This window comes from Furipterus horrens, unplaced genomic scaffold (genome assembly GCF_987537825.1).
Source record: "Furipterus horrens unplaced genomic scaffold, mFurHor1.1.pri manual_scaffold_3, whole genome shotgun sequence".
NCBI classification, from domain to species: Eukaryota; Metazoa; Chordata; class Mammalia; order Chiroptera; family Furipteridae; genus Furipterus; species Furipterus horrens.
The window spans coordinates 13,534,138-13,604,538 of NW_028327173.1; the positions used below are offsets into that span (position 1 = coordinate 13,534,138).

At 52.2% G+C, this 70,401-nt stretch overlaps 1 protein-coding gene across 1 annotated transcript; it reads right to left on the minus strand.

Moving 5' to 3' along the window:
- Positions 1–553: 553 nt before the first annotated feature.
- On the minus strand, positions 554–27,187 carry WNT4 (Wnt family member 4). The gene is made up of 5 exons (XM_090268747.1): positions 26,898–27,187; positions 12,884–13,119; positions 4,503–4,634; positions 4,274–4,416; positions 554–3,552 (listed from the first exon to the last, which is right to left on the minus strand). Exons 1-5 carry the CDS (start codon positions 26,972–26,974, stop codon positions 3,085–3,087), a joined length of 1,056 nt encoding a protein of 351 aa, XP_090124873.1. The 5' UTR covers positions 26,975–27,187; the 3' UTR covers positions 554–3,084.
- Positions 27,188–70,401: the final 43,214 nt, after the last annotated feature.

The window sequence follows — 70,401 nt, forward strand, 5'->3', positions numbered from 1 at the left end:
AGACAGGCCATGATGTGGTGAGGGTGAGGACTTCACTAGAGTGAGGTTCCTCAGAAGCCACCGTGGGGCTCCCCATCAGCTGTGACTTGAGTTATATGGTATTTTTCGATCCAGACACCTCATTTTGACTTGGCTCCAATCCTGGAGTTTACTTCCAGCCAGGGCTTTGAATACCTGTGTCCTTGAGAGGAGCTAAGTTCTATTTCATTTGCCCCCTATCTCCTCAAGTGGCACTCACTTCACCATACCCTTCTTTCATTGTGTTGGTTTTTCCTCTCCACATCAACACTCAAGAAGGCGTTCTGAGGCCTTGGCTGAGGCCAAGGTTCAAATAGCTGATCACAGCTCAGTGAAATGCAGATAATGGTCCCTGTGTGTTAAAAGGGAGTTCCAGACAGCGTACCAGTGGGTCCTTCACTCATGGCCATCAACCAGTTACACGGAAAGGGGGCAAACATGGTGCCCATATCTAGAGATTGCTGCTTTTTTCATGTCCTCTCCCAAGTCTGTCTTATCCTTCTTCTACAAAAAAGTCACTGCCACAATTGCAAGATAAAGAAATAATCATTTTATCGTGCATCAGACTATTTCATGGGGATGTCACAATGGCAAGGAGCCTAGTATAAAAATGGGAGGTTGGGAAGGGGCAGCAGCATCCAGAACTGGGGCTTATCCAGCCCAAGGCCTCGGAGGACATCACCTTTGCCTGTGGCAAGATTAGTGGAGAAGGTTTCGAGCAAGACTTGGACCCTCTGGCCAGCTTGCAGAGTGGGTGGGCTGTGTCTGGCCTGTGCTAGTTCTTCTATTTGGGACAGTTGGGAGGAGGCGTGTCCAAGGAAGCCCCCTTTTCCTGTGGCTGTGGATCCCTTTGGCCTTTGGGGTGCTGCTGGTGGTGGTGGTAGGGCTGGGCAGAGGTTCCTAGAATCTAGTCTGTTTCACAGAGGTTATACCCTTCAGAACCTCAGGAGGAACAGCTTTGAGGAGCCCCCTGGCAGGTGGAAAGGCCAAGCCTGTGAATGGGCATAGACCCTCTCACTCTTTCCTGGAGGCGGTGCCCATCATACCAGCATTCATCCTGGACCCACTGTTCCCCTGGCTGTAGGGCTAGGACTTGGGGATGGGGGAGAGTGGCTCAGCCCTATCTCTGGAGGGGAGGGGTTCCCACTGCTTCCTTTATCTGGGTCTGGCCTGTGCCAGTGAGGGATAGTATTTTCCCTGGCGCTGAGCAGACAGCTGAACAGAGCCCGCCAGAGGAGCAGTGAGCCCAGCTGGGCAGCTGTGGAGACACTGGTCGGCTCAGCTTTCATCCACATCAGAGCTTGCCTGCCCCGAGATTATCCCCACATTCGAATGTGGCTCCAGCATCTCACTTGGTTTTGGCCTTGGATGAACATTGAGCAGGGAGCCTGGCTGGAGGCCAGGAGTGTTGGCCTCCTCGTGAGGGAGCCAACAGCAGGAGGCACAAACCACAAGGCCTAGAGAGCTCCTACAGGCTAGTCGTGTTCTGAATCTGGGACTTAGAATTCAGATGTTGAGCCCTGGAGGCAACAGCTTGGGGTCTGAGGACTTCCAATGGAGTTCCCAGAGCTCAAGACCTCAAACCAAGAGTCTAGAGCCCCAACGTGAGGGAAGCCTGAAGCCTGGGCTGGCAGTCAGTTTCTCTGGTGGTTGGAAGCCCACCCTGGCAGCAGTTGGGTTGGCCCAGGTCTTGCTGTGTGCTTGTCTTGCTCACAGAAGTTTGAACTGGACTCTTGATGGTTTGGCTGGTGTGCAGGGCCAGGCCTTGGCGGCTAGGGCTGTCTCTGGGAGACTCTTCAGTACCCAAGGTACCCAGGGACAGGGATGCCTTCCAGCCATCCACCTTGTCCATCAGAGCCTACAGTGCCCTCAGGAGCCATGTGGGCTCTAGCTCGGCCTGTGGTCTGTGCCTCCATCTGCCTTGCGATTCCTCTCCTCCAGCCAGAGCCCCCTCCCCAAGTCTCAGACCCAAGAACTGCAGTTTCTGGGCCTTTGGGTATAAGAGCTCAGGAGGAACCTTGGATGCAAAGCCCTTGTGTCTCTGCCTCTGCATCTTGCTTGCTCTGGGACCCGGCTGGGCATTGCCGTCCCTGCTGTAAAATAGGCATAAGCATCCCTGTCTTCTCCATCATCCAGTGAAATGGCCCAGTACGGGGCCTAGAGCATAGTATTTGCTCAGTAAATTTGATTTGCGTGAAATAATGGTTGTGAGAGGGTTTTCTTCCATGACCCTTTCTTCTCTGTGTGTGTGAGCATTTCCATTCTTAGCTTCATGGAGGAGCAGCACTGTGAGGAGGAGACTCACACAGGGGCGTCACCGCAAAGACCCCGTTGGGATCTCTGATCCAGGATGGCACCCTGTATTCCTGCCTGGGAGGGACCAGGGAGTGGCGGGTTTCCCTCTCTGAGGGGGAGGCCGGGCAGGCTAGGCTCCAGGGTGGGACTGCATTGTTCTCTTGCCCTCATCTCACCTGTTCTTCCTGCCTGGAAGGTCCCACAGAGACCGAACCTCCAGCTGTTCGTGGAGGGCTGAAATTAACCCTTTCTCTTGACCTGGTATCTGCCCATTCCCTTTCCAGGGTGCTTGAGAATTCAAGGCCACCAGGCTGAAGCTGCCAAGGGTCCGTGTGTATGTGTGGGGGTGCAACTTCTAGCAAAATGGCACCGGTTACCCCCTGCCATAGGGCCACCTCTTTCCCTAGATGGCAGGGTCAGCAGGCATGTGTGGCTGTTAACACTCCTGTTACCCACCTTAAGTCTGCAAGTAGAAAAACGGATACAGATAACAACTGAGTGGTCAGCAGCAGCCACATGTGGACAGCTGGAAGCATGAGCAAGGTCCCTTTGGTCAGTGGCAGCCGCAAAGACCCAGGCTTCAGGGAGACCCCAGTTGGTGCCCTTGGGGTCTCCTGCCTGGTTTCAGTAATAAATAACATGAGGACCCAAAAACCAAACCAAAACAAAAAAATATAACCAGTATCTTTTGGGGTATGCGGTGGGGGACTGTTTAAATAACCGGCCTTCCCCGGGCCACTGGGTGGTTGCTGGGCGTGGGCCGGGCGGCAGTCACCGGCACGTGTGCAGCTCCACCAGCCGCTGGCACTGTCGGCACTTGACGAAGCAGCACCAGTGGAACTTGCAGCTGCAGCGCTCGGCCAGCTCCACCTGTGCTGTGTGGAAGCCGCGGCCGCAGCACAGCAGCTCACAGCCGTCAATGGCCTTGGACGTCTTGTTGCACGTGCGGCCCCTCGTGCCCAGCACGCCGCTGCGCATGTCCTGCTCACAGAAGTCCGGGCTGGGCTCCAAGTACACCAGGTCCTCATCTGTGTGCGGCTTGAACTGCGCGTTGCGCGGCACCAGCGCCCTGGAGGAGCCCACGCGGCGTGGCTCCACCTCGGTGGCGCCATCGAACTTCTCCTTCAGCGCGTGGCCCACCTGGCGGAAGGGTGGCACGGCTCGCCAGCACGTCTTTACTTCGCAGGAGCCTGACACCCCGTGGCACTTGCACTCCACCCGCATGTGTGTCAGGATGGCCTGCAGGGGACCGGGAGGGGGGAGAGGCATCAGGAGATGTGTCAGGGGAGGCTGGGAGAGGCTGCTGGGGGCAGACAGCGGGGCTGTGGCTGTGGGGGCCCTGCTGCAGAACTGTAGAAAGATGTCCTGTCGCGCTTCCTCTGTATTAAGTACGCGCTGTGTGCAGTGCTGGGCTGGTAAGTTGTGCTGGGGACATGCTCCCCCTGGCCCTGCCCCTGGGGCACTAGCAGTTAATGGGGCAGAGACATTTTAAAGGGCATTGTCATGAAACAGCGAGTGACAAGTGACACGGGGAAGAACATGGCTGTGCCGAATCTGCACAGGAAGCTTGACCAGTAGGTATTGAGAAGGCAGGTGGTATCAGACTTAAGCCCACGATCTTTGCTGTGACACAGGATTCAAGTCCTAACTGTGCTACCTGTGAGGGGGTGTGAGAGACAAAGGGATGGAGACACACACCTATGTACATAAACACGCATGGGCAGGGTGTGTTCAGGAGCATGTGTCATGCAGGGCACCACTCACAGTTCTGTGACCCCTGCACCCCCGTCTATTCTCCACCCTGCCGCCCTGTACCCCACTGGCCGACAAGAGGTGCCTGGTGCTGGTGAGAACCTGAACAATTGTTTTCTGAAGGGCATGTGGGTTGGAGTGTTTCAGGGACCTTGCCGAGCCCGCCTCTGCCCCAGTGATGATGGTGGCAGAAGAAATGACATACTACCTTCCTGCCAGCCTCGTTGTTGTGGAGGTTCATGAGGGCCCGGCTGGACGAGGCACCTTTGCTTCGCTCCCGCACGTCCACGAATGACTGGGAGAAGGCCACACCGTAGGCAATGTTGTCTGAGCATCCTGACCACTGGAAGCCTGGGGTGCAGTGGGCAGAAAGGGCCATGGGTGAGGGACGGCCAGGCCCCTACCCTCCCACTCGCCTCCCTGCGTCCTGCACTTACCCTGGGGGCTGACCCCGTGCACTGTCCGGTCACAGCCGCACTTTTCCAGCTCCCCACTGCTGCACGCCCGTGTCACCGCAAAGGCCACACCTGCTGAAGAGATGGCGTACACGAAGGCCGCCTCCCGAGTCCCTGTGGGAGGTAGAGGGAGGGCAGGGCTGGGTCCCAGAGCTCCTCCCGCACCCTCCTTTTCAGAGGTGAGGGATATATGGGACTTGAACCGCTGCGGCCCAGAGATTTGCAGGCAGGCTGACGCCCATGGGCCAGGAGTGACACTGTGCTGTCGATCGTCTGCACCACACGCTCACTATGTGCCAGGTCCCGTGAGGCCAGTACTATCATCATCCCCATTTTACAGAGATGAGTCCACTTGTGCCTGGGCATACGGTACGTGGTGAGCAGACAGTCCAGCTTCATTGCTCTTAGCTCTGTGGGCTTGCTGTTCTCACAGTCCTCTCCAGAAGGCTAGTGACGTTCGTTTGAGAGAGAGAAGACAGGCTCAGAGGTGATTGGACGGGAACAAGACAAGAGCTGTGAAGTAGCGGCTGGACTGCTGTCCCAGGTCTGGCTTCCTCTAAAACCCGTGTTCTTTTTGTGCCTTTTTCCCAGCACCCCCCCCCCCCCCCCGGGCTCTGAGGGGTCCCCCCCACCTTAGGGTCCTGCCCCAGCCTTCCTGCTCACGCTGAGCTCATTCCTGATATCATTTTCCTTCCTCATCTCTTTAGGAGTAAATTGTAATCACAATGGCCCCTACTGTTTACCTGACCTCTGCCGATGAGGGCATGCCCTCTACCACAGGGAGTTTTATCTGTTCCCATTTTACGGGAGGCACCGTGCAGGTTTGGGGAGGGGGAGTGACAGAACCAGGACTCAGACACAAGTCTGTCCGCCTCTGTGCCTGCTCTTTCCCTTCCAGCCATGACTTTTCAGTGGTTCTATTTTGGTGCCTGCCCTCGCCCCCTGCCTGAATGGGTGTTTTTATCCTCCTAGGAACGGTGCCTCAGGGGTGTAGCTACTGTGGAACCTCTTTCTGGGGGTGTGGGTGGTGGGCAGGAGTGTGTGTGTGTGTGTGTGTGTGTGTGCAGTGGAAGTGTGCGTGTGTGCGTGGCTGGCTGGGAGTGTGACCAGACAGGCCCTGCTCCTCTCCTGGGCCCTGTGAGGGCCTCTGTGTGCCCGTGACTGTCCTTCTGTCTCTTGCTGGAGTGTCCGTGTCCGCAGGAGTGGAGGGGGCAGGTTTTGGCCCCGTGGTTGGCAATTACCTCTGCGACACCCAGGGCTGTGCTCCCGGCTGCCCTGGGGAGCAGTCGCCGTGGTCAGGCAGAAACAATCACCTCCTCTGTGCCCGTGTCTGTGGACAGGCAGCAGAAAAAGCTGAGCTGGGGTGGGGGCAGCTCAGGCCCTGATGGCTCAGGATGCCCTGTTCTTGGTTCGGCCCTTGAACTGGGGATAGTGCCCACTGCCCACTGCCCACCCCCTGCCCTGGCCTGGCCATTTTGGGCTGGCATCAGGAGCCTTGGCTGGGGCCACGGGGGCCTTGACAGCCTGAGATGGAATCCTCTCCAAGTTAATCGAGGTTAATAGCAGGATCATGTTGGTTGGTTTTGTGCTGCGGCCGCCCAAGGAGAGACGACTTTAGTTTCTGGTATTTCTGGTATTTCCAGGCCTGAACCAGCACAATTCTGTGCCCCAAAGACCAAGGGGGAAGGGAAAGCCAGAGATAGGGCCATGGGCCCCAGATCTCGGTCTGGTATGGTCCTTTCTTCTTTGCTTCTCTGGGCTGTCAGGCAGCCCTGGGCCACCCCAAGCTCTGGCCTCACCTCCTTCCTTGAGTGCTTGACCCTGGAGTGCAGGGCGCCCTGTGAGGTTGCCCAGGGAGACTTCTGCCTCATTCCCCAGACCAATACCCTGTGTCAGGACTCCGGTCCCCTGCCCTGGCCTTGGGAAGGGCAGTATGGTTTTCTCAGCTTGGGAGTGGGCCCGAAGGAAGACATTCTGGAAGGAAGATAACAAAAGGAGCTAAAGCTTGTAGAGAGTACTTACTCTGGGCTGGGCCACTAAGCACTTTACATAATTTACGTACACTTTACAATAATCCTACGAAGTTGAGACTTTTAACCCTCATTTTACAGATGAGGAAACTGAGGCACTGAGTGGTGAAGCAACTTGTCCAATAAAACCCAGCTGGGAAGTGATGAAACTGAAATTTGAACTTAGGCATCCTGGCTCCAGAGCTTCTAACCTTGACATTATCCTGCCCCATGGCCGGAGCCCCCAGGAATATACACGCAGCCACTCTCTTCCCATCGCCCATGTGTGAAGCAAAGAACTTCCTTAGGTCTACCCTGAATCTCACATGCTGTAGGACAAGCCCAGTTACTTCTATTGGTTCTTTACTGGGGGATGGTGAGCAGTGGGCCTCTGTGCTCAGCACAGTAGGCCCCAGAAGGCCTGGAGAATGTGGCTAAGCCACCGTGCCCCTAAATCCAATGGCAGTGGCTCCTCTAGCTTTTTCTAACTGGCCCTGGATCCCAGCCCTTTGACTCGAGTGCTGCGGCCCTCCCTGGCTCCTCCCTTCTGCCAGGGTGCCCAGGCTGGGGCCTTGCTCACTAGGGCACTGGGCACCTGGCTGACCGAGACTGCTGGGAGAAAAAGATTGTGGTGTGCCTGCTAGTGTAGCAGAAGGGAGTTCCCAGCCACGTGGTTGATAACTGCTCCCTGGTCAGGGGCTTGCCTGTTCCAGCTGCAGCAGAAAGACAGTCCTGCTTTGTCCTTCTGGGACAGCAGAGCTGGGACTCTTGAAGGTGCCAGCGGCCACCCTGCAACCCCTGCCTTCTCCATAGAGCCATCTGCCCATCCCACACTCAACTCCTTCCTGCTTTTTTCTCTTTCTCAGGGCACCTCCTTTGCCAGTTCCGCTGGTCTAAATCCTGTATGTCCTCTGGGTCCTGTCTCAGGGCCACCTTGCTAATGTGCTAAGGTTGCCTGGGGCTGGAAATTCAGCGTTGTCCTATGGCTCCAGCAATAGCTTCTCTTTTGGAGAGTGCTGGGGCCTTTGCACATGCTGTCCAAGGCTCACAACAACCTTAGCAACCAGTTCTCTCCAGCTCTGCTCTATGGAGGAGAAAGTGAGGCTCAGTGGCTTGTCTGGGGTCCCTCAGCCAGTCCGCGGCCAAGAGGGAATTGGAACAATTCTGAGCACATCACATGCAACGTCTCTCCCAGATGTTAGAAGGAAATACATTCTAGCTGGAGGGAGTGTTTGGATAGAACCAGATGGGGCTGAGTGGACTGGAGAGGAAGCCATGGGGACCTGGCCGGGGTCCTGGTGGAAGTGCCATCCTCAGCATAACTCATGTGTTTCCAAAGCAGATTCAGTGGTAGACCCTGGGGAGGCGGGCAGGATGGGCATGGGTCTTTGAGGAAGACATTATTCCCCATTCTATCCCCAACTTGCCTATCTAGTTTCTTATCTGCAAAAACTCACGTTTTCTTGAAACCACCTCCAGGAAACCTCTTTGGGTTTAAGAGATGATGTAGACAGGGCAAAGGGGAAAGGCTTTGGAGTTGGACAAAGCTGTACTAAGACTACTCCTCTCTGAGCCTCATTTTCCCAATTCCAACATGGGGAAAGCCCCGCTGTCCGTCAGGCGAGACCCTCGCACTACATCCATGCTTCCCTCCCACCATCACGTGTTTGCTCTCGCTGGCCTGCCTGGCCCTCGCAATAAGAATCAGGTTGCAGGCTGTAAGTATCTTGCGTGTTTGGCCTCTGCAGCCAGACTAGAAGCTCCTGGGGCCAGGCTGTCCCTTGTACTTCTTCTCTAGCCCTCCAGCATCCTGTGAGGCACAGAGTGGGCCCCTCACAGCTGCTTAGAGACATGGGGTTGGGAAAGAGCAGGGATGCTTGCCAGGCAGGCCTGAGATGGAGTCCTGGCGCTGCCACTTCCAGATGTGTGATTTCAGTTTTCTTATCCATAGAGTGGGGTTAATAATTCTGCTGACCTCATCAGGTGGCTCTGGAAATCTAATGAGGTCAAGTAAAGAACATGCTTAGTCTAGTCTCTGGCACATAGTAGGCACTCAAGACACAATAGCTATTGTGAGACTTACTGTTGGGCGATTAATACCACTATTCATTTGCTAATCAAGATCGACGGGGCATGTACACTCTGAAGGCCAGTCAGTTGACCATGTCTTTGCCATCGGGCTACACGCTTCCTTAGGGCAGAGACTCGTGTTTCTACCTGACCAAAGGTTTACTGATCAGCCGCTGTGAGTTAGGCCCTATGCTATGCACTGGGGGCACTGAGGTGAATTTGTCCTCAAGAACTCTCAGGGGAAAAATGTCTCTGGGGGACCCCACCCCCCGCTCTGCCTGTTAAATGACCTGATGGCACCAAAAGGCTGAACTGAGAGGCCACCCAGAAGGAATGCATGTTCTCACCCTCATTAGGTCTAACGTGATGCCAATATTGTTGTGGACAAAGCTGAGAACACAGGTTATAGTGAGTGACCACCCAGGACTGAAGAGCATTTACTTCTCAAATCCAGTCTGATGTTACAGTTAGTAAGGTGTCCTCAGTGCTTTTAGACATGTGGTGGTGCAGAGATAGTCCTGGTTTTGAATCTCCTTTTTGCTATGGCCAGTGCCCCACATCCCCTCTCAGACAAGGCAGCCAGAACCTGAAGGGACCTCAGGACTCACTGGGACCTCTTTCTTAGGACAGGAACTTGATCAAGGTCACAGAGTGAGAGACAGAGGCCGGGGGAGGCCCTGTGGTGTCTGCAGGTGGAAGCAGGAGAAGAGGAGTCTGCACGGCCTTTCCCGGGTCTCCCGTCCTGCTCACGGCAACCTCTAACCTTGGCCAGACTCTGTGGCCTCTCCCTCCCATCCTCAAACCCTTTCCATTCATTCAACAAATACCTGAGATGCGCAGGTGCTGCTCTAGGCACTGAGATGAAGCAGTGACTGAATTGCAGAGGTCATCCCACATCTGGCCCTTAACGCCTGCTCAGCCAAGAACTTTCACCTACTGGCCCCCATGTCCGGCTTCCCCAGACGCCAGTTTTACCAGGTTTCTGGTAGATTTTCAGCCTCGAGCACATGTTGTCCTCACCAGGAACCATTATCTCACTGTCCGTCTTGCCTTGGTAGGACAGAAGCAGGGTGGTGGCCTCTGCTGTGTGGGGGTGGGGGGAGTGCTGAGTTGGGGGATGGGAGGCCTCAGGCAGTAAGAAGTGAGGGGACAGGGAGGTGTCTCTGTGGGAGCCACTTAGCCCGGCAGAGGCATCACCTCTCTGAATCCTGACGGGCATCCCAGGATTGTCTCCATTGTGTGGGGAGCAGGATGGTGAGGCTAGGGAATGGAAGGACCTTACTAGAGATGTCACAGCCAAGAGCTGGCAGGTCTGGAGCCTGGGTGTGTTACCACCCTCTGCTGGCTGAGCCCCTTTCTCAGAGGTGAAACAGGAACAATACTGCACCCTTGGAGAGTCAGGACAGCACACAGGAGCCCCTCAGTGAAAGGGGGTTCCTGGCTCTGGGGGCGCTCTGTTAGCTTTGGCCTTTTCAGTGTCTGAGGTCATGACCCCAGCCAGGCAGCTCATGAATGGGGTACTGGCCAACCCCCCAGTTCCCAGAGCCGGGGACTGTGAGGGAGGCCTGCCCAGACCGACTGCTGCCAAAAACGACAGCAGCTGGTGATGAGGGATGGCTCCTCTTGGGTCAGGGTCTACACTAAGTGCTGCCACACACTACGTCACTGAGCCTTTGTGACCACCCCATGAGGTAAGTGCACCTGCCGGTCTCACTGACAAATGAAGATGCCGGGGCTCGGAGGAGTGGAGTCGCCACGCAGGGTCACGCTTGCCACATGCTCCCTCCAGCTGCCTCATCAACCCCTGCACCTTCTAAGAGTAGCACTTTGGCCTCAGGATGGACAAGTCCCTTTTCCTCTTGTTCAGTGGAGACAGATGAAGACTTTTCCAAGAGGAATTTTACTCAGGAAGAAAAGGAAAGAATACAAAAGGGAGGAGACGGATGGAGGGGAAGACCGTTTCAAACATAACTGCCTGGTGTGGTGGGCCTGGAGGCAGGGCACCTTGACTCAGCTCTGAGGGGACTGGGCATCTGACCAAGTCCCTCCAAATGTAATCCGGAGCAGGTTCCAGCCTAGCCCGGTAGGATTCTCAGTGTCTTCCCAAACCTGCTCAGGCAGGGCTGGGCCCCCTCCTTGGCTCCTTTCGCAAGCACAGGCGAGGAACGGGGTCCCTCACTGGCTTCAGGCCAGCACTGACCCATGCCTGCCTTTCTTTGCCCCTCTCTCCTTGCCCTGACTTGCTTCCTGTAGTCGTAAGACATCCATAGTCTGTCTCCTGCATGCCAGGCCCTGCCAGGTGCTGGGAAGCAGGTAAACGAGACGTCCCCCTTGCCTTGGAACAGCCTGGGTTTAGGGGTGGGGGAGGCAGGCATCCCAGTTCACTCTAAAAGGTGTAACAAAAGCCGTGTGAACATGCGTGGTTTAGAAAAAAGTGTGCGTGTATGCTTTGAGAGAGAGAAAAATTAATAGGACAGATGGGTTAAAATGGGAACACTTGGTGAATCTAGGTAAATACTATATATGGCATTCCTTGTATTATTTTGGCGGCTCTTCTGTAAATTTGAAATTATTTCAAAATAAAAAATTATAAAAACAAACAAACAAAACCCTGGCATGAACAAAGAGCATCAGAGCCCAGAGGGAAAAAGCAACCACCTGCTTGTGGGAGCTGGGAAGACTGGGGGAGGGACCTGCAGAGTTGGCAGAGAAAGCGGGTTGGGTGTTTAGGGCAGAGGACACAGCACGTGCAAAGACTGGGGTGTGAAGGGGCACATGAAACCTGCTGATCTACCTACTAGCCCGCCCCAAACACCAAACACCTACTGTGTGAGAGGAGCTTCTCATGCTCAGAGTCTGTTATTTGGACCTAATATCTGCGCTTCATCAAACAGGCAGCCCGGGCCCTCGGCAGGGGCACCATCGTCCTGGGAAATCCTCTGCCACCACACCGCTCACTGGGTCTCAGCGCCTTCTCTGGAGCAAGAGTGCTCAGTAATGCCAAGCACGATCGTGCCTTTTTGGCTTCTGCCAGCTCCCAGGAGAATGGCTTCCAAATTTCTATCACAGTTGGTTTCCAACAACATCCAAATGGTTTGCCACAAGCCCAGCAGCCCTAGCTGCCCAGGACCACAGGTGCCAAGACAAAGGTTGGCCCAGGCAACGCCTTCCTGCTGCCTGAGCAAGTCACAGGGCTCCATCAACTGTCCGTGGTGGCTCGGGAGTGTCAGTTACATGCTCAGAAAGTAGGAAAAGAGGCAGTTGGTTTAGAGCACTTCCTCGAGTGCAGAGGCTTGACCCTGTGACCTCCCAAGGAGCCTTCCAGTGAGTTGCATGGAACATTTCTCTATGCCCTGGCCCACCTTCCTTGGGCTTAATGCCTTCTCATATTTCTGGTCTCAGCTGAGGGCTTACCTTCTTCAGAATGCTTGCCATGAGCCCCAGTCTTGGCCAGAGGAGGGCCACCCCTGTGCTCCCAAGACTCCTGTGTCCCCTCCACCACAGTGCTTTCTCATCATGGGTAAGAGCAACACACTGTAGCTGGAGTGCCTGGGCTCCAGTCCTGGCTCTGCCACTTTCCAGTTCTGTGACCCTGGGCAAGTTACGTAACCCTCTCTCTGCGTGCCTCAGTTTCTTCTTTTGTAACAAAGGGCCAGGTGAGTTAACACTTTGAGCAGTGTCTGGTCCCTAGTTAGCGCTTCTGGTGTACAACCCTCTACCCATGCTAAGCTGCGGTTGTTGAGTGCTGCTTGCCCCTGGGTGTTGGGGCTGGATGTGGGGAGGATCCCAATATGGGTCATCACAGGTACAGATGGGTGAGAATGGGCTCACAGATGAGAGGCTGAGGGCTGAGGTAAAACAGCACGGGGCTGGGGGGTCTGGAGCCCAGATCTGAATTCTGATGCTGCTCTTCACCCTCCGAGGACCCCCTTCCTGTCTGAGCCTCGATTTCTTCCTTTGTGACACTGGGTGGTAGCGCCAGGACTGAAGACACCGCACACTGTGGAGTGCTGCCCAGCGCAGAGACAGCGGCCTTCTCTGATGGCTCTCCCACCCGAGCTCCTGCCCACCACGATCATGCCCCTCTCAGGCGCCTCCACCCACACTCCATGACTTCGCTGGAACAGGGTGCTGTTTTTGCTTGATAAGTGACTGGCTAGTCTGGCCACTAACGAGTGTAGCATTCCCCACCCACGGAAATGCAGTCTCTTCTGGGGTTCCCGGGCAGAGGTTGCACGCCCGGCACTGCTGGCTCCCCAGCGCCCTCGCAAGCCCCTCCCTCACCTTGCGTCACCACCTTGCCGAAGACAGGCAGGGAATCGAGTGTGGAGCAGTTCCAGCGCCGGTTCCGGAACTGGTACTGGCACTCCTCGATGGCGAGCTGGGCGCCCCGACGCACGGAGTCCATCACCTCCAGGTTGCGCTTGCACATCTGCACCTGCCTCTGGATCAGGCCCTTGAGCTTCTCGCATGTCTCCTCCTCCGAGATGCTCCCCACTGAGGACAGCTTGGCCAGGTACCTGGGGAGAGGAGGGGGGGATGGAATGCAATGCAGAGTCCCTCCCCTCCTCTGTCCCCTCCCAGGATGAGGCCGTGCCCAGCAGGGCTGTGGGAAACAACTTGTCCCAGCATGGGCCCTGGCTGTCAGCTTGTCTGGATCCAGTGACAGGCCCTCTTGCCCTGGAGCAGGGAAGTGCTGTCTTTCACGAGAAGGCCGTGTCTCAAGTTGGCCAAACCAGGCAGAGCCCCCGTAGGTTCCTCCCTGCCCTGGGTGACCACTGCACCAGCGTCTGGGCCCTGATGTTATCCCAGCCCCTGGGCTCCTACGCCTTCCTGTTGAGGTGCCTTCTAGCTGAGAGTCACTGTCTGCTCTGGTGTCTCTCTTCCCTGCCCTCAGTGACAGCCCACCTTCTGGCTGCAAAGCCAAGATCCTCACTGCCAGCCACAACCCAGGGCCATCAGAAGACCAGCATCAGAGCTGCAGCACTTGGAGGTGGGACAAGGAGGGCAGTGGAGGGCTGGGGGACGGGGAATGGTCAGCACACAGGTGGCAGGCAAGGGAGTCTTCAAAAACCAAGTATGCCATGATCTCTCCTCAGCCCCTTGGGTTTTTACAGCCTGAAGAGGGGGCGACAATGCTGGCTCCACCCCATAGAGTCATGGTGAGGATCACAATCTAGGTGAGATCATTTATGTCAAGAAGCTCTGGGATCAGGCACATGTGGGGTGAAGAGGATTTAATACGTCCATTTCAGTGGAGAGCACTACTATTCAGTGAACACCTACTATGTGCTGTGCATGGTGACAGGCACTCCATCCTGGGGCATCCTTACCCCAAACCTATGAGGTGATAATTATTATTCTCATTGTATGGATTCCAGAATGAAGGCTAAGCAGATGATGTGCCCAAGGTGACAGAGATAGCAAATGCCAGAGCCAAGTCTCAAACTCCTTCAAACCCCAAGGGCCTTCCTCTTGCCTGTCCTCCTCCACAGTGAGCTGAGGGGCCCAAGAAGGCTCTGCTTCATATAATGACAGACCCTTGTGATCTGGGCCAGGAGGCAAGGAGGCAAGACACAAAAATGCTCACTAGGATGGGGAAAGGGCCTGTGAGGAAGAAGTGATCCCTCTCTCAAGGTGTGCATTAACTGAGCACCTACTAAGTGCCAGGTATGTTTCAGAGAGGTAAAGTAACTGGCTCTCAGTCACCTGGTTTGTAAGGGTGGACATGGATTGGATCCCCATGGCTTGTGATGTAACTATTGCCCCCTCAGCCTATCGTCCCCCACCCCCAGGGTCCCCAGCACATAGTAGGTGCACAAGTGGAAGCCTAATAATGGTGGGAGGAGAGCTGGTGGTGACTCTAGAAGGCAAAAGGGATCTTGTATGTGAAAGATGGTCCGATGTGAGTCTGAGGCAATGGGGCAGGACTGATGAATGAATGGTGATCAAATAAAAAAGTATACAGAAAACAATTAAAATATGGGAAGTTTTTATGATGATGATAATAAAAATAGTGAACTTTTATGGAACTTAGGGGGCGAAGTACTTTACTTACATTATTGCATTTAGCTTCTCAGAAATATAGTGAACTCTCATTTTATAGAGGAGGAAACTGAGGCACAGTCAGGTTAAGCAATTTGCCTTGTGTGCAAAATCACACTGATAGTAAGAAGTGGAGCCAGGACTCGAACCTGGGTTTGCCTGACTTCAAAGCTGTTGTTCTTTTATGTGGCTCAGTGACTAGAATTGACAACAGTAGGCAGAAACTGCTGGGAGCTGGGCTTCTTCAACTTAAGGATGACAGCCAAGGTGCCGTTGGTAGCGCGCCTGCTGTCACGGAGCTCTCCCTCCCTAGAGGTGTGCAAGCAGCAGTTGGATTCTATTTGCCAGGCCTGTGGGGTGGACCAGAGTGATGGTTCTCAAACCTGGCTGTGCATCGAAACATAGTGGGTTTGTTGAAAGCACAGGTGCCTGGGTCCCACTCCAGGTGGGCGGCTGGGCTTTTAACACATCCCCAGGAGCAGCTGTGAAGCCAGGCTGACACTGGCTTGGAGAGTCCTTTAGGGGAAGCTCTTGGGTAACTACTGGGGGGTGTTTCCTTCTAAGCCTGAGGGAGATCTGATTCTGGGACCCATGTTCCTTCTCACTGCAATGTCAGCCCCCTGGCTGTGCGGCCCGTGTGAGCCTGGCTTTCTTTATCTAGAAGCGGGGAGATAATGGTTCCTGTCCCAGAGGGCTGCTGTGAGAAATTAATGTGATTTAATGTGGCGGCTGCATCTGGCTCTGAGCTGGGCACATTGTGGGTGCACTGTGGCTGTGAGGATCTCTCCCTCCCCTGGCAGCGTGGGCAAGTGAGAGGTGGGTGGTCTCGGGCTGAGGCGATTCGACCTGTCTTCTCTTGCCGTCCTGGGGCCTCCCTGTCTCTACCAGGTCCTGCCTAGCAGATGCAGAGACATAGTGTCCTGACAGAAGCCTGAGCCTCTCAGAGGGACACAGGGCAGGAAGGTGGCTGAGGGGCAGAGAGAGGGTGCATCTTCAAGGCAAGGAGGACACTTGGCTCCTCAGTGCTGCTTGGGTGCTCCCTAGCCTCTGCCGGAGGGAAGGGGTCCCCTATAGAATGGGTCCCCCTGGCGCTCCTGGCCTGCAGGGGGCGCCAAGAGCCCAGCTACTGGCTGCGGGCCAGGTCCATGTTTGGGAGGCCAGTGGTGAGGGGGCAGGAAGTTGGGCCTCAAGTGGGATCCTTTCCTGCTCAGACGCAGGGTTGGCCTCTTGGAGAAGGGTGGGGGCACCTATGTCCTCTGTGACATGGGGCACAGAGTTGGCCTGTCCCATCCCAACCTATGCTCCCTCTGCATCTAGCCCAGGGGCCAAGCTGGACTGTGCTGGGTCCTGGCTTTCAGAGAAGGGAGGGGTTCAGGGACATGGGGTTCTATGGGCAGGGGGAACAGGTAAGGGAGGCCTGGCTGGGCCACCAACCCACTGTGTGACCTTGGGCAAGTCCCTGTCCCTCTCAGAGCCTGTCTCCTCATGGGTACAACAAACCAGTGGGTCCATGTGGCCATTCCCAATGTCAGAGTGGGCAGCCTGGCTTCTACATCCTGGAATGGGGGTTCCCAGCCTAAAGGCCTCCTGGACCCATGCCAGGCTGATAGATGGAGCTCCTGCCATTGAACAAGGAATAAGATGGACCGGAGGGGCCTCCTACCCTTTCTCCCTGAGGCTCAGAGCTCAACGAGGGGGAGATGGGCTGAAATAATAGTAGTAGGGATTTAGGGGTGAACTGCTGGGCTGCCATGGCTGTGAGTCACTGGGACAGCTTCCAGGAAGAAGCTGAGAAACCTCTTCCGCTGAGGAGCATCCCTGGCCCCATGGCTGGCACCAATGCCCACCACCCCCAACCCCTACCTTTATCTGGCCCAGCAGCTGTCCCCTTCCATGCCACAGAAGGCACGGCCCCACCCCCACCCCGGTTCTCCCAGAGCCCACGGTCTTGCCTGGGAAGGGCTGGGTGCCAGAGATGGAAATGGAACTGGAAATAAGGTGGAGAGAGTGAGGACCCTGGGTGTCACAGGCTAGCCCCTGCATTGCTTGCTTGTCTGCTGTCCTTAGGGTGTCTGGCTCATTTTACAGATGAGCAAACTGAGGCCTGAGAAGTAGGGTTACTCGCCCAAAGTCACCCAGCTAGTGAGTGGCAAAGCTTGGAATGCAAATCCAGCTCTGACTGGGGACTCTCTTTCCCCTGTACCCTGCTTGTGGATCTGTACCATGGTGTCATGTCTGCCTGGGATCTCCTCAGTGCCTAGGACAGGGTGCAGTACATAGAAAGTGTTTAATAAAAACTTCCAGTGTGAACAGAGGGCTCTGTCCTGACTAGGTTCCCTTGCTCACCTCCTAGCAGAGTACTCAGGGTAGGTAAGAATGGTGTGTGGGGGGGTAAGGGACAGAAATGGGGATGGCTTTGCCTTTCAGTCTGCTGAGGGCTTGGAGACCCTTAGGGGCTAGGCTCACCTGGTCCTGGGGACCTCAGGAACCCCCTCTCTGCACCCTACGGTGGCTCAACCTTTCCCCCAGAGACACGTGTGCCACTGCTGACCCTGGGGCTGGGCTGGGCTCAAATGTCGACTGCACAAGCCATTTCTGGGCGGACAGAGCCTGGGCACAACCAGTCTCGGCTGCCACTGGGCCAGGCCGGCCTGTGGAGGGCCTCGACCATCCCCGTTTCTGCTTCTCCTGTCCTAGTTGCATTGCCCCAGTTTAGGCTTCTTCCTGCCACTGCTGAGTACAGCCTTAGCAATTTGCCACCTGCTGCCCCGGCCACCCAGGACTCTGGCCGCAGTCGTGCCATCGATCAGGTTACCCCATCAGCCCAGGCCGCCCAGGCAGCCCCGGCTGCCGCTGCCAGCCAGCTCGTGCCCCATCTTCTCAAACAGGGGCTGCAGGTCCTTCAGGCTCCTCCCAGGAGGCCCTCCCCGCACCCCGGCCCGTGCTTGCAGCCTGCAAGGCTGGAGGGCCCTGGCCTTGCCAGGGAGATCAGATCCTCTCAGCCACCTGCTGTTTTCATTAGAAACTAAAATTAGCTGGGCTTGTCCCAAGCTTTTCCAGGTTTGCTTGCTTTTTTAAAAAAATATACAAATTCCTAGAGGAAAATCCACACCTCTCGGACTCCTCCCTGGTTCTTCCTCTGCGCGTCCAGAGGAGAGGAGACGGGAAATAGCTAGAGTGTTTGGGAGGCCAAGCAGATCAGTGTCGTGGGTCCTGGCCCTGCGGGTGTCCAGGTGGGGGCTGGGACACCGGCCCAGGCCTCTCTGCCCCCTCCCTCTGGCCTCCCTGCCTGCTTGGGCCACATTTAGAGCCTCCTCAGGAGCGGTCCTGCCTGTGACACCAGGGAGGAGGAAGGCCAAGTGAGAGGGAGGAGGAGCCTGAAGGAAACGGAGTGCCTGCTGAACAGTGAGCCACCTTGGGAGACGTGGGCCGGGTGACAGTAAAAGTGATACAGAGACATCCAGAACAGTGTTCTCATGGGAGGTGGGGAGTACCTGGTTCCCCAAGATCCCTACCCCCCCAATTACTCAGATCTTTGAACATTTCTGTACCCGTGGTCTTAGTATCCTGCTTTCCTCTCTCCCATGGTGTCCCTGTCCCCGAGACTCTTATCCCTCAGCGTGGTAGGCGGTGTGGCATATTGTGCAAGGGAGTTGGACAGACCGGGTCAGAATCCCATCTCTGTGTCCCCCGAGGCAAGTTAGTGAATGTCGCTGAGCCTCAGTGTCTCCATCTACAGAATGGGGAGAGTAGTAGTTCTTATTTCAGGAGTCTTAAATGAATGAAATGTTCAGAGTAGGCACCCTCCCCCCTGTAGGCAACGTGATTACAATATTATCACTGTTAGGATGTTAACATCATCGTAATCATCATCACCACCACGTCAAATCCTTGTCAGAGCCCCTGAGCTGGACCCTGCTGGACCTCAGACTACTTCCACTCATTTGTCTGCTTTGCTTGACTCTGTCCTCTCTCTTAGACCTGGGTCCCCAACCCTTTTTTCCTCAGCTGAGCACTCTTAGGGGAGGACAAACTCCCTTCTGGAATAATGGGTCATCTCAGCCTCGATCCCACCAGCAGACTTGTGACAGAATCTCCAGACAGAGTATGCGGGGTTAGGGAACGTGTTTTCCTGGTGCTTCTGGCCCATCAGATGGATGCTCCAGGGACCAGGAGTATAGAAGACAGGATGGGGTCTTGAGGGATGGTGTTGTTAGATCAGGAGCTGAGGACACTGGGGTGAGAATGGCAGGGTCAGCAGGTGTCCAGGACAAGCTCAGGTGTGCCCAAACCACTTGAGGGACTAGATGACCGGAAGAGAGGCACCTGACATCCCCTGTCACTGGTGCCCTTCAAATAATAGTCACGTGCTCTACTACATCCTTATTGCATCCATTCAGGGTTGGCCAGGTGAATATTATCCCTTCCATTTTACAGATGAGGAAACTGAGGCTCAGAGACACATGCTCAAGGCCACACAGCCAGTCGGGGGTGGTTAGGATTTGAAAGCAGGCCATTCTGGCTTTTGAGCCTGGGCTGGCTGATCAGGTTCCAAAGATGGCCTTGGGTACCGAAGGCACAATGGGTTGGCATCAGTGGACAATGACTGGAAGACAGTGGCTTCATTTTTCCACTGCTGAGCCTTTCCAGAGCCCCACCTCTTTTCTGCACTACTGCGAAGGCGTCTGGGCTGCTTTTAGGAGTGAGGGGTCCTGGGGTGGGGAGGGAGATATCGCAGGGGTGATGTGGCTGAATGGGCAGTGTCTAGATCTGTGGTCTCTGCAGCTTTTGGGGCCACAAGAGGAGTTGCTGCCACTGGCCTGAAACCCCTGGAGGGGCAGCCAATGAGGAGGGGCCAGCCTTGGAGATGCTCACAGTGGCTGTGGGGTAGAGGGTGCTGCGCAGTTTTAGCATAACTCCAGAGTTCTCCCTGTCCAGGCCCACTTTTCTTTGCTCCAAGTGCATTTCCTCAGTTGGGTGGGTGGGTGGGGGGTGGGGAGGTGGCCTCCTCTGGAGCCCAAGTCCCCACTTCTGCACCTTATGGCACTACTCCCCCTCCTCCTATCTCCTGGAATCCCTAGCTCCTTTGACTCCTGTCCTTAGAAGATTCAGCACCCCCATTTTCTGTCTCTTGGTTTCCCAGTTTTCCTCACTTCCATTACACTGGTGTCCCAGCTCCCTACATTTCATTCCTGAGGGCTCCGTGTCCCCCACTTCCTGTCTGGGAGACCCCTCCACATTTCCCATCTCACAGTGTTTGCTCCCGGGGGGGCTGGGGGCTGTCTCAGGGCTAGAACCGGCCATTCAGACCTGAGCCTGGATGACCCCAGAGCTGTGCCACAAGGTTAGAATTTCCCTTCTCTCTCTGGGGCAGGTCTGGTTGGGGGGTGAGTGGGTGTCAAGTTTAGGGCACTTTCTGACCTTGCCTTGCCCCCTAATTTGCCAGCAGAGAGCTTCTCCCTCACGAAGGCTCACCTACCCCTTGTGCCAAATGCCTTTCTTGCCCTTGTAGCCATGGAACGGTCGAACTGCCCACCTTAGTTCCACTGAGGCAGCCCTGAGGGTGGGAGGGGAGCGAGGAGGGATGAGTGGGACTGCAGCTGAGCTGTCCAGTGCTGGTTTCCTGGAGTGAGGCTGTGCTCTGGTGGCTCCAGGTTTCTAGTGAGGTCCTTGGCCACTCTGGGTTCCTTGGATCCCTTCTAAAGGCTCAACTCCGGGAGACCCTGCGTCCAAGCCCTGACCCCAACAGGGCAGATGGGAAAACCTTGGTTCCTTCCTTGTTCCAGTTGCTCACCACCTCCAGCAAAGAATGACTGGCTAGGGGGCAGGGGCTGCTGTCACCCGCTGCAGGGAAAGTACCGGGAAGACAGGAGGCCTGGGATGGAGTTCCAGCTCTACCACTAACACGCTATGTGACCCCAAGTGCCTACACAGAGCCCGACAGAGCAGGTCTTGACAAATAAGTGTTTGCCATGGCTGAGCGGGGCATAGGAGACCCCCTCTCCCCCCACAACCCACTGCCTGGAGGCTGTGTCCTAGGAGGGGGTTGAGCCGATCATCTCTGAGAGCCCCTCTCACTCTGACAGCTGTGATTCAGTCCTCCGTTCCCCAGGGTGCCAGCACAGCGGGCCATCCTTGACTCAGGAGGAAAACCCTGCAGTCTCCAGCTCCTGGGGAAGAGTTTCTGGGACTCGATCCTGTATGATAGGATTTGTGTGTGAGTGGAGGGAGAAATAGGGTCCAAAAGGAGTCACAGTAGAGAAGAGGCCCTTCTGGTCTCATTGGCAATTTCCTGCTGCTTCGAATGGGCCTCCCCAAAGATCCCTCCAGAGCTGTGAGCTGTCAGGAGCTTCTTTCCCTCCCCAGATGCATCACTCCCTCTTTCCACCCACCTCCCTCCCCGTCTCTTCTCAGACCAGGTCCCCTCCATTGTGGGGGTTCTGACTTGGCCAGGGATCTCTTAAAGTTTGGTTTCAAGTTTGCCAGGACATGGGGGAGGTGGAGAGGGGTTTGATGGGGAAGAGGAGCTGGTGGGGTCATGGCAGGGAGCGAGCCTTCTCTTGGGTTTGGCTGAATCACAGAAGAAGCAGTTCAGGACTCAGAGATAAAACCTGGCAACTCCTGTGGAAATCTGGACAGCAACCACCGGGTCGCAGCTTGGCCTTCTAGCTGAGTTTGCTGAGCAAACCAGCAGAGGCGCTTACAAGCTTGTTTGGAGTGGGGGTGACTGGAGGGGCCAATGGCGTGCAGCTGTCACTCCCATTAGTGGTTCCCTGGCCAACTCTGTGCCAGGTTGGCTCTGGCCAAGCCCTTCTTCCCAGAGGGAGGAACAAGAAGAGTAGGCTTGGTTCAAACGCTCAGCTTCCCAAACGCACCCACAGGGCCTGAGTTGGGCGAGTTTCAACAGGTTTGAGGAGCCCTGCCTTGTCAGATGCTTGCTGAGTTGCTCAATTGCTAATCCAGGGTTGAGGGAAGAAAGTCAAGCCATAGCAGACAGCTGGGTCTGAGCCTGAGCAAAGCCCTCGGGCACAGCCTGGTCCCGGGGCCCTGCCACGGAGGGTGAGGGGGAGACAGCACTTAACCTGGCTCTGAGGGGCGTGCCCTCACTGGGGAGCTGAGGCCAGAGCAGCAGATCTGCTCCGTGACAGCCACACTCCTGACACCCACTTTGGCACATCTTAGCATCACCTGAGACTCAGGGAAGTGGGGCGGAACCTCCCTCCTACTCGAGGTCTCTGAAGATAGAGGCACCATTTGACCACAACTTAAAACTCCGTGGAGGGAACAAGCCCTTCCTTCCTTTACCCATCAAGAACTGACTGAGCGCCGGCTGCATGTCAGACGTGTGTCAGGCACTCCGATGGTACGGAGAGGTGTTTACGCCCCCACATGTTTATAACCTTGTAGAAGAAACCACACTGCTGGATGACAGCTATATATAATAATACAGAATAGTTCTATAGGCAGGGGACTGAAAACCAGGAGATCTGGAAATGGGAGAGTAAGTCAATTTCAGGTCATGCTTCTGATTTTCAGAATGGCCTTGGGGAAGTCACTGCACCTCTGGGTCTCTGAAGTGGGGACTGAAAAGAATACAGTCTCCTTCCTCTGAACAAGGGAGGGGAAGAGGTTTTGTGGTTCCAATAGGCTAATGGGTGAGGATGCTTTGTAAACCACTGATTCTCAACCAGGGGTGATTTTGCCCTGCTGGGGACATTTAGCAATGTCTGGAAACATTTTTGGTTGCCACCTGAGGGGGTTCCTACTGGCATCTAGTGGGTAGAGGCCAGGGAGGCTGCTAAATAGTTTACTGCGCACAGGACAGACTCCAGATATCAATGGGGCAGTTTGAGAAATCCTGGTGTAAACTGTAAAGGGCTGTGGCTGTGTCAGTGATTGTGATTCAATGCCCAGAAGCCATTAGAGGAGCTTCAAGAGGATGGGTTTTTATTATTTTTAAAGAGTTTTATTTATTTATTTTTTAGAGAGAAGAAGGGAGAGAGAAAGAGAGAGAGAGAGAGAAAGACTGATGTGCAAGAGATACATCGATCAGCTGCCTCTCGCATGTCCCCAACTGGGGACCTGGCCTGCAACCCAGACTTGTGCCTTGACCAGGAATTGAACCGGTGACCTTTTGATTTGCAGGCCAATACTCAATCTACTAACCCACACCAGCCAGGGCATTTAGAAGGGAGAGAGGTATCCTTTTCAGCTGGGGACTAGGGGCACAATTCCTGGGGGAGACAGGTCACATGTCTACCTGTGGGGCTGGCGTTGACACCTGAGCTGGCTGTGCACGCACCTGTCCCAGTGAGTTGTGCCCAGTGCCAGGCCTCACTCTGCCCATGGTCAGGGGAGCCATAGAGCCTGCTGGATGAGCAGATCACAGGAATTGGGCTGGGAGATGCACACCTATGGGAAGTCAGATCCAATGATGAACATGATGCTGCTGCAGTGACACCAGCTGGCTCTTCCAGCAGCCCCTCCTCGGGCCAATGGGATTCACCTGTGAGCCAGGCTGGGCCTCCCTCACTCTGTGAGGCTCTTGTAGGGTCCCTGGTTGAAGAACAGGGTGGTGGCAGCCTAAAATCCTACATGTGTGGCCTGAGTAAGATCATAGGATCTGGACAGAATCGTTTGGGGTTAAAAGGGCTTGGGAGCAGCAGCCCAAAAGCCTGTTCTCTCCATCGTCCATGCAAACAGGGACATGAGTGCTGTGGCCCTCAGCTTCCAGCAGCAGCCGTGGCTGCCATTCCTTCGGTGCGCCTGGCACTGTGCTCGGATGCTCCGTGTGTGGCCTCTCTTCCTTCACAACCCCCCAAATGTGGCTGCCATTTCACAGATGAGACGCCTGAGGCTCAGAGAGGTTGAGTAACCTGTCCAAGGTCACTGAGCTGGTCAGTGGCAGAACTGGGTTGGGACTGTGGGCAACCTGTCATCCCAGAGACCTAGCTCTTAGCCACTCTGCTGGATTGTCTTTGAGTGCAGCACGGGCTGCCTGCCCTCATCTAGCTGCCTCTGCTGGGACCCCCGCTCAGCGTGCCAATGCCTTCCTCCAGGAAATCCAAAATAATAAAACCTTAGCTCATCTATTCTCTGACTCTTCCCACGACTTCCATTTGGGGTTCAGAGCAATCTGCTGTAGACTGCCGCCCCGAGGATGGAAGAGGCCCACCCAAAGTCATCCAACATGTGAGGCAGAAGTGGGACTGGAACCCAATCTCCTGACTCCCAGCACAGCCCCAGTGCCCGGCGGAACAGTCAGAGACATTTCAGAGCCCAAGTCTGTGGCAGAGTCCAGGCCTTCCACTGATGGACTGTTTCCCTCCACCCATCCATCCCTCCCTCAGTGGTGGGAGCTACCACAAGCTGTCAACTCGCTCCGGGTGCCAGACACAAGTCTAATCAACAGCTTCCAGCTTCCCTGGGCTTGCCCAGGCCTCAGGCTGCGGAGCCCTCCCAGCTCCAGGCTTCGCCCTGTCCAACAGCTGCACGCAGCGGGACACCTGGCCTCCCCGCCAGGCCGCCCGCCCTTCTGAGACAACAGACAGCACCGGCTCCTGCACCAGGCCAGCCAGCCGCCTCTGGACTGAAGCCTGACTCCAGGTACTAGAAGGGGAGTGGACAGCCAGGCCTTGCCCCCTCTGAGGACGCTGCCAGCCATCCGCTTGGGGCCAGACCTCCAGCGTGGCTCACACTTGGAAAGACACAGTGCCAGCCACCGTGCCTGCCTGCCTGAAGCTTTTCCTTCTAGAGGCAGATTTTGGATCAGATCCGTCTGCCATTTACTAGCTGGGTGACTTTGGGCAATTACCTTCGTGATCCCCAATTTTCTCCTCTGTGGAATGGGATTCAGATGTTAGGGTTTAGAGATGTTAGGAGCTATCATAATTATTATTCTTATTGTCATGATTCTAACCTCCAGGCCAAGTCCCCCACTTCGTGACTGCTCTGGCTCACACTTAACTCTTTCCTCTGCCAGAAGCAGCATGTATGTTACCCCACCCATTTGTGGTTTTGCTTTTATCTTGTTGTTCTCCCTAGACCCCAAGCTCCTTGAAGTCCAGGCTGTGACATCGATTTCCTCCAGAGCTGACTCAGTCCTGGGCCTGGGGATGGATGGAGGGTGACAGGTTCAAGGCATCTGACCTAGTTTTGGGTGTGCCCAGAGATCTCTTCTCCATCACAGCCTCTCTGGTTGGGTAGGGTCCTGGGGGGGGGGGGGTCCCTGTTCCTTCTGCCGTGGGCCGAGCAGAGACCCTTGGCTCAAAGCCCGAAGGCCAGGGTGGAGCAGGATTGAGCGGGTCATCCAGAGACTGCTCCGTGGCAACCTGAACCATCACGGTTGCAGAGAACAGGTTTGCCAACCTTGCTTCTCCCTGCAGGCCGCCCTCCTCACCCCACCCCCCATGGCGCCAGAATGAGAACTGAGCTGTTGGAATTCCCCATGGTTTGCATGACCCAAAGCTGGGGCTGGGGTTTGGGGCCTGGATGTGACACCACCGAGGCCACATCGGCTCAGCTTCAGGCTGACTCCAGAGAAGGGGTACATATCACTGCCTGGGAGTCAAAGCACCTGGGTTCAGTTCTTGGCTCTGAGTTTGGGCAAGTAGCTTTCCCTGCTGGGGCCTAAGTTTCCTCATCTGTACACTGAGCCCAAACACTAGATGCTCTTGAAGGACTTGCCACTGAGGATGCCATTCTCATTTCTGAAGGCCTGGGTCAGACCCTGGCATTGCCACTTCTCTCTCCACCCTTCCGTGGCCCTGTGCTGGGTGGTCCGACCCAGCCCTCCCTCTTCCTGAGGCTCACATCCACTGCGGAGACCCAGCTCTGAACCAGTGCTTTCAGGAGTCAGCTCCAGGGACCCCAGACTCCCTCAAGTCCAAGTTGGCTCCCCTCCTCAGCTCTGCGATTCATACCCCACTTAGGGGGCTGATGTGCAGAGCGGTCAGAGGGAGGAGGTGGTGATGCCCTGGTTTCCGTGCACTGTGCCACTGCCCCTGAAGTGTTAATCAAATTAAGGCTCCAAGAAAAACAAAAGCTCCGCAGCCACTTCAGGAGGCCTCGGAGTCCTCGCCCCCGACAGCTGGGAGAATTCCTCATCACCTCCGTCCCCCAAGCCCTGGGTGGCTCGGACCCCAGTGAACACTCTCCTTCCAGGCTACAGGGCCCCGACTGGCCGCAATGACCTCATAGCAACAGCCATTGGACACTTGGGGCAATTTCATGGGAGATATTTGTTCTTTGGTCTTGATGCAGAGAGCATTTTTTCCTCTCCCGCTGTCTCCATGGAAACCCCAGCTACACTGCTGGCTAACCCCCTTCCCACCTCATGCTTTTCAGATCAATATTGGAGCTTGGCTCCCCACTGGCTGCCCACAGTGGATGGGGGCAGCGCTCTGGGCCAGGGTTAAGCCTGAAGCCTGGGGAATAGTCACTGAGAGGGGATGGAGAAGGAGTCTAGGGTCCTCTTGCTTCCCTGTGGACTCACCCAAGCTCATCCCTTCAGAACCCCACCCCCACCCCCCACCTCCTAGCCAACCTTCTGTCCCTTCACAGGGAGTCCCCTGAGTCAGGCCCTCCTTAAAGAGAAACAGGCACACAGGGCATCAGCAGTCACCACCTCTCCCTCCTTAGGCGAGACACCGAGAGGTGGGGGGCTGTTGTTCTCTTTAAGGGCTGGACGGAGTTTCTTCCTGCCCCAGGGAGAACTAAGGCCGGCAAGCGCCAACCAAGGGCTCTCGGAGGCCCTGCGTCCAGGTCCCTGCTCTCCTTCTATCCCCACCTCCCGGCCCCCAAGCAGAAACAGGTCCCTGCACGCCTCCAGCCCAGCCCGCAGCTCGGCGCAGCTCGGCGAGGGGAGCTCGCTCCTGCTCCTGGACGTCTCAGGATTAACCTGCTACTAGGACCCGGAGTCCTTCCCCGTAATGGGCTTCTTCGGTGACCTGTCAGCCCAGCTTGGGCTGCGCCCCGCGCCCGACACCCCACCCCGGCGGCCACTCTGCGCTCGCAACCCTTGCGCTCTCGGGTGCTCCAGGCTGCCTATGGGTGCGGACGCCGCCGCCACCCCTGCTGCCTCTGGGCTATGAGCCGGACCGGGCAGGAGGGGTGTCCAAAGGGAGGCCAGGGCAGTGGAGAGCGCGAGCGAGCCTCGCGTCCTGCGGCCGAGACACCTGCCGAGCGCCCCCGTGCCCGCTGCCCCGCCCCGCCCGGCCCCTGCCCGGCTCAGCCAGGTCCCAGCCCGACTTACAGCCAGTTGCTCGCGGCGGCGGAGAAGACTGCGAAGACGAGAAGGCGCAGCGAACGCAGGCAGGATCGGGGACTCATGGTGCTGCCGCGGGCGCCCGGCCCTGGGCAGCGGCTGCGGCCGCGGGGGGCCTCCCGTCGGGGCGGCAGGTGGGCACCCCACGAGTGAGCTGGGGCGCGGCGCCGGGCACGGGCCGGGGCGCGCGCGGCGGGGCTCTGCCTCCGTGCCTGCCGGCAGCCCTGCCCGCTACTGCGCCCGCTGCCCGGCGCGGACCAGACTGTCAGCGCCGCCCAAGAGCCGGGATGCGGCGGCGGCGGCCGTGGAGGCGGGCGGGCGGCCGGGGGGGCGGGCCAGGGGCGGGCCGAGGATGGGGTTACCTGGGCGGGCCCAGCGGCCCGGGACACCCCCTCGGGGGCGGGCCGGAGAGGCCGCAGTAGCTGCCGCCCTGGCCCGCGGGACCGGGCTTCTCCCGGGGCCTCCCCGGCCCGGCGCCCAGGAAGATTTGGGGCCCGAAACCTCTCCAGGCACGCCTGGCTGTGCGCCGCCTAGCCCAGCCCGGCTAGAGGCGCGGCGACCCAGCTGCCGGGTCCCCGCCCGGGCGTTGGGGACAAGCGGGCACAGCTCCCCCAGCCCGCTGCTGCGGGCACTGCAGGGCTGCCCTCTCGGCTCCGCCTCGCCCCCGCCGGCGCCTCGGAGCCCAACCCTGGCCCGACCGTAGCGGAGTGACCCAAGCGCGGCTGCCACTCGCGCGCACCGAGCCGCTTGCGCTCCTGGCACCCTGGGCTGCGCACCCAGAAGTTTGGGCCGCCTCTCCATACCCGACCCCCAGCACCGCCCCTCCGCCCCCTACCCTCCCTACCCTCCACCGCCCCCCGCCCCCGCCAGGCCCCTCCCTGCCTCCCGGCCAGCGCGTCCTCTGGCCCAGCCCCTCCCTGGCGCTCACCTCCCTCAGCCTTCCGGGAGCTGGAGGGGGCCTCCCCAGCTTTGGGCAGCTTGCGACAGTGGCCCGAGAGTGTGGGAATCTGAAACCTCGATTCGGGCTAGCTATAAGATCTGGGTGAGACCTAAGCAACAGGGTCTTGATCCTGTCCCTTACTTCTTCGGGCCTCTGTTTTCTCATCCAAGAAATGGACAGAAGACGGGGAGGGGGCTGAGGATGGACAGAACTTAAGGAAGGAAGGTCCTTTCTAGCACACTCACCAAGTCTTGCTTTGCGTTTTGACTTTCTGGGCGCTTATTTACCCTCCTGATTCTGGCAGATTCAGCCCTAGCTCAGTGCCTGGCTTTGTTTGTGGAAGGAATGAATGAAATGGAATAGGCTACAGCCTGTGCCTAGCTGGTGCGGAGTGCTCAATTCCACACCATAACAACTGGTAAGAGTTATCTGCCCATCCCCAGGCAACCTATTCGTCTGATTCTATGTGCCTCCTCACCTTGCCTCAGCCCGAGTCCCATGGCTACTCAGAGCTGGAGGGACCTCCTGTCTAAGTGGAGAAACTAAGGCCCAGAAAAGGGCGTTGGGGTGCCCTACCTCGTTAGGGCACAGGGACAGAGTCATAGACCAGACCTATGTGCTCAACCCTGACTCATGTGCTTTTTGCTGCTTTAGGAGCCTGAGGTTCAAGCCCATGTAGATGGTTACGTTTGGGTGCTGGGATGTTGCCCTCCACTCCATGGAGTCTCTGAGCTCAGCACAGAGGAGGCGCTCAGTAAACATTTGGTGTTAAGAGCGGGCAGAAGGTGGCAGGGATTTGTTGGGCTGAGCAAGAGTACAGATGGAGACTCACATACCATATGTCTAAATATTTGCAAGTTATAAATCAAGCTAACAAAATGTGAAATAAAATATGTTCTATTCTCCTCCCTTGACAAGCACACTTTCATAACAACCTGGAATGCCAGCTTTGAATGTAGAATTCTCAGACTCCTCGGACCCTGCACTGGAACATAGTGGAGCAGGGAGAGGACTGCCCCCACCTACCCGCCCTGTCTTTGGCCTGCTCTGCAAGGGGCCTGTGTACACACATGTGAACATCTCAGCCTGCACATGCTGGCTCAGGATACACTGCCCCTCCTCCCAGACAGCTGTTAAGGACTGGGCATCCCAGGAGTGCAGTCTACCCTTTGGGGGATGGACCTGTGGAAGAGACACATCCAGGTTCTGGCCATCTGGGCAAGCTATCCCAGGGTCCTGGGCACCCAGAGTGTAAACTATAGGAAGGGGAACAGGTTCCAGCAGGGCACATCCCTTTGGCCTCCTGGTCTCCTTAGCCTGCAGGAGGACCAGCGTCTGGGTCCCATGGCAGGGGCCACTTTCACTTAAGGGTGGTACTGAATTACTGAACTATTTTGAGTCAGTGTATCTGCTTCCTGGAATCTCAGTGTGGTATGGTGGAAAATAATAATAATAATAGTAATAATTTAAATGGTGACAGGCAATTATTTTAGGGTGGCCATATACTTTTTTTCCAAACCAGGACATTTCTAAGAGCGATTGGGGACTCTTAACTGAAGATCTGCAGGGCTATCAAGCATGAAGCAGGACTGAACCTGGCAAAGTAGCTTGTCTCGTTCTGCTAAAATATGGGACCTTCATATGCCAGGAGTTGTTCTAAGTGCTTTACATGCTGTCACTCGTTCAACCCTTGCAGCAACTCGGAGTAGATGCTGTTATTTTCCCCATTTACAGGGGAGAAAGTGAAGTGAATGACTTGCTCAAGGAAAGTGGTGGACCCGGGAACTCCAGCGCTATGTCCTGGGCCCCCATGCTACTCAGATGTTTGGGCTGGAGCCTCCATCTTGCAGTACATGCCCCTTTCCTTTGGGGAACTGCTGGACCTCCAGTGTCTGTATCCATCAGGTGGAGACAATGTTACCTGGCTCACCTTCTCTAGGGACTGCTGGGAGACACACACGAAGCAGTGGTGTGAGTCCTGTGAGCTAGAATGAGCTGAGCAGGGGAGGGAGGAAGGGAAGGAGGGAGGGACTGGAGGCCCACGGCCAGAAAGGCCCGCCCTGATCGTGATAAGGACCAGGAGGAGTCCTTCGGTCTGAGTCAGTGGAAAGTCTTCATGTGAAAGTCTCTTTGAGGAAATACTCTTTTAACTTTCAAGAACAGTTCAGTTGTGAAGTTGTAAATGCAACTTAATTAAAAAGTTCCATTGTCAATAGCTCTTTCATATGCAATCATATATCATAATGACAAATGGGTATCTAGTGCTTCAATGTGCCAGCCACTGTTCCAGATGCTTTGCTTATGTTAACTCATTTAATCCCAGCCACAACCCTGGGAGGTAGATTCTGTTATTATTACAATTTACAAGTGCTGATGCCCAGGTGCGGCTCTAAAGTGCTTTAAGATCTATCAACAACCCTATAACATAGGCCCAACTATCATTATCTCCCTTTTACATATGGAGGAACTGAGGCACAGAGCAGTAAAATGGGTTGCCCACAGTCACACAGCTGGCAGCACAGCCAGGGTTGGGACGTAGGAGGTCTGGGTGATGAGTTGCCCACTATACTGTTCAATAGACAAGAGTCTTCCACATGTAAGGATTAATGTCCGGTTCCGGAGGGGGTAGGTCATGCGGTTTCTCTAGGCTCCTCCTGGAAGTAACTGTTAAATGCCCAAGGCCTGAGGTGGGGACTCGCCTCTCTGTATCCCTTTCTGTTCCCAGAGCATCGAACGCCCAACACATAATGGAATCTGAACACATCTTGGTTGGCTCCTAGTCCTTGGTTGCAGGAAACAATTCCTTAACTTTCTGAGTGGCTCACATTTGAAGTGAGTCCTCCTTTCTTACTTATAAAACTTTGAAAATTCATCAAGGAAGGGTAACCTGGCCAAGTTTTTAATCAGAGAGAATCACATTCAGTGGGTCTAAATTATCTCCAGCTCTTGGTGGGTGGGTCCAGAGCAATGTGTGATGTGTCTCCAGCCCCATCTTAGAAGCACTCAGTCATGGAGCATCTGGGCAGCTGGTGACTGGGATTTGCAGTCCATCTTCCCCAATTTCTGAGGTGGAGAAATGAGGGCCTGGGGTCTAGAACATTCTTAAGCCTATATGTACTTTGTTCAAGGAACTAAACAGGAGTGGGTTCCTCTCTTGCTATCATTTTACTGTCTGTCCAGACAAGCCCATACCATTTTGAGGCCCTGACCAAGATGGGGATAGAAACCTGATCCATCTCAGCCAGCCATGTGTGTTTGGGCGGCCCTGGGTGGCGCCCTGCCCTCCCTGGGCCCGGCATTTGCTCCCTAAGAAACTTTTTAGGAATTTAGAGGAAGACCTCTGTCCCCAGGTCTGCTAGATCCCTTCCCCTCTTTGAGCCTCAGTTTCCTCATCTGCACAATGGGTATTATAAGAGATATTGTGAAGGATCATTGCGGTAATGTGTGTAAAGCCTGCAAAGCAGAGGGCCCAGCTTCAATGGAGGCTAGTGCTTCCTCTTGTTCTAGGGTTTAAACCAGAAGTTACACTCCGGTGGTCTGCAAGTGTGTTTTGCTTGGCCCACCCAATGTTTTTATATCTATAAATTTGTTGACAACATTTCAAGATCGAGAGATTCACATAAGAAGCTGGATCCCCAGTTCCTTTTGAAAAATGGGGAGATTTGGCAATAGGGCGCCCACAATCTCGGGTGAAGAGGAGCGACCGCCACACATTTTTAACAGCTCATGGTGTCCATGCACCCCCGACAGAGCTCTCTGGGAAGGAAGGAAGCCAATATTTCCTGAGCATCCTACTGTGTGTCAGGGATCGTATCAGACACTGCACCCATTTAATCTTCACCATAAATTATTGATACCTTATTTTGCCAATGAAGAAACAGAAGCTCAGAGATTTGTGACAAGTGACCCAAGCGCACAGTGCCAGCAGGTGGTACAGCCAGCACCGCCAATCAGGACCCACGTCACTTCTCTCTCTCTGCACCCTAAGCCTAGCACAAGGTCTATGGAGAAACCCTGGTGATGACCCGTGGTCAGGTTGATAGATGGATTTTGACATGTGTCCATGCCTGTGGTTCTCATCCTTCACCTACAGACCCTCAGGGGTAGGGGGGCTGTGGAATTAGGGGAGGGATCCAGGAATCAATGTGCACACCTAGGATTCTTGGACTAAAACTCTCCCACTTACATACATACAAGATGGTCATAGATTTAAATTTTTTAGTATGAAAATATTCAAATATACACAATAGAAGAAAATTGTAGTATGATAAACCCTTCTGTACGCATCACCTGGACTCAGCAATTACCAATATGTTGTCCCATTTGCTTCATCTACCCTTTTTTGTATCTTTTTTTCTTTACTGATTTATTTCAAAAGCCATTCCAGACATCTCCTGTCACCTGTACGTACTTCAGTGTAGATCTCTGAAACCCGGTGTGCTGGGGCCAGCTGGTTCTGGCTGCTAAAAGCTGATGGTGCTCATTTCTTTCTAATGCTGATCCCAATGATGGCTTGCTGGTAGCTTGAACTCAACCACGGTGGGAGTATTTACACCATGGAAATCAGCAAATGCGACAATGGGGCCTCTCCTCCAAACCTCACCCCGAGAACCGGTTGTTAAACATTTACACCACTGTCTAAAAGACACAGACATTTCCTTACATAATCACTATGCTATTATCTCTTCTAAGGAAATGAATGCTAACATTCCAATCAAATGTCTTCAACCGTTTAAAAAATATGTGTTCACAGGTTGTTTGTCTAATCAGGAATCAAACAAGCTCCCCCTATGACATTTGGTTGTTAGGTCTCTTAATTTTTTTTTTATTTTTTATTTTTTTTATTTTTGTTTTTCAATTACAGTTGTCCCCTTTTCCCCTAATTTCTCTCCCCCACCCACCCCACCCCCTCTCCTGCAATCATATCCCTCCCCGCTGTCCATGTCCATGAGTCCTTCATGCAGGTTCTCTTAATTTTTTTTAATTGAAGGCCTCCCCCTCTGTCTCTCACCTGGGGCCCTTTTATGCCCTCGATCATTGCAGACATCAGGGTAGTTGATCTGTAGAGGGTCCCCGTTCTGTGTTGGCTATGTGTGCTATTAGTGAATGTGTTCCTCCATTCCTCTATTTCCTGTCTTTAAAGTCTAAATAGATTCAGCTCAACTTTTATTTATTTATTGTTTGTCATTGTTGTTTTAGAGGTAGCCAGAAGACTTCACAGATGGTGCTGGGTTGTACAATCAATTTTTCAATGCTCATAGATGATTTGTGATGAATGAAATGCAGAGTAATTGAAAAGCATTTTAAAATTTATGGTGGCTGTTTGTTATTTTACCATTAATGTATACTATAAGTACACCCACTATGGATTCTTTTATTTTGAAGGAGGGGCTTCAGAGTCGGAAAGCTGGGTCCTTCTCATTGGGCCTCACCAGTCTGGGCAGGTCTTTCTACATTCCGGTCTCAGGGATGTAGAACTGCCTGTGGGAGTTCATTCCAGGCTGCTGTCCCTTGGATGGTCAGGTATTCCTACCTCATGTCTAACTGCAGTCTTTCCTGCCTTAGGTGCAGCTCATTTGCTCTAGCTGGAACTCTGGAATTTCTTAACTTCCTGTCCCTCAAGTCTCTTCTAGCGCTGAGGAGAAAAGCAACCATGAGTACCTTGTGATTTTAGGATTCTAAATCCTGTACTGGAAGTGTAATAATTTCACCCAGACGTGGTTCTGATCTCAGGCCCCCAGCCCCAGAAGGAGTTGTACATCCCTCTCCATGCACCTGAAAGATGGGGGTCCTCATGGATCAGGGAAGAGAATGTTCACTTTTGCCTACTGTCCTGGAATGCCCCTGTGCATCCTGGCTGGAAGGTCTGTGGTCTTGTTTCCCTACCCAATGTCATGTCTTGGCTCTCATCCCCAACAGGACTCTCGTCCTTGCCCACTCTTCCCATCTAGATTAGATTCTGGAACCTGATTCCTCTCCACGTTCATCCTCTTGTCTGCTCCTTTAGGCACAACCCCACCTCACTGAGTCAGCCAGGAGCTTGCTCTTTCCTTCCAGAAACAGGCAGCTGTGGTGAAAACATTCCTTGCAGCTGAGCATTCTGCTTGAGCCTTGAAAAATGGCTTGATCTAGAAGTGATACCTATTCCTTCAGGAAGCAAAGAGGTGTCTGGGGAACATGACAGACTCCTTAGCTCTATGCCTTGCTCCAGACGTTTGAATCTGAAACCTTGCTGAAGCTGCTCTTAGGTCCCAACCTAGGTAACAAATTCTTGGGGTGTTAGAAGACCCTGTGAGACATGGCATTGCTCTAAAGCAGCTCATTGGCCTAAATGGATCTTGGGGGCAGGCAGTGTGAACTTCACTTTTCCTCAAAGGTAATTCGCATTGCCTACGAGGCCTCAGACACCTGTAATTCTGGAGTCTCAGAGAAAAGGTCTGACCCGTAAAGAAATATTCAAGCTAAGTTAGAAGAGGCATTCTGTTAAGTGCGTGGTAACAGGGAATTTAATCCACAGCTAAGGGTTACTGCATAAGGTTTTTCATAGCTCTTGAATGCTTATTTTCTTCACTTGTTTTATTACAACCTTTAAAATAGTAGATTGCTAAGATGTTTTAGTAGAGGACCTAATTTTCTTAAACATTCCCAAGTAGAATGAGTGATGTTAATCTGTTCATGTGGTTATATCTGAAAACCAACTTTCTGGACAAGAGGCAATACTGGGCAGCTCCTAGAGCTGTTCTCCTTCAGCAGCAACTTAGCCTCCTGTTGGAGAGGCACAAGCAAAGGCCCTGAGGTCAGCTAGCCTTGGAATCTGACCCAGGCATGTCCTTCACTGGCTGTGTGCCTTTCAGAACATCATCTATGGTCCCTGCATCTCTCTTCCATCTCCCTCCCAGGCCTTTGCAGGTGCTATTTATTTACCTGCCCCTCAACCCACCCTTTACTGGGCTAATTCTCGTTCAGGTATCAGCTTACATGTCATGTCCCAGAAGGCTTCCTTGAGTTCTGGGTTACATATTCTCAGTCCCCTGGACTTTTTCTCTGAAGCCCTGTCAACCTCATCAAAATGATTACTAAGTAGAACTATCTGTGTAATGTGTTTCTTCCGTTGGATTGTGATCTCCAAGAAGGTGGAGACCATGCCCGTTGGGCTCATTGCTGTGTTCCCGGTGCTACTGTGTGCCTGCACATACATAGTGCTGCGTGAATAGGTGATGTGCAGTTCTCTAAGCCTCGGAAAAATGGGCCTATAAGTATCTATTTTTTAAAAGTGGGAACAGATATACCTGAAAAACATTAGTTTTTTCTCCTATTCTCACTTGCAAAAAGCTCAAAAAGAATAAATGGTCTTTTGAATTGTTAGCCTGAAAAGCCTACAACTCAAGGGAGCAAACACAAAGTTGGAATTGTAATGCTGGAATGGCTGAGAGGTCCCTGGTTTCTGCCCCAGGAAGGTGAACTAAATGGCTCTCTCAGAGCCTGCGGTGAGGGAGGACTTTCTCCTGGGGATGAGAGAACTGGTTTGCCTGTGTGTGCAGGGCCCAGGCCAGGACTGAGGAATCCACAGAGATTTGTGGGGACCCCACTGCGCCCTGGGAGCAACCTTGGAGGTGGAAAATTCTGGCAAGACTTCTTGGTGAGTCAGGGGAGGCTTCCTGGCAGAGGTGATATCTCAGTTCAGGCCTGAATGGTTAGTAAGTTTAGCTTGGCTAATGGCGAGAGACAAGGTGCATATTCTAGGCTAAGGGACTAGCATGTGCGAAGGCCTGGAGGTGAGATGGCATGGCATGTGTGAGGAAGGGAAGAAGTTCAGAGTGGTGGGTGGGCAGAGGTGGAGGACTGGGTGGGTCCTATGATGCGGCTGGAAGAAGTCGCCAAGGGCCAGGGTAGGAGCAGACAGGAGGCCACCTAACATGTCAGGAATGGCCTGAAGGAGACTAAGCTTGTGGGATGCTGTATGTGTGTGTGTACATGTATGTACATGTATGTGTGAGGGGGCAGCTGGGAGGGCAGCACTTCTGGCCTCCAGCCTGGAACCATGCACACAGATGCCCAGCTGGCATCCCCACAGATGCAGACACCCCGGCACTGCAGTGTCAGAAGCCCGCCGGGGCAGGAGCAGCTGCTTCTAAATCAAGGCCAAAGGCAGCCGAGGGGCCAGGATGGGTTTGGTAGCTCTGCCATATAGACTGATGTGGGGGCTGGGGCTGATGGGGGCTCTCCGTTAAGGATTCTGGGCCAGAATGAGTCCGGCTGGTTTGGAGAAGTTTATTTTGGAAGCTGGAATGATGCAAAATTAAGTGGGGAGGAAAAAATAGATGAGGCGGCGGTGAGGGTCTGTCTGTGGCTGGCGGGGTTGAATGTGTCCAGCTAGAAGAGCGTTGTTGAGTAAACAGATGGGGGTGGCAGTTTTTCTGCATGTCCGCTATAAATACCCCAGAGTGCGGCCGGCCTTGCTGGGGTTTCCTGGCACCGTGGGTGTGGAGATCAAGGTGCAGACATGAGGCACTTCCGGGAGCAGCCGAGGGTGGCCAGGGCACTGTGCAGATCCCACCCTCCCTGCAGGGACGGGGGTGGAGTGGGTGCTGAGGTCTGAGGTTGAGGCCCTGGGCAGGGGTGGGAGGTGCTCCCTCACTACTCACTGCCTGTGGATCTCAGGCCAGCCTCATCACCTCCGTGAGCCTCAGTTTCCTCACCTGTATGATGGGGATGATCAACTAGAGCAAGAGAAGTACATTCCTGGCACAGTGTAGCCACTGTGGACACTTACACTGTGGACGCTCAGTAAATGCTCCCTCCCACGGTCAAACATCTTAGGTTCTGTGTGAGTAGGGTGAGTCCTGTCGTTTCTCTGCATGTCACTTTCCTCATTGAAAATATGGGGGGAAGTCTGGACGCCCGAGGGATCCCTGAGGGATCTCTCTCATATCCACACTGTTATAGCACTCAGTAATAGTGTTAATGGGGACGGTAATAGCCACGCCCACGGCTGGCCTGTGATGACCAGGCACTTGGCAAACGAAGTTGTCCAAGTTTGTTGTTATCTCCGTTTATTTGCCCAGCCTCCCCATCCTACAGACAGAGAACCTGAGGCTCAGAGAGAAGGAAATGCTTGAAGGAAGAGAGCTGGGATCCAGAAGATCCTTCACCCAGTCAATAAATAGTCGGTGAAGATCAGCCATGAGCCAGGTCCTGAGCCAGTTAGAGATTTAGTGAGTCGGTCCCTTTGTCCGTGGAGCTCATAGCCCGGTGGGGGAGATGGGCCACCAATCTGTGCAGGAGTGAAACACAGACAGGCATCTAGCATGGAGCACAGCCTGGAACCTCCTGTGCATTTGGGTGCATTTGGGCTCCTCCCTGACCGAGGGATTTTGTCATCCCGACACCCACAGTGCCGGCCTCTAGTTGGCAGGTTCCTGCTGAAATGAATCAAGAACAAATCAAATCAATTCATCAAAACATCACCTGAACACTACTCTGTGCAGCACTCCTGCTGGCCTCTGGGGACCCAGGGATGATTGAGATGGTTGGGGAAAAGGGGGTGAAGTCATCCTCCTGGTACACATCGGTATGACATGTCGCGATGGAATAAACAGCCCCACACCTTCCCAGAGCCCAGTGAATTAGGTAGGGCAGCTATCATTGCCCCCATTTTACAGCTTAGAAAACTGAGGCTCAGTGAGGCGAAGTGACTTTCCCAAGGACACTCAGTTGCGACCTACATGGTGGGGCGGGGGCTGGAACCTGCCAGACTTCAAATCTAGTGCATATGGGAAGGGGACCTGGCCTGGTGTGAGAGGTCTCAAAGGCCCCCGGCAGCCCCCGAGGCCCACGTTTGCATGTCAAGCTTGGCAGTCAAGCTCTGGCCCTGGGAAAGCCAGGCACTGTACCCCTTTCCTCCATTTCCCACTATGAAGGTGCCCACCTGTGGCTTAAGGGTCAAAAGGACTCTGTACAGAGTTTCTGCAGACTCAGCTCTGGGCCATAGGAATCCCTCATTCTCCCTGAGCCTCATTTTCTTTCTATAAATGAAAAGCTCCAGGGAACATTTCAGCTTGGATGCCCTAAACTTCTCCAGGTGGCCTGTCTGTGGGTGGGCCTAGGAGGGCACAGCTGGAAGCCAGGGTCGGTCAGACAGGACCAGGAAGGGTTTCTGTTCCAGCCCCCAGGGAGACGTGCGCTCATGGCTGATCCTAAAGTCTGCACCCACAGCATGCAGAGTAAACATGTTCCATTAGGCCTCTGGGATCCCCGGATGGAGGAGATGGGCTAGGGCCTTTTATTCTCTGTTTTGCCTTCCCACCCAGTCCCCATCCACAGTGCTCCCAGGTAGCTGCGGTGGGGCACATGGCAGCCTTAGGGCTATTCACAAATATTCAGGTTCTCCTCGTTCCAGATCTGTGGTGGGAATGCACTGCCCACTCCTTGAAGTTAGGGGTGGCTATGTGACCGGCTTTGACCAGTGAAATGTGACGGCAGCCAGCAACTAGCAAGATGGTGGTCGCTTGGGTCCTGAGTGAGGACACTGGAGCAGAGCCCGTGCCAACTCACAAGCAGGTGGTGTGAACAAGAACAAGAACTAAACCTTTGCTGTTTAGAGCCACTGAGGTTTTGGGGTCATTTGTTACTGTGCCATTACCCAGTGTATCCTGACCGATAGGTTTGGGGGTGGGGGGGTGGGCCAGGTGGGACAGCGCGAGGCTGCAGCCTTGGGGTTAACAAATTATTCTCCCTTTCTTCTTTTATTTTTTCATAGGTTTATCCATCCATTCACTCATCCTTCCAGCTGTCCATTCATCCATTTGTCTGTTTGTCAGTCTGTTTGTCCATCCATCCATCCATCTATCCATCCATCTATCTATACATTCATCCATTTGTCAGTCCATCCATTCATCCATCCATCCATCCATCCATCCATCCATCCATCCATCTATCCAAGGATTCAAACCCAGGTCACCTTGACCATGAAGACCAACCTCCTCTATTGTGTCAGGATGCCTCTTTGGAGAAGACATCCCCTCCTCTCTGCCTGCCTCAATCCTCTGTCCACAGGGCCTTCCCAACCCTCCTGCCTGACCAGCCCCCAGCCCCAGCCAGGGTGTCAGGGGGACAGAGAGGGCCCAGAGCCCTCCCTGATCACCACAGCTGGCCCAAAAACATGTTGAATGAGTCACAGTCTGGAGGCACAAGTTCACTTTTCCAGAGAGAGCCGAAGGGTCATGGGAATTTGTCAGCAGTGGTCCCAAGACCTTGATTTCCCCAAATGGCCCCAAGTTTACATATCTGGAGACCCTTGTCCTTGACAGGCTTCATCTGTCCATTTTGGGCCTGGCAAACGTGATCACCCTAGAAATGTGCTCCCATCATTTCAACCCCACTCTTGGCTCTTCCAGAGTTCAGAGTGGCTGTAGGGTCTACCTTGAAACCCAGGTCTTATTTTGAAAAAAATGGGGTGGAGCCTTAAGATAGGGATTGAGTTTTAGTGCAATTGTCAAATGTTGGTTGGTTAGGGAAGCCGCTTCAGCCTCTGCTATGTCCTCTAGGGTCTCCCCAGCAGCGGTCGCTGAAGTACTGAGAGAGCAGAGGCTTCTCTCAGTCTTGGGAGGTGGGGTAGCCTAGTGGTGAACCTGGGCTTGAATTTCTTTTCACCTTTGTGTGGTCGCTGAGCCTCAGCTTTTCACATCTGTAAAATGGGGATTTCCTCAGCTGGTAGGGTTGTTGTGAGTTGTGATGGGGTAGTAAAAGTGTGTTACATACCATGCACATAGTTCAGTGTGTAATAAATTGTAGTTACTATCAATGGTAGCAGTGCTGTGCACTGGCCAGGACCTCCTCAGTAACAGGTGTGCAGATATTTGGTGACAGAGTTGGGGTGATGGTGGTGATTATATTTTAGAACTCAGTTAAGTCCAATTCCTCTTGTGGAGGAAGCTTAGACCCTGGGTTAAATGCTGGGACCAGGATCAAGGGCACAACTCAATGCACATTTATTAGGAGGGAATTATTCTCTTCTAAAACTCCTACTGTGTGCCAGGTACAGAGGTGGGCAAAGTAGGTCCATGATTCCTTGGGAGCCTTGCATGGGCTCTCAGAGGGACCATTAGCCCCATTCTGCAACTGAGGCTCAGAGGCCAAGGGACTGGGTCAAAGTCATACAGTGAATCAAAGATGGGGATTCCAGCCCAGGTCCCTGTCTCCCCCAACTCCTGTGCTTTTTCTCGCACAGACAGTGCTCAGGCCTCTGTGTGCTCACTTTCACCGGCCAAGGTCCAGTGTGATGGCCTGAGCAGCTTTGGCAAAGCCTCTCCTCAATACCACAGGAGACTTGCCTTGCCCTGGCGCTTGACTTTGGCCAATACCCTGCTGGGGTGTGGGCTCAGGTCTGCTCTGAGGCAACTGGTCAAGCTCCCTGGGGGCCCAAGGGCCAAAGGAAGGTGGCAGGAAGTGGGCCAGTGGGCACCAGTGGCAGTGGCACTGGGGAGTCAGCAGATCACGTCCCAACATCTCATCCTTCCTCTCAGGGCAATTGCCTTGCCTTCCAGATCCTCACCAGGGCTGCCACCACCTCCATCCTAGGGCCCATCTCCCTCCCTCTGGTTAGAGAAGAGAATCATCCCCAGGGGCCCTGCACTTGGTTTAGGCCACAGTCCCCACTGTACAAAAGCCCAGGAAATGGAAGAGAAACTTGCTGAGTGCCAGAGCCAGAACTAAGAACCTGGACTCCAGATTCTGTGCCCAGGGCCACTTCCTCTGAATCACCACTAGGCTGATCCTCTTTCCCAACAAGACACTAACTGGTTCCGTGGGAAGAGGGAACAGATGATCGGAATTCAGAACTGTCAAGGAAAATTTGGGACAGAGTCAGCACAACTAAACCACACAGAGTCCCTCCTCACTCCCGATGTCAGGGACTAAAGGCATTGTTTCTTCCAGGAAGGAGGCTCCTGGGCAATGCTTAACCCAAATCTCTGATTCTCATAATGAAATTTTAGGCACGGTGGTCCCTGGGCAGGGTAGAGATTTTGGAGCACGGAGCATCCCTGGCTTCCCATTTTCTTACTCCACGCCGGCCTTCGGGAAGGCTGACCAGAACCCTTGTGCCAGGCTGGGCCTCCTCAAAAGGCTGTTTCTCTGCTTTACTGTTGCGGTTTTGACTTTGGAGACGTGCTCTGGCCTTGAACTCATCGAGGGCAGGCCCCATGTGAAGCTCGAAGTTTGTTCAGCCGTTTTGGGCTCCTGGTGGCAGGGAGCTTGGCCTTAAGCAAAGTCCAAATTGACCGCAGGTTTCCAGGGCGACTCTGGAGTGGACAGGCCTATTTATATGTGGTGGGCATTATATCACCACTTCCCTCCACGCTTAGTTTGTGAAGGTTTTTCTCTAGGAGGAAGCATGACCTTCTTTCCACCATCACTTTCGCTTTTCCTGGCCCCTCAGAATAAGGAGACTGACCGGGTGAAAGGAGGCAGTGCCACAGTGGTTAGGGTGTGGACACAGACAGACCTGCCTTTGAATCCTTTAGGTCTCAGATCAGATGTCACCTCCTCCAAGAGGTCTTCCCTGACCACTCTTTCTCTGTTTTATTCTTTTAGCAGTATTTACCACTGCCTGAGCTATCTGGTCATAGCTTTATTGGTCTTACTGTCTCCTCCACTAGGATGTCAGCTCTGAGGTCAGGGGTTGTGTCTGTTCACAGATGTATCATCATTACCTAGAACAGTATCAGGCACATAATAGGTAGTCATCAAAAACTTGCTGAGTAAATGCCCAAATGGGGTGTGTTCCCTCCAACAGTGGCACTCAGACTTTAGAGTGCTTGTTAACTATGCTGACTTGGGGTCCCGCCCCAAAGGATCTGATTCAGTGGGTGTAGGGTAGGCAGGAATCTTCAGTGGGTAGGGGAATATCGGGAAACACTGGGAAACATCCCTTGGGAAACAGCCCAGGATTCAGCCTCACTGGGGCCCAGAGCATGGGGTTCAGCCGTGGGTGCGGCTCTCTGAACACGCTTCCTTCATAGTCTTGGTAGGGGGTTGTGCAGCAGGAGGGGATTTAGGGCCCTCAGTTGAGAGTACCCACAAGTGAAGCCAGGCATTTGTATCACAGATTCTACTTTCTTAGAATTCTTTGCTTAATGTCTGTTCTCTCTGTCCCCAGAGCAGGGATTCAGTCATTTCTTCACTACCTTTAGACCTAGGCCTTGACCTTGACCCTGGACTCTCCTCTGGTTTTCTATTGTCTGCACTGCATCTCACAGGACGAGGGGCTGGGGGATGTGCCCTCCTCCTCACCCCCTGGCCTATATCAATCCCCTCGTAGACTACCCTGCAGACGCTGGAACACCCTGCCCCTGAGCCTGCATCTGGGGTGCACATGGGCCTCTTTCCTGGGCCATTCTCCCAAGGGTGGCTGCGATGCAAGTGTGAGTACTGCTAGGCTAAGATGGCCATGGAGCAGGCATTGGGTGGGCATGCACGGAGTTTGGACACGTGAGCTGGGGTATCCACATGCTGAGCCCAGGGTGGGAAGGGAAGGGGACAGACTGTGGCTAGAGCCTTCAGACAAACTTTTGCTGGGGAGCTGCAAAACTTCATCTTGTTCCCAGTTGTATTCCCAGGGCCACTCAGGGCCTGGTGCCTGGATCACCCTCTCTTTGTTTCTCCCCCAGTTTCTCTGCCTCAAGCCTGCGCCCTTCTTAGAAAGCAAGCATGGGAAGGGGTGGGAAGAAGAATATAAATGTGTCATTTCCTTGCCACGTATGTTCATCATTTATTTACGGCCTGCTGGCGTGTCCAGAACTTCCTTAAGTTTCCATGTTTAATCCTCATGGTGTCCAGGGGGTTAGCTCATGTTTTCCCCATTCTGTGACACTCAGAGAGGTGCGGTGACTTGTCTGGGGCCACACAACCAGTAGAACACCCTCAGTCACCTACTCCAAGACCAGTGCTCATAGGTGGGGGAAACTCATTTTGAGGAAACAGCAAAACTCTGGGAAATTGGGTGGGTGCACGTGTGTGGGAAGGCCCTAGAGAGGTGACAGTGTGACGGGATGATGGGGGACAGGGGTGGGTATGGCTCCAAAGTGTCCTGAAGAGGTCAGGGACAGGTTTTAGTCACACAAGAGGACTGGGGCCACCAGGGTGTCAGCAGTGTTGAGGGACAACCTGGGAGCTCTTCAGACCCCAAAGCCACTGTCGGACCTCCCAAAGCCTCCCTAAAGAACCACTGGTCAGATTAATACAGGGTTTCGGCTACACAAATGTAGCATCAGCTCAAACCCTGGGTTTCCCTTCCAACAGCGTGACTAAGAGAAGGTGGCCCCCCAAAGCAGGACCACCACTAGGTGAGGCCGAGCTCTCCCGGGCCAGTGTTCCCTCAGGAAAAAGGCTGAACTGCTCTTGTCCCCTCTGGTAAGGAGTGAAGCCCTCAGTGTCCCCTCATGCAGCCTGAGCTCGTGGCCAGGGCTCCTCAGGTCAGCCAGTGTTGAATCACATGCCAGGCACTCATGCTAACTTCATGGTCATAACGGCCCATGGGATGGGTACCATTATTCCTCATGCTGCATATGGAGAGACGGAGGCTCAGAGAGGTGAAGTGTGCTTCACTTGCGGTCACAGAGCTGCAAGTGGAGAGGGAGAGTGGGACCCAGGTCTCTCTGACTCTGGAGCCCAAGGGTTCAGCCTCCACCATCCACCTGGTGTTGGCTGAAACCTTGGGCAGTGGGACCATAGGAGCAAAACGAGGTGAGTTCTCATTCCTGCTCCCCTGGGCCCGCAGGCAGACCAGAAGGTGAGTGTGTGGCACCGGGGGGGGGGGGGCTGTGGGGAGCTGGGGTGGATAGGGAGCAGTGTGTTCATGGGGTGATGGAACAGAGGGGTAGGAAACCCAGCCTGGGCAATGCCAGCCCCTAGCGGGAAACATCTTTGCTTTTTCAGCCAGGTTGTGGGCAGAGGACAGCTGTGTGGGGTGCCCACTGCCACAAACCGGAGATGGTTTCTAAGGGCAGAGGGTAAACAGTCACCTTGGCTACTTGGGTATGTACCTGGGGTGATGGGTCAGCTCTGGAATATTCCAGGAAGTGAAGGAGGGGACCCAGAGGCCTCAGCTTCTGAGTATGAGGTGGAGGGCACAAGCTGGAGGGCCCAAGAGGAGCCTGCTGTCAGAGAAGCTATCCCCAGCTGGGCAGCTGGGGTTGTCTCCTCCCCAGGAAGGGGTCCTGGAGTTGGGACATTGGGGAGGCTTCCTTTCTGGTCAAGCTGGCAGCCCCAAGTGTGATGGGAGAGCGAGAGAGGGCATCACTTTTCTTAAGAATCACAGCTCCTTTGTTAACCCATGCCAGTTGTCCACTGTCCATTTCATTTGTTCATCCAAAAAAGAGGTAATCGGACAAGCTCTGAGAAGGACCTGAGAGTATAACACAGAAGCAGACAAGCTTATAGTCCTCTCTGGTGAGTTTTAGTCCAGAAATGTTGTACCAGCAGCAAAACAAAACAAAACATGGTGGATGCACATCACGTAAGTGGGGAAGACTTTCAGACCCTGCTGACTCCTGCAAAGGCATATTTTCAGGCTCAGCTGCCCTCTCTCTGTCTCTTGGTTCCATGTTTTCTGTCCGGGGGCTTCATTCTCCCCTGGGCATTCTCCATGCGACACCAAGGATGCCTGTCCCAACCAATGTCCCTACAGTACACCCTCCTCTATCAATATCCAGAAATCCAGTCTTAATCCAGACCCAACTCTGAGATCATTAGGTGTGTGTGTTGGGGGTGGGGGCGGGGAGGGTTTGTTCTCCTAATTAAGAGGCAAAATCCATGTGTCTGTGACCAAGAAGACAGATATCCAAGGACCAACTCAACCGATACTAATGTAATTGTAATTGTGATTGGTGTTACAAAGGAGAAGTAAAAGGTGAGATCAATAAGTGGAAGACTCTGATCTGGTCTGAGAAATCAAGAAAGGCTTCCTTGAGGAAGTGGCCTTTGAATAGAGGTGTGAGGCATAGGCAGGAGTTAACAGGCCCAGGATGGGGAAGAGTGTTAATGGCAGAGGGAACAGATTGGGGGCAGAGAGCCCTGGGCAGAAGGCAAGAGATTAGTAGTTAGGGTGGTAGGGTCGGCCCATATGAGCCTCTCTGTGGAGGTAACAGAAAGAAATTTTGGACTTTTCTTGAGAGTAAAGGAAGCCATTGGAGAGCTGTAACTGGGCGGTGGCAACACTGAATATATGTTTTTATGAAGATCTTTCTGATTGCACTATGGAGAATGGGTTGATGGAGTTAGTAGGGACCAAGAGATCGGTTCATTGGCTACAGTAATAGTCCAGGCAGGAGATGGCAGTTTGGATGAGAAAAGTGACCTAGGAGACAGAGAGAGATCGATAAATTTGAAATATATTTTGGAGGTAAAATGAATGAATATAGTATCCGATTGGATGGGGGAGGGGTGGAAAGAGATAAACACTGGAAGGACAATGTTTTGGTTTCTGGATTGCACCGCAACCCACATAGTGGAGATCATTGGCTCTCATTTAACAGCTCTTAGAAACTGAGGCTCAGAGACAGGGCTTGCCCAAGGTCACCCAGCATGTGAGTAGCTGAATCTGGATTCAAACTCAGGTCTATGCGTCTTCAAAACCCATGCCCTCTTTCTCCATGGCTATTTATTTACAGTATTCCCTTACTTACTGAGGGTATTACATTCTAGACCTCCCCGCGATAGGTGAAAATCCGCGAAGTAGGAACCTTACATTTCTTTTAGTATTTATATATATTTTAAGGCTTTATAAACCCTTCCCACACACTTATAAGCTGTTCCCAGTCCCTTATTAACCTTTCCCACTCCCTTATTTACCTTTTCCACACTTTTATAAACACTACTTATGTTCTTAAACATATTCTTACACTCTTAAACCTACGTAACTTTAACAACATACGTATACAGTACTGCGAAATCCCGCGATATAGCGATCAATCTGCGATAAATAATTAAATATATTTTAAAAATTATACAGTGAGGCTGCGATAAGTGAACTGCGATATAGAGAGGGACTACTGTATTATTTATTTATTTATTTATTTTTAGAGAGAGGGGAAGGGAGGGAGAAAGAGAGGAAGAGAAACGTCCATGTGAGAGAGAAACCTTGATTGGTTGCCTCTCTTATGTGTCCCTGACTGGGCACCAAACCCACAATCCAGGCATGTGCCCTGACTGGGAGACCTTTCACTTTGTGGGACGATGCCTAACCCCCTGAACCACACCGGTCAGGGCTTCTCCATGGTCTTCTCTCTGCTTTTATTCCTTCATTAAGGCTTTGAGAAATGAGTGGTCGATTGAGAGAGGCTTTGGGAACCCAGCTCCCTGCTGAGGGAACACCCACAATGTGGGTGAGGGTTCTAGAAAGTCCATAGCTAGGAGCCCAAGTCAGAGAGCTGGTTAGAGAGAAGCCTAGAATAGGGTGACTGGGGAGGGACACCAGCCTCTTTTGCCCCCAACAGCCAGGATATGTAAAGCTGTGTGTGTAGCCTGGGCAATTTCAGTGTCTCCCGACAAGCAAGGACTCCGGAATCTGGCCTAGAGGTTGAATCTTGGCCCCATGACCTCTGAACTCTGTCTCTAAGACTCAGTTACCTTGCTTGTAAAATGTCTACGATTTCTAACTTGCAGGGTGATGAAGCTTTGGCACCGAGAAGGGGCCTGTAAATTGTAGCTATTAAAATTCTCTTATGCTAACCTGGGGTTTTGAGTAATACTGAGAGAGTCAAGCAAATCTCCAGAGCACGTGGGGGAAGTGGGTGGCACTAGTGCCAGCAGACACCTTGAATTTGTACCCTTATTTTCCAAGGCTCAGCAAAACTTATTTTTCTCCAGGAAGCCTTCTCGACCACCCCACCCACAGTACACCTCCCCTCCTCCAGGCTGTGGATTCTTAGTGAACCTGTATTTTTCTGACCTTCACAACTCCCAGAAAGTGAGACCAGGTAGAGTTGCCCAAACAGCCGAGTGACCTGGAGTGACTTAACTTCACTGTCCCTCTTTTCACTCAGGGACTCAGAAGAGATAAGACCATTTTTCTCAGAGCATGTTTAAGAATTCAGTGAGATAATGTATGTGAAGTGCCCAACACAGGAATAAAAAGTACCGGTACTTCTTGGGTTGTCATTATAGGTTCATGCCTGTCCCCTTTCTGGGCTGCGAGCCCCACAGAAGGTAGAAATTATACCTTGATGACCTCTGATAGGATGCCTAATACATAGTAGGTGCTCAGTTAAGACCTGTTGAATCAATGGGCTTTCTTTCTTGGTGTCCCCCACAGAGGCTTGCACATGACTGAGAGGCATGTTAAGGTAGAGGTTAGGAGAGGTTAGGTAGATTTGGGGTTCTTATCTTGCCTCTGACTCATAACAGCTTTGATTCAAGTCGCTTCACTTAACTCTTCACAATAAGATTAAAGTCTACCTTCCAGGCTTCTGTGATGATTTGTTAAATCACATTAACTCATGCATGTGAAATGCTTAATGCATTTCATGATAGAAGCTGCAATTATAATTAATCAACTAACTCCTGTGTATGTGACCGCCCAGTGCAGTGTGTCCTGTGTGGGTGGCTTTCTCAGTATCCCCCTGCCCTCCTAGATAACCTCGATTTTGGTTTGGAGAGACATATAATTCCAGGGACTGACTCTGCTTCGGGTGCTAAGCATGACTGGGGCTCAGTCGATAAATACATTTTAATACTCTGGCTCAATGATTGGTTTAGGATTGGCATGACCCAGACATGTCAAAACAGAGTAAATCTCAGGATTTTTGCTAGTAATTCTGGGACAAAGATGGTTCTCTGATACTCTACAGAGCACAGATGAGGTGATCTTTGTCTTTGGAACTGTTGGGAGGTGTCTTGGAACTAGAAAGGGAGTCAGTCTTGAAATAGGCAAGACAAATGAGAGAAAGAAACTAGGTCCTTGCTGGCAGTGTTAAGCTGCTGGATCAAGCCTTTCCTGAAGGACTTTTTTTTTTTTTTTAAGTGAGCCAATAAATTGACTTTATTATTTATGGCTGTTTAAATTGAGTTTTCTGTTCCTAGTAACAAAAATCATTCTTACAGATACAACCCATACATTTCTCCACCTTGTGTAGCTGTCACTTCCTTTCTGTGGGTGGGGTGACATCGGCTCAGGCCACATTTCCTCCATGAGTACATGGACTCTGTGAGAACCAGCTGACGCTGCTGCCTGTCGGAAACCAGACCACCCAGTAGTAGAAAGATTATGGAAACATAAAGAAAACCAGAGCAGGGAAAAATCCAAGTGAATGCTTCCAGAATAACCAAAAAGAAAAAAAAAAAAAAAGTGGTGGCAACTCTAACAGCAAAATAATTGACCACCACCCTCCTGACTGAAGAGTGTGTACCTTGACCCAAAGGGTGTGTCATCTCTACAGGGAATGTTCATTGCTTCTGGCTGCCAGCATCCACTCCCCTGCAGGCCAGCACTCTGATTTCCTTCCCTGGAATTACTTTAGGGGTCCCACCTTCCCTAGCTAAAGGTGGGCAACAGAAGCTCCTTTACTGGTATTGAGTCTTGAGGCATCACTGAGTCTGGATTCTTACCACAGTATTTGTGTTGTGGACCCAATATTGTATCTTCTGCTCTCCTACCTCTCTGGTGTCCTTGGTTCCTCAGCCCGGCGCTCCAGCCCCCTGTGGATCCCGCGAGCGCCCAGTGGCCAAAGCTAGCAAGGGTCATTTCTGTTGTTAGCATCCAAAGAGTCCTCAGTGATATACCTTCCGAAGGGGCTGTGACAAAGTGGGAAAGGGGTCTGTCATTCATTGAGAGCTCACTAAACGCAGGCTGGGCGATTTCCCACCAGGTTCTGGCTATGCACTCGATGGGGCCATTCTTGGGAAGGCAGACTTGGTAATTGTGAGGGGTCCTCAAAGTCATAGTGCATTGTCAGGGATCAGGCATTGTCTGCAGGCTGAATACATACATACATACATATATAATGATGCCAAAATGATGAATGGAATATAAATCAGTTTAAAGAAATTCCTAAATTCACATTTAGAAAAATCATTAGGTAGTTTATCATCTAACGAATACTGAACGTAAAATCTGGTCAAGTGTTCACACGGAGAAGGGGTGTTGCTCGTTAAAATGTAAGAACCGCAGTGGGGGTGTGGTGAGCAGAGGGTGTGTTTCACAGGACCTCTGGCTGTCTGCCCTTCATGCCTCCCAGAACCCCCTTTCCCTCCATGGCTGCATTGGGATAGAGGTCTGGCAACTGGCTCCTCCCACTGTCTCCAGAGGTGGCATGTGACTCAGATCTGACCAATCAGAGGATTGCGTTTCCCTGGCCACAGTGATTGGTTCAGGGATGGGAAAATAGCCCAACCAGAGCCAATGAGAAACAGCTAAGAGTTTTGCTGCGGCTGCTGGGAAGGAGCCGCCCACTGGGCTTAGAGGATTTAAACCCAAAGGTCTGGCGGCTTGGCAGGTGTTGCACGTTGAGGGCGAAGGGGTCTGTGAGTGGAGACAGCACGGAGGAGGGGAGCCGAGAGAGAGAGAGAGCACCTGCGTCCTGGTGAGGTGGGTTTGCGCCTCTGGCTCAGGCCTTGAAGAGCCGGCCCACCCCTGGACCCCTCAGGGACGGGACCCCAAGATTCCTCCCAATGGACACAAGGGAGATGTGGTGAAGGAATTCCAAGACCCATTTAGAAAACTGTCCCGTTATCACCCCAGAGAAATGGGCATCTCAGGAAAGGCACATTCAGTGTAATTTAACTGAGATGTATCAAGGGACCTGCTTTCCTTGTGGGGTGTGATCTCGAGCGGCACCCGCCTCACTGAGGGGACTCATTTTAGAGTTGCCAGATTTAGCAAATAAAAATACAGGATTCTAGTTGCATTTGAAGTTCAGATAAACAATGGATAGTGTTTCAGTGTATCTTGCTCAATGATTGGGACAGACTTACACCAGGTAATTAATTATTCTTTGTGTATCTGAGCTTCACGTTTAACCGAGTGCCCTGTATTTATCAGGCAAACCCTACCCCAGACTTCCTCTGAAGTTGCCCTGGACAGGTTTGGTCCTGAGACGGGGAGGCAGGCGCGGTGCATGCGAGCTGACACTGGATGGAGTGGGAGCCTGGGGATGTGAGAGCTGCCTGGGGAGGAGCTGAAGAAGGGGGGAGGGAGGAGGGGAGAGGGGAGCGGGGTTACTGAGATGTCACCAAATGGGGGCCCTGAGGCCCAGCAGGGGAAATGGATGGCACTCACTGTGCCTGCAGTGGCCACAGCCCCCTTGAAGAGGAAGCTCTTGCCTTTCCCCCTGCTCAAGGGGCCCATGTTTGCACCTCATGGCCCCCCAGCTACAGGCGACGGGCTCCTGACCCAAAGGCAGCCAGTCCAGGGTCCGGCTTTCACTGTGACTCAATGAGAAGACTTGAAGTGGTCTGGTCAGATCCCATGCCTGAGCTTAGAGATGAGGAGAGGCCAAGGCAGCCCGCAGTGGAAACTGAAGCCCGATGGAGCTACGGAGAGAGGCTGAGAGGCCATGAGGGGCCTGTGCGAAGAGGGGGAAGCTGTGCCAACTCAGAGGCTGTGAGGTCAAGAAGCTAACCTAGGTCTTGGAGTTCCAGATATGACCCTACTTTTTAAAAATCTTCACCTGAACCAATCAGTTGCCTCCTGTATGCGCTACTAGATCCTGCAGCGTTTTGGTGTACGGGACAATGCTCCAGCCAACTGAACCACCTGGCCAGCTCCTGAGAGGCTCCTAGTCTCATGGGGAGCGGACCCCTAAGGAATGAATACTGTGTCTCAGTGTGAGGACAGGGAGAGGAGCAACACGCTCTGGGACACAGAGGAGGACGATGCTGTCTCTGCCTGGCAGGTGGAGGAGGGCTTCCTGGAGGTTGGGCAGGAGATTGGATTAGAGATGAGGACTTAGAAATTGACTGTCTCAAGGTGACATGTGGATGAAGCTGGCCAAGGAGAGGGGAGAGACCAGGGTCATGGGCTGCTGGTTTGGGGAGCCAGGTGGGCACATGAATGAGCTAAGTTGGTCAGGTGTGAAAGAGATCCCGTGGCCTTCGGGGTCTGGCTAATGTCACTAGGGCCAACTGGAAAATCCACAGTCTGTCTAACGCAGCTACCCACTAGAATCATCAGGGACAGTTTTACCACATAGGATTCCTGGACCCCACCTCTGGAGAATCTGACTTAATTGGGTTAGAGTAGGGTCCAGGCAGCAAAATACTTTAATAGCTGCCCAGGTGATTCTAATTTGATTCTGAGGTGGAGTTGAGGCTGAGAATGACCAGTCTAAAAGGAATGCCGCTTGGCGCCTTGAAGAAATGTCTTCCCAAATCTTTTGATTTTTCAAGGAAAGCTTGAAATCTGGAGTTTTCTATGAAATCTCCTTATTTTAAAATGTTGGCTCAACTTAAAAAAAAAAAAAAGGCAAAATTGGGGAGTACTCAAGGTCCTTATCCTCCTAGAGGGTATTTATGGGGTATTTATGTCTATTTTGCAGATGAGGAGACAGAGGCTGTGTAACTCACTTACAGCTAGAATGCCAGACCAAGATGCATGCCCAAACAGTCTGACTCCAGGGCTCATTCTTTGCCCCACAGCACCCATCTACAGCTTGGATCTGGCTTGTGGCCCAGCAGCTTGGGACCTCTGGCAAGTGAGGAAGAGGAGAAGAGGGCCTGGGGCAGAGTCCTCAACCTGATGAGAAAGAAGGAAGGAGCAGGCGGAGGGCGGGTGAGCTGCATCAGACACTGGTTGAATGCCGTGGCCTCCAGCTCCTCTGAAGCCGCATGTGGCCCTGCCCAGGGAGTGGAGCCCAGTGGCTCTGTTTCCTACAAGGCCTAGCAGTTTCAGACTTGGTTCTTCATCAAAACAGTGCTAGCTGGGCCAAGATATTGCAGATAAATGGGCTCACCTGGTCCTGGGGCTGTCGCCGGGTGATGCTACAACCTTTGTTTGTTGCCATGACTCAGGGCAGGGCATCACCTGGCGGCAGCCATCACACCTTGTGCTGTGGGCTCCTGGCTGGGTCCTGGGAGGTGTTTCTGTCTGAGGCTGGTGAGACCCACCGAGTGAGTGTTGCTCCTATAGTCACCTTATTAGGGAATGTTACCTTCCTTCAGGTTTCAAGGATGGAAATGGGGTCATTCTGGGTAAGGCAAGAGCAAGAATTCAATCAACTGGTGGGATTGAGTAGGAAGAGGAAGGCAGGGCATTTTCTGTGTGCCTCTTATGTGTGTGGCACCATGTTAGGTGCCTTTACCTCTGATTTCTTAATTTTCACAATTTTGAGGCATCAGTGCTGTTATCTCCATTTTCCAAATGAGGAAGTCGAGGCTCTGAGAGGTGAAGTGACTTGGCCAAAGTTTCATGGCTTGTAAATGGAGCTGCGATTTGAGTCCAGGTTGTTTCCTGGCCGTTTATCTTCTCTGGATATGTCCTAAGGCCCCTCCTCAAAACCCACCCAAATCCCACTCACTGCGGACCCCACGGCCTAACTGCCCTGCCCTAACAAGCCAGGCTGTGCACAGCTCAGTCGCACATTTAAAGGTCACAGGCCCCTTGGACAGACCCGATCAAGAGATAAGTATACAGAGACGTGTGGGCATTCCTCCAGATACATTGCAGAGAGATTTGGGGCAGACAATTGTTAACACACAGATCAAACCATAAAATGGATCTGTGGCCACCAGGCCAAGAATCATTTTAATTAAGTTAAAAATAAGAATAAAGTTATATGTTTTTATCTAGCTAAAAAAGTGATTATGTTGTTTCCCAGGTCATTTTTAGCTTTATAAAAGTACTTTAAAAACCAATCTTGCTGTCTTTTCATCTCTGCTAATAACTCCCCTTCCTGCCCCTCTGCAGACAGGCTGGCCAGGTGGCATATAGGTCTGTGTCTTAGTTGCTTGGTTCTCTTTGCTTGTTGGTTCAGCCCTGCTGCATCCAGATGAAGGCAGCACCAAGTGCAGGGTCTGAACTTGGGTGCTGAGGAGTTCCCTGGAAGAGCCCCTGGGGCCCAGGGAGGAGCACTTCTCAGGAGGGTCCCATTTGGTTAAGTGGGCTGGGAATTAGATGGCGGGAACCTGGGAGTGGGGAGGTGCCTGCTCAGTCTTCAGCAAGGAGCTAGCTTTACGGCCTGGTGTTCTAGGCTCTTTTCAGCCAGGCCCTGCCTGGGCCAACCCTCCAGCCTCTTCTCTTGCTCTGCCTTCCTCCCCTCCAGACCTGAGCCACCCAGCAATCTCACTGCGTCACACCTCCACACCTTTGCGTGGACTCTTAGATTATGCAAGGGGGCACAGTACCGAGCCAGTCTCCATGCCTGGAAGAAACCATGTCTGAGGCCCATTGTCGAGGCAGTTGGTTGAACTTTGATAGTTTAGCACCCAGGATCCCTGCGGATCCTCCCCTGCCCACTCTTAGTCTACTGTTTGGCTCGAGGCTCCTCCCTCTTAGACGTGAAACATGTGACTTGCCTAAGCCAGTCTGGTCATTGTTTTTCTTCAGCCACAGGGGTTGGATCAGTGGGACATGCTGAGATGTTTCTGGGGCTGCTGGACAGACCCAAGCCCTCCTTCTGGACTCAAGTCTGGTCCTGGTTCTCCAGCCCGCCCTCCTCTCTGTAAGCGCTCTGCAGCCTCCCAGTACTGTAAATAAATGCCCCTTGAGCACGAGGAAGCCAAATTGGATCCTGTTGCTGGCAATCAAGGAGCTCCAGGGAAGACATCCCTCAAACCTACAAAGTTCCACCCCTGACTCCTGGTATAGAGGAGCCCAGTGCTCTTCAGGTGTAGCCCCAGGGCCCCAGTGGGGAGGGGAAGGCTGTGGTGCAGGTGCCCAGAGGAGGGCAGTACCCCATCTTGGTCCTGGATGGGACCCCAGTGGTCAGTCCCGGGCGAACAACCAACCAGTGAGGAGCAGCCTGGGCCTGGCCGCCAGGACTTTGACCAGAGGGGCCTCCCAGCCCCAAGCCTTATCCTTTTTGTTGAGACCTGGGAGGGGTGATGGAAAGGTGCAGGGGCGGGAAGGAGGGACTGTCCTTTTCAGGCTGGCATCATGACCAGAACCACATTCCAGGTGCCAAAGTAAAGCCACGAGTGTGTAGTGCATTGATGGGGGTGGTGGGGTGGTGGTGGGAGGGTAGGGGAAGGCTGCTGATAGGATGTAGGGGAGAGAGACAGGCACCCACCTTGGTGCCCCCACCTGTTCTTCCCCAGCAGAAGGGGTGAGGGAACCTTGGGGAAGTAGAGGAAACATTGGCTTGGAGACAGGTGATATATAAGTTTGAATCTACCTCTGTCACTAATCAGCTGTGAAGGCTTGGGCAGATCACGCCACCTCTCTGAGCCTTGGTTTTCCTGCCTGTAAAATGGGAATAATCCTACATGCTTCCTGGGATTATTGTGAACGTTAAACAAGGGAGGATCATGTAAAATGCTCCTACTGGTGCCTGGCATAAGCAAAGAGTCCGTTATTTTTTCCTTTTATTATTACGGAGACTAAGAACCCTACTTCAGACCAAGCTGGGTAAATTCCTTGAAGAGGTGCCTTGGTTGTAATTCCAGTTCTGAGCTGAGGGACCTTGGGCAACTGACTATGGGCTTCCTCCTTGGGTGTCAGTTTGCTCATCTGTAAAATGGGGATAATAGTTTCTAGTTCAAGAGTAGACATGAGGATTAAATGACACAGTCACAGAGAGGGTTTAGCACCCTGTGTGGCACATAGGAGGTGCTCAGTTGCTGTTAGTCCCCTCCCCCACCTCCCTTCTTTGTCCTGGATGTGAAACAGCAGGGCGTGTGTGGGGAGCAGAAAAGTCCACACCTGGAGGCAGAGACCCCAGGATTGGCACTAAATTGCTGGACTTTCTTTGGGTGGGATCTTGACCTTTGGGTTTCAGTCAACTTCCCATCTGTTAAAGAATGATCTTGGACTTGATGGTCCTGTTTCTGACTCCAAAATTCCATTCTGTGAAAACAAAAATGTTGCTACTTAGGCAGAAGCCTGAAGGTAGCTCCTCGCTTGGGATGGAGCTGCACTTTTCTTTCAGAAAACCCCTTGCTTGCCAGGACCTTTTTGGCTATGAAATGGCAGGGTCTCCCCGCCCTACCCTCCATCCGGTCTGGTCATGAATGAAGGGCATGGCTCTGGGTAACAAGGAATGGGAATTTGGGAGTTATTTCTCTGCCATCAGAGAAAGGCTTTCGGAGGCTCAGCACTTCGAGCGGAGTGGACATGAGCAGGCAGCTCCTCAGCAGAGAGGGACTTAGGAACATGGGGGCAGCCAGAGCCAGGCACAGCTGGCCCAGAGGGCCCCGGAATGTTCTGAACAGTAAGTAAAGCGTTCACTTTGATATTCCTGCTGGTTAGGTCCAGAAATATCTCTCCATTCCCCAGATCTTCGGTAGGGTCTGTTGCACACACAGCCTGTGTCTTGGGGCCCTGGGGCTGAGGCAGTCAGGGCAGAGGGGCTCTGGCAGACAGCACGATGTCACCGAGATGTGGCTCAGGCCAGGAGCAGAACTAGGGGGGAAAGGCAGTTGGAACTGGAAGCCTCTGTAGCAGGTCTCAGAGATACCACGAAGGGCATCGGACTTCCTGCAGCTTTGGGCATGGAGTTTTGAATGATTTTATTTTGAAATGAAGGCCACAGTGAACCTAGAGGACTTGGAGATGTTGGGGTTCTGGTTTTATGTTTGTACCGTGTGGACTGACAGAAAGGAAGGGGTGTTCCCCGTCAGATGGGGGTGGGCTGGGGGAATGGCGAGACCCAGGCCTGGAGCTGAGAAGCATGAGATTGGAGTGGAGGACTCGTGGATGGTGTCGCCACAGAGGGCAATGGGTTTGAGTCACAAAGGGCCTGGCATGGTAGGTAAGAACTTGATTTTTTTCTACAGGCAATGGGGAGCCATGGAAGACTTCAGAGCAGGAGGGGAAGCAGCAGCATGCAGTGCATGCGCTGGAGTGGGATGGAGACAGGAACTAGGTGGGCAATGAGCATTTGGTGTTGCGGACAGTACATTCTCGAGGGTTTGTTGTGGCCAGATCAACACACGCTGGTTACCAAGGGTGGGTGAGAGGCAGCCTCTAGGGAAGGAGGCCGCCCGTGTAACCGTCCTGGAGGCGGCCCGCTTTCACCTGCATCGGGCCCCAGCTTCCTCCCAGGCCCCACCTTTCCTGTGACTCAGCCCCTCTGAGGTCTTAACACAGAGCTGGGGGAACTTTTAGATCCTGTCCTTTTGAAGGTGACTCAGGGCCCGGGGAGGGGAACCTCTCACCCTAAGAACTTTAGTCCCCATATCTACATAGGTCACAGCTAAGGTCCAGCCACTTCCCTATCTGAAACTGAGATGTGGGGAGGGAAAGGGACCAGTGCAGGCTTGAGTGGCTGGAGCACAGGCCTGGGTTCAGTTCAGGTTCAGTCCCTCTGTGTGACTCTGGGTGAGCCTCTCCTCCCTGGGCCTTTGTTTTCTCATCTATAAAACGGGATGGCCAAGTCTGTATTAAAAACCCAGTGTTCTCCTTCCTCTCACTTCCTGACCTTTCTTCCCTTCACAGATACCGTCCTTGCCCAGGCCTTTGGTGACATGTACAGGTCCTGGATGTCCTTACAGCTCACAGGTGCTCTGCCAGCCCTTTTTGATACCAGCTCCTGACCCTCCTAGGACCCTGCTTCCCTTGGGGCTTCCCTTGGGGACACTCCTTCCTAACACTGCCACACTTCACATTCTGGGGTCGTCCTTGTTGCTGTCCTCTGACCTCCTCGCTGCCCTCCACATTCCTGAAGACTTGGCTCACACCCTTTCCTCCACCTGCTCCCACCATTGGCCAGGGTGACTTTTGTGACCTGTGGATGACATGTCTAGCATCCTTGTCACTTAGTTCCTGGAATTTCTCATCCCTAGTGACTCCACTCCCTTCAGATGCCTACAGCCATAGTCACCTGTCATCTCCCAGGACGGCCCCCTCTGAAACATTCATTCTGAACCCTCCTCCCTCACAGTGACCACTCCCTGCCTCCCGGACCCTCCATACCATCACTGAACCTCTGGGTACAGTTCTCCTGAGCACTCCTTTTCCCTCCTCAAGCCCCTCATCCTGATCACCCCACCTTCCTCTTTCCTCTACTCACTTGGGCGTCGCTGAGGAAAATCGTTGCCTAGAGGGTCACGGTCACTGCTGATCCACGGTTTTCAGTCTCAGCCAGGCTCTCAGCACCTCCCTTCAAACCTTTCTGTTGTTGTGGGTGGTCCTCTCTTCAGGCCATCATCACCTGGCCTGGCCTGGCCTTCATTACCCTCCTCAGGGCCCCTGGCTGCTTCCTACCTCGTCACACAGATGAGGTGACCTTGCTGATGACCTCATCAAGACCCTCAGATGTCGGTGGGAACACCCTCAATTTCCTACCCTCACCACAACGTCTTCGCCTTCTGTCTCCTGGTCCCCAGGTTGAAGCCCCCTGCCTGGGGCACAGCTGCTCCCTTCATTCTCTTCTGGACCCTATTCTCTCCCATTTTCCCTGGGACTTCGCACCTTCAATAATCCCCATTCTCTCGCAGCCCTTCTCTGGCTCAACCCTCACAGCCTATTATACCTGTCTTCACATCTCAAAACAAAGGACCCCAAACCTCCCTGGAACTGGTGTTTTCCCTCTAGGTACCAAGCTCATCCCTTGCCTGGGGACCTCCCAAGTGTGGTCACCTAACAGGTCTTCATTCCCCCGTTCACTGCCATCACCCCTCCTCCATCATCCTGCAGAAGGATACCAATGACATCATTGCCAAGTTCAATGGTTAACCCTTTACACCTTAGCTGATGCCTCCTACCATTTGTTTCCCTTCTGGGAAGTTCTCCCATCGGTGATGGAGCCTTTCAGTGGCCTCCCCTCCCCCTTCTTTCCTGGTTTGTTATGAACAGAAGCAAGATATTCAGGAAAGCAGTGTGCTCTGCTAAAGGGCCACATTTCCCAATTTCCCTTACACCTGTGAGTGGCCAATGAGGCAAAAGCTATGGGGAAGGGTGGGAAAGAGCTTCCAGGAGAGGTCTGTATTAGAGTCTGGGCAGTCTCAGCTAGGAGGCAAATACGCTTTTGCTTCTTCCTTCTTCTTACTGTTGGAACATGAATGTGGTGGCTAAAGTGGCAGCTGCAATCTTATGACCATGAAGTGACCTTGAATATGGAAATTAGGGCTAAGACTAGCTGAGCAGGAGATAGAAGAGCCTGAGTGTCTGATGATGATTGGCTACCTGCCTCCATACTTCTTTTATATAGAAGAAAACAGAAACTATTTTGACTAAGCCACTGGTTTGGGTTTTTCTGTTGCTTACAGCAAAATCCAATCCTAGACTCTGCAACTTCAGAATGGTTTCCTGGCTTTCCTCTGTCTCTCAGGGCGCTCCTCCTCTGTCTTCATTTGTGGGTGCTCATTGTCCTGCTCCTAAAATATAGGGACCCCCCCAGGCTTCTCTTTTGGGCCACCCCTTTTTTTCTGCATTCCATACTTCCTAAGTAATTTTGTTCTTGCTCGTGACTTAACTTCATATGCTGGTGACTTCCAATCTGCAACACAGACTCTCTCAGACCCAGACTCCAATATTCAACCAGGATGTCCCACAGAACCCTCAAGCTCAATGGCCTGCATGTTTTTCCTCATGTGATTTCCCCTCCCCAGCAGCTCAGCTGGTGAATCTTCATCCACTTAGTTGGCCAAGTTGCAAACCCAGGGGTCATCCTCTTTTTACTCATTCCCCTCTTATCTCCTCTACTCCTCATATGCAATCATTCATCAAGATCCAGCAACTTAAACCATTTCGCACCCATTCAGATGATGGCTGTTATCAAAACCCAGAAATAACAAGTGTTGCCAAGGATGTGGAGAAATTGGAACCCTTGTGCATTGCTGGGTGGGAATGTGAAATGGTGCAGCCACTGTGGAAGACAGTATGGTGGTTCCTCCAGAAGTTAAGCACAGAATTACTGTATGATCCAGCAAGTCCACTTCTAAATGTATGCTCCAAAGAACTGAAAGCAGAGTCTCAGTGAGATATTTGTATGCCTATGTTTATAGCAGCATTATTCATAATAGCCAAAAGGTGGAAGCAGCCCAGATGTCTATTGACGGATGAATGGATAAGCAAAATGTGGTATATCCACACAATGGAAAATTACTCAGCCTTAAGAAGGAAATTCTGAAACATGCTACAACATGGATGGACCTTGAAGGCATCACGCTAAGTGAAATAAGCCAGTCACAAAAGGACAAGTGGAACTGGAGGATTCCACTTAAATGAGGTACTGGAAGCCCTCACTTAACGTCATTGATAGGTTCTTAGAAACTGCGATTCTAAACAAAACGAGTATAACGAGACCAATTTTACCGTAGGCTAATTGATATAAACAAGGATTAAGTTCATACAACATATTTCTGGTCACAGGAACATCACCAAACTTCTAAAGAAAGACCCAGAACACTTCTAATATTAGACAATAAAATAAATGTGAGAATACATTTAAAAGAGTAATAAAAACAAGATCCTTTTTTTAAAAAAAAATTCACAATGGTTCTTTTTCTTAAAAGATTTTATTTTTTTAGAGAGGGGAAGAGAGGGAGAGAAACATCAATGTGTGAGAGATACATTGATCGTTTGCCTCTCACACACCCACAACTGGGGACCTGGCCTGCAACCCAGGCATGCGCCCTGATGGGAATCGAACTGGCGACCTTCTGGTTCACAGGCTGGCACTCAATCCACTGAGCTGCACAAGTCAGGGCAGATTCTTATTTTCTAACACACTTATTCCAGTTCAGGGTTTCATGTGGCTGGAGCTTCTCCCTGCAGCTTAGGGCACAAGGTGGGATCCCATCCTGGACAGGGCACATCGTACACCCCCACATTCACTCATACTAGGACCATTTAGACATGCCAACTCACCTAACATGCACATCTTTGAGATGTAGGAGGAAACCAGAGTCCCCAGAGAGAACCCACACAGACGTGGGGAGACTAAACCACATAGACAGTGGCCCCAGCCAGGTATCAGGTCTTTTTTTTTTTTTTAATTAACATTATAGCCCTGGCTGGTGTAGCTCAGTGGATTGAGTACCTGCCTGTGAGCCAAAGTGTCGTGGGTTCAATTCCCAGTCGGGGCATATGCCTGAGTTGCAGGCCAGGTTCCCCATTAGGGGTGTGCGAAAGGCAACCACACATTCATGTTTCTCTTCCTCTGTTTCTCTCTCCCTTCCCCTCTTTCTAAAAATAAATAAAATATTTTAAAAAACCATTATAATAAAATGACTTTGAATGAAACTATGTTATTCAAGGACCTACTGTAGCTACAGTAGTCAAAATCATAGAGACAAATTAGAATGGTGGCTGCCAGGGTAGGGAGGGGGAGTGAGGAGTGAACATTTAATGGGGACAGAGTTTTAATTGCTGAAGATAAAAAAGTTCTGGAGCTGGATGGTCGTGATAGTTGCACAACAATATAAATACTTAATGCCACAAAATGTACACTTAAAAGGGTTAAAATTTTATGCTATACGTATTTCACCACAATTTAGAAAAGGTCTATCAGTTTTACTTCCTCAAGTGTCTCAAAGCCGTTCCTCATCTCCTTCATAGCCTTTGATGCTCAGCGGGGCCACCGCAGAACCTTTGCTCTGGTGTCTGCCTTCAGTATTCCTCTCAGCATGCACAGCCCAGCCCCCCTTAATCAAAGTGTTTTTTGTAAACCTCAACTCTGTTCATGTCAGACCCTCCCATAGAACCCTTCAGGGCCCCCAGCTGCCTGTCTGACAAATTCTAAGTCTGGCCTTCAAGGCTCTCCCTGATCTGCCCCATCTGTCTTTCCAGCCAACACAACGCCTCCCTCTTGTTGGTAGTTTCTCAAGTGCCTTTGGCTGTTTCATTCCCCTGTGCCTTTGCAGGTGCTGTGCCCTCTGCCCGCGTGCTCACAATGACACCTCCTCCTCCCCTCCTTTGCACAACCCGTTCATCCTGCAGAGCACTGCTCGGGAGTCTCCCCCTCTGTGACACCATCACAGTCTGTCTCTTCTGGCCTCACTGTCACTCCTTGTCATCTACATCGATTACTGTGCACATCATGCTGCTCTGTGATTACTTGCGTGCACTTCTGTCCTCAGGCCATCCGTCAACTTCCCTCCTCTTCCTCCAGGAAGTCCTTTCCGGCTTCTCCAGCCCACAGTACCACCTACCTTCTCTGGGTCCACCGTCTCTCACAATTTGTTGGGCACACCCTTTCAGCATTTGCTTGGATCCTGTCTTGTCTTCAATTCTCTCATGAGGATTAGTTTTTCCTTTTTGGCGAGCTGGTAAGAAAGCTCGTTGGTTGCAGGGACCGTGGCCTCCGTTCTTTTGTTCCCTAGCCTCCAGGGTAGGACTGGCTGCCTGGAAGAAAGGCAGGAGTGGACGTTTCGTGGGCAACTCCGTGCCAGGCCTTCTTGTACCTGTCGTGTGCTTTTACCCTCCTGATGACTCTGAAATGTGCATTATTGTTGCTGTTCTTTAAATGAGGAGACTACAGCTCAGAAGGGCAGTGGGCTGGCATCACGCAGCGTGGGATTGGGGGAGTGAGGGTTTGATCCCAGGCCGGGTGGACACCTAAGCTTGCTCTCTGCTGCTGGTCAAAGACTGGGCTCCAGAAAGACTTGGTGGGTTGGACTGGGCTGAGCGGGCACACGCCCAGAGCATGTCTCCCTCACATGTGGCAGGGTCTGATGTTTCCAGCAAACTCAAGTGCATACAAGCTGGAGGCGGCATTGAGGGGAACAGCTCATGTTGGTCCTGGCTCCAGGTCTGGGGAAGTATCCAGGGCTGTGGAGGCGGGAGGAGAGTCGGGTGGCGATGGGGCAGCCGGCAAGTCGCCCTGGTTATCCCAGGAAACCCTGGGCTGTGTCGACTGCTCCAAAGGCATGACCTTTTTCTGCAGTAGCAATGCATATATTTTGAGGTCTCTCTATTTTAAGATCTCAGGCAATTCCTGTCACCTTTCTTACTCTCATTTTCCTCATCTAAAAAATGGGAATTTACATAGTTGTCTGTCTGAGATTTTGGGGGACAGATTCTTTGCAGGGATGGCTGTGGTGGTGCCTTGATGATGAGAAAATCCCACGCCCTTTTGAGAGGCTTTGTGTCCTCTCAGGGAGCCTGTGGTGTGGAGGTGGGGAAGGATCACGAGTCCTAGTTTGCAGGTAAGAAAGATGGAGCCTCTGGCCCTGAATTGATATGCTCTCTTCTCACAGCTAGTGAGAGGGGGATCTGGGACCTCTGAGGTGTTAAACTGAGCCTTTCTATTTGACTTAACCAAGAGAGAGAAGCCAGGAGGTAAGGGGATAAAACAATTGGAACTTAGGGCCAAGTGGTAGAGTTTAATGGTGAGGGATTGAGCATTGGAGGAAAAATATCATCAAATTACTAATTGAGAGGATCAGAGAGGGAAAGTTAGTTGCTCCAAGTCACAGAGCAGAGCAGATTGGTGGCAGAACTAAGCCCAGAATTTAGCTACAATGACAGAGCAATGAGAAAATAAAATCAACCTCAGCTACACTAGTTATTGTATCCACACGGTAACAGGCACTCTGTATGTACTAAGCAGTTAATCCTCCTAGCCGCCTGAAGGGTTAAGTATCTCTATGATTATTTTCAGATGTAGTTGTGGAAGCTCTGTGAGGTGACCCCACTTGTCCAGGGCTCATGCTTGGTTGGTTGGAAACCAACATTTGAACCCAGATTCGACACCAAAACTGGTGGTCTTAGTCACTCTGTCCCACCTCCCCACTTGCCCATGTGGGCATGAGTCTGTAAACCTCATGCATATTGATCAGAGGCTTTGAAGCCCCAGAGAGCCAGGTCAGGGCAGATGGCCAGGCTGGTTGCTGGGTGCCAGCTGTCAGGGCCTCAGCTCATGGGCAGCCAGGTGTGCAAAGACTTCATCAAAATGGGTGTGGGGAGTGCGCTGGCTTCTGGCTTCTGGGTCAGGAGATACATGCTCACCACTCAGACCTCAGTTTCCCCATCATGAACTATAGATGTTAACTGAGTCCTAAGGTGCTTCCCAAACCCACATTCCTGGCCTCCCGCCTTCAAGGGGCTTCTGAGTTGAGGTTTTGTGGGGGTGCCAGCAGGCCCCTCCCCCTCCCCCAAGGTGTGAGCCACCCAGGGAACATGGGGCTGGCTGTCATAGCAACCCTGTGTTGCGAAATGACGTAATTAGAGTTCCAAACGTGTGAAATCAAATACAACATCCGCAAACACAGCCTGGGGGTCGGCATGGCAACAGCAGGGCACCAGGACGGGTAGGCGCTCCCCACCCACATCAACCAGCCTGGCTTGGCCACTTGGGCAGGCACAGAAGGCAACTGCTCCCTCTCCTGGGGCATCTGCAAGACCCTCTGCTGCTGCCTGCTTCTCTCTTCTTCCGTCTTGCTTCTCCAGGAGGTTGTGTGCCCAGCTGGTTAGGATGTTGACTCTAGCACCAGACAGATCTGGGTTCATGTCCTGACACAGAGCAGCTGTGAAGTCTTGGGCAATTAGCTTTACTTCTTGAAGGTTCCTTGCCTTAGATATGAGCTGTTATCCTGTCCTTTCTCTTCTGCCCCTCTGTTGTTTCTTTCCTTGCCTTCCACCCTTAGGACACCTGCAGGCCCCAGGAGTAACTGTGGCCTGGAGCCTGGGCACCCAGGTTATCAGTCAGCCCCTGTATGGCTTTGCCATATGATCTTATTCTTAGGGCTTCCCTTATTTGGACCTGGATCCTCTCCTCTATAAAATAAGGGCATAGCCCATCGTCTCTTTCAAAGTGTGACCCACAGGCCATCTGCATCAGCATGACCTGGGTGTCCCGTTAAAAGTGCAGATTCCTGGGTTCTTCCATTTGATATTTTGATTCAGTAGGTTTGGCGTGGAATCCAGGAATCTGAGTTTTAACAGGCTGTACAGGTGAACCTGAGGGATACCCCAATATGAGAACCCCTGAACTAGATGGTTCCTATGCCTGGCTCTAATTGGCCTCCAAGATCCAGAAGTCTGGCTGTGATTGGCTGCCTTCTAGGGTCCCTCTTTTTATTCTGTGGCACTGTTGTCACCAGGCCAAGGCAGCTTTCCTCTAGTTCTATCTCGGTCTCTCACATTCATTTAATCAACAGGTGCGTCTTGTGCCAGGCCCTAGGCCAGCTACTTAACTTCCGCACACCAGTGAAGAACTGAGGTTCTGTGTGTTTGGGGGCAGGACTGAGAAGGCAGAAACCAACAAGCCACTGACTTTCTGTGACTCAGTTTCTTTGTGGATAAATGAGGATAATAATTTGATAATGAGAGTGTCCTGCTACTTCTGCGCTGGTGTGGGGTTCAGGGGAGAGGATGCCTAAGACACTTTCTCTGGGGACCTGTGGCATGCTGGGCACCATGATACATGCTTTGCATTGTTTACTCAAAGAATGCTTCTAGTAACTTTTATTATTATTATTATTATTATTATTATTATTATTATTATATTTTACTTTTTTAGAGAGAAGAGAAAGAGAAGGAGAAGGAGAGAAACATCAATTGGTTGCCTTTTGTATGCACCCCAACTGGGCACTGAACCTAAAACTTACATATGTGCCTTGACCTGGAATCAAACCAGCGACCTTTTGGTTTTGAGATGATGTCCAGCCAACTTAGCTACACCAGTTGGGGCACCCCCAGTAAATTTCAAAGTGGGGCTATTTCCCTCCATTTTACAGTTGAGGAAACTGAGGCTCAGAGAGGTGACGACTCATCTGAGGTCACTCAGCAAGTTACCAGTTTAGAATTTAAATCCTCCCTTTGCTCCGTACCCCTTCCAGCTACTGTGCTCCTTCCCCCTTTCCCCGCAGCCCTTCACTCCTCTTGCACCACCCCTTCTCTCTCTTCCTCATCTATTTTCCGTCAAAAGGTCTAGAGAGAGTTTTCTGTGCTTGCCGTCTTCATATCCTCACCATTAAACCCCCCTGCAGTCTGTTGTCCCCACACCCCAGACCTGCCAAGCTTACCAAGGACCTTCCTGGGGCAAAATCCAATGGTCTTGACCTCAGGGCACTGCTGGTGCTGGTCATTGCTCTCTCCTCCTGCAGTGCACTCACCTCCTGGGCTTACCTTTCCCACCTCTACTGGGGTTTCTTAATCTCTTAATTTAAAGGATTGTTAAAAACACAAACATTTGTGGAGAACCTGCCACATGTCCACTCTGCTGAGTTGGGGGGCTACACGGGGAATAGACCCTCAAATTTTTGTCCTCCTGAGCAGAGAACACCATGGGCTGCCCCTGGAGGCACCTTCTTTGCTGCCCTTGGCTGGGGATGCTGGTGTCCTCCTGCCTCACTCCTCTGCTGGCTGCTCCTCTCTGCATGTGCTTTCTTGATAGCCTTGTTGCTCCCAGGGCCTTGGACCCCAGGTGCAGCCTGAGGAGTCCCCAGCCCCCAGTCCAAGGCATTCTGTAATGAGTTTCAGGCGGGGATATCCACAAGCTACCTGGACCCTACTACCTGCTCCTAATTGTGCTGTGGACTCCAGGCATCCCCTCTAGTCCTTCCTGCATGGAGTTGCCATAGTGCTTTCTCTAAGTTACACTAGTCCGACTGTGACTGCTCAGTGCCACAAGCTGGAATCCTCAGTCTTTTACCTGCCTAACTCCTTCTAATTCTGTGAGAATCACCTCCTCTAGAAAGTCCTCCAAGATTGATCAGGTGGCTGTTCTTTGTGCCCCCAGCACATGATGCTAGAGGATCCTCTCCAGCATTGTGAGATCCTTGAGCTCAGAGCCTGGTGCAGAGTAAGGCACCAGTGAATGTGCCTTGAATAGAGGCCAAGAGGTTGTAAGAGCTTACAAACACCTAGTCCAAACCTCTTGTTCTACCAACAGGGAAACAGCGGCCCAAAGTCTCAGATGGAATCAGTGGCAGAGCCAGGACTCAGTCCCAAGTGCCTGGATTTTCTTTCAGAGTTTGTCACATCAGAGCACAAGGCCAGGATAATGAGGGACCACTGACGAAACAGTGTTCGGGCACACTGAATTGTCCTGTGACCCCACCGTGTTCTGGGCTTATTTTCTCTGGACAGATGCAGTCAGTTCTTTGCACTTGTCAGGTGAAGTGATCCTCACGATACCTAGAGGAGTGTTCACAATGTACCCACTGAGAGGCTAGGAGAGCAGCTGGAGCTGCTTGGCCATCATGCCTCTATAATCCCCTGAGGATTAGGCAGAGAGGGAGACTGAAGTCTGATGCTATGGCCCGATGTGCTGCAGCTAGGCTTGCTTGAAGACCAAGTAGACTTGTGAATGTGTGTGTTAATAGTACTTTCTTTTTACACCTGTTTCTGTCACTTGTAATTGAAATGGTCCTGAGTAACGAAGATCATGACAAGCCTGGTAGATTTTGTTCTGAAATGCCTGGTTTTGGAGGAGTGGAATAGACACAGATTCTAGAAATTAAAAAAAAAAAAAAAAAAAAAAAAGATTTCTAGAATGTAGTTTGGCATAGAGGGAGGCTTCATGAGGGTCCCCTGATAGGGGAAACAGTGATACCTGTGGACATGTCCATGAAATTCGTTCATTCATTTGGCCATTCTAAAGGCCTCATTGAGCACCTGCTGTGAGCCATAGGGTGGGCTTGTGGGCTTGACGTAGGGGGTCTGCTCTGGGACTCTCTTCTGTTGGTCTGTCTCTCCTGGCATCAGTGCTACCTTGTCTTTTCTTAAAAATAAAGTGCTTTATTGATTATGCTGTTACAGTTGTTCCAATTTCTTTTCCCTTTGTTCCCCTCCACCAAGTGACCCCATCCCTCCAGTTGTACCCCCCCTTAATCCATGCCCATTGGTTTTGCATATAGTTGTTCTCAACATCTTCCTGTCTACTCCACTCCCTCCTACTAAGCTTCTTAATTCCTGTACCATCTCCCTCCCTTTCCCCCTTCCCCCTCCCTGTTGACCTCCCCCCATAATGTTCCCCATACCTATAATTCTTTTCCCACTCTCGTTGCCTACTTAGTTTGCCTTTGTTTCTATTTCCTAGCTTCTGTTTTTGGTTGTTGTGATAGTTTTCATTTTAATGTTCATAGTTTTGATCCTCTTTCTCCTAAACAAGTCCATTCAACATTTCATATAACAGTGGTTTGGATCTGATGAACTCCTTCAGTTTTAGTTTGTCCTGGAAGCACTTTCTCTGCCCTTCTATCCTGAATGACAGCTTCACTGAATAGAGTAATCGTGGTTGTAGGTTTTTGCTTTTCATTACTTTGAATATTTCTTGCCAGTCTCTTCTTGCTTGCAGAATTTCTTTGGAGAAATCAGCTGATAGTCTTATTGGGACCCCTTTGTACATAATTCTCTTCAGCAGACAGAAGTCTTGCTGCTTTTAAGATTCTCTCTTTATCATTAATTTTTGACATTTTGATTATAATGTGTCTTGGTGTGGTTCTCCCTAGGTCCAGTTTTTTGGAACTCTGTGCTTCCTGGACCTGTAAGTCATTTCCTTCCCCAAGTTAGGGAAGTTCTGTTTCATTATTTTTTCCACATAATTTTTCAATTTCTAGTTCTTCTTCACCTTCTGGCAACCCTATGATTTGGATGTTGGCCTGCTTATGGCTGTCCCATAGGTTTCTGAGCCTCTCCTCATTTTCCTCACTTTTCATTTCCTCTTTCTGCACCGGTTGACTGTTTGTTCCTTCCCTATGTTCCAATTTGTTGATTTGATCCCGGTTTTCTTTTCCTCACCACTAGTTTCATATGTGTTTTTGTTCATTTTAGCAGGACTAACCTTCCTTTCTTTCCCGTCCTGTTTAAGATCTGCTGTTAGGTCTGTAAGCATTCGTATAACCAAAGCTCTGAACTGAGCCTCAGAAAGATTTCCTATCTGGTGCTTTGTTAGATTAGATATTTGCTGTCTGGTCAGCTGCGTCACCAGCATCTCTATCATGATCTGTGCCATCCTGACAGTTTTGTGTTTAACTTTGCTTCCTGGGCAGGGCTGTCACACCTCCTACGGTATAGGGGGCAGAGCCCCGTACACTAGTCACTACCGGGAGACCCTTCTCACAACACTGTGGTGTTTTGTGTGTGGGGGCAGGAATCCAAGATGGTGTCTTGCCATTTACTCTCTACTGAGAGACTGGGAGCCTTCTCCTCCGTCCCTACCCCTTCCGGCCTTCACAGTCTGAGGCAATGGGGGTCTGCCTTCCCTGGCAATGGGGGTCTGCCTTCCCTGGCATTGGAATCGTGAGCTGATGGGTCTGGTCTACAGCCAGGGGTGCTCCCCAGGTGTTTCTCGCTTCTTTTTAAATACGGGTGTCTGTGCCTACTGTTGTCCTGCTGCCATTGTTGAAGCTGCCACTGCCAGCACAGCTTGACCTCTCCGCCCCGGCTGCACCCCTCCTACCTGTCTGGATGAGTATTTCTTCTTTATATCTTTGTTTGTTGGACTTCCGTGTAGCTTTATTTTTTGGAACTTCTGGTTGTCTCTAGTTTTGAGGTAGTTGTATTCCTTCTTAGTTGTGGAGGGAGACGGAGTGTTTCAGTCTAGGCCTCCATCTTGGCCGGAAGTCCAGTACTACCTTGTCTTAATTGCTATCGATGTACAACAGTCATGGTATGTGCTAGTGTCTTAGTCCTTTCAGGCTGCTTTAAAAAAAATACTGTAGACTGGATAGCTTATAAAACAGAAATTTATTTCTCACAGTCTGGCGACTGGGCCAGTCCAAGATCAAGGCACAGGAAGCCTTGGTATCGGGTGATAGCTCATTTGGTTCATGGATGGCTGTCTTCTCTCTGTGTCCTCATGTGGTAGAAGAGATGAGGGAGCTCTCTGGGGTCTCTTTAATAAGGACACCAATCCCACTCATGAGGATTCCACTTTCATTATGTAATCACTTTGCAAAGGTCCTGCCTCCTAAAACCATCACACTGGGCATTAGATTTCAACGTATGAATTTTGGGGGGAGGGACATAGACATTCACTCTGTAGGAAGTGATACAAGTCCTCTAGCTTGTTCTTCTCATTTGACTTGGCTATTCTTTTGTGTTTTTTTTTTTATAGTATATTTTATTGATTATGTTGTTATAGTAGTTTCAATATTTTTCCCCTTTGCTCCCCTCTGACCAGTACCCCCTTCCCTCCAGCAATCCCACCCCCCTTAGTTCATGTCCGTGGGTCATGCATATAAGTTCTTTGGCTTCACCTTTTCCTATATTATTCTTAACACCCCCCTATCTATTTTGTACCAACTGATTATGCTTCTTAATCCCTGCACCATTTCCCCATTTTTCCCCCTTCCCCCTCCCAGCTGATAACCTTCCAAATGATCCCCATACCTATGATTCTGTTCCTATTCTGGTTTGCTTAGTTGGATTTTGTTTTTATTTTTTAGATTCAGTTGTTGATAGTTGTGAGTTTGTTGTCATTTTAGTGTTCATAGTTTTGATCTGTTTCTTAAATAACTCCCTTTGACATTTCATATAATAATAGCTTGGTGATGATGAGTTCCTTTAGCTTCACCTTGTCTGGGAAGCACTTCATCTGCCCTTCCATTCCAAATGATAGACTTGCTGGATAGAGTAGCCCTGGTTGCAGGTTGCCTTTTATCACCTTGAATAGTGCTTGCCAGTCCCTGCCTGCCTGCAAAGTGTCCTCTGAGAAATCAGCTGATAGTCCTATAGGCACCCCCCTGTAGGCAACTCTCTGCCTCTCTTGCTGCCCCCAAGACTCTCTCTTTATCTTTCACCTTTGGCATCTCAATCATGATGCATCCTGGTGTGGTCCGCTCTGGGTCCAGCTCGCCTGGAACCCTCCATGCTTCCCGGACCTCTATGTCCTTCTCCTTCGCAAAATTTGGGAAGTTTTCCTCATTTTTTTTCAATTCTTGCTTCCTCATTCTGCACTGGTTGACTGTTTTTTTCTTCCTTGTGTTCCAAATCATTGATTTGAACCATGGTTTCCTTCCCTTCACCATTGGTTTTGTGTGGATTTTTCTTCGTTTCACTTAGCATAGCCTTCACTTCTTCTCTTATGCACTTGCCATACTCAAGCATATCTGTCAAGCCTATAAGCATCTTTATCACCAGTGTTTGAATTCTGCATCTGTTAGGTTGTCTATCTCCTTGTCGCTTAGTTCTCCCACTGGAACCTTGATCCATTCCCCCTTTTGGGCCATACTTCTCTGTCTTCTCATCTTGACAGGCTCCCGTGTTTGTTTGTCTCTACGTCTTAGGTAGAGCTGTTGCACCTGTTACATTGTAAGGGGTGGAACCTCAGGGATTCGTCAGTACAGGGTAACCTGTTTCACCACGTTGTGGCGCTGTATGTGGGGGAGGGGTCTGAGAGGGAACAATGCCACCTGCCCAGCACTGGCCCCTTTTCCAGGCACCTCTCGCACTTCCATACCAAACTGGTTGCCCCTCTGGCTGCTGCCTTGGCCATTGTTCCCAGAGTGGGTGGGTCTATGGACGTTCTAGGACCGTGGGGGCCCTTTAAATAAGTGGACTCTGCTGAGAGA

What these genes read in the sequence shown, in the direction of transcription:
- WNT4 (XM_090268747.1), bottom strand. Translation starts at nt 26,974, where the DNA reads ATGAGTCCCCGATCCTGCCTGCGTTCGCTGCGCCTTCTCGTCTTCGCA. An exon ending in GCCGCCGCGAGCAACTGGCT is followed by an intron (nt 13,120 to 26,897) that starts GTAAGTCGGGCT and finishes TCCTCTCCCCAG; the next exon opens with GTACCTGGCCAAGCTGTCCT. An exon ending in GCACGGGGTCAGCCCCCAGG is followed by an intron (nt 4,417 to 4,502) that starts GTAAGTGCAGGA and finishes ACTGCACCCCAG; the next exon opens with GCTTCCAGTGGTCAGGATGC.